At 47.3% G+C, this 69,748-nt stretch overlaps 3 protein-coding genes and 1 non-coding gene across 13 annotated transcripts; 1 reads left to right on the top strand and 3 right to left on the bottom strand.

Moving 5' to 3' along the window:
* The first annotated feature begins 12,556 nt into the window (after positions 1–12,556).
* Vamp1 (vesicle associated membrane protein 1) lies at positions 12,557–32,970 on the top strand. Of its 10 annotated transcripts, XR_007595687.1 has the most exons (8): positions 12,557–12,691; positions 15,628–15,754; positions 15,953–16,111; positions 16,567–16,618; positions 29,944–30,069; positions 30,193–30,486; positions 30,948–31,768; positions 32,271–32,970. XR_007595687.1 is itself a non-coding variant. In XM_050164052.1 (5 exons), coding segments are annotated over exons 1-5 (393 nt in total). In that variant the 5' UTR covers positions 12,557–12,689; the 3' UTR covers positions 20,521–21,180. The 10 variants fall into 10 exon arrangements, 1 of the variants encoding a protein (XP_050020009.1); XR_007595691.1 differs by lacking the exons at positions 12,557–12,691; positions 15,628–15,754; positions 15,953–16,111; positions 16,567–16,618 and adding exons at positions 29,021–29,163; positions 29,270–29,334; XR_007595690.1 differs by lacking the exons at positions 12,557–12,691; positions 15,628–15,754; positions 15,953–16,111; positions 16,567–16,618 and adding exons at positions 29,021–29,163; positions 29,270–29,392.
* Positions 21,322–29,271, bottom strand: Tapbpl (TAP binding protein like). Its single transcript, XM_050164050.1, has 7 exons — positions 28,847–29,271; positions 27,863–28,093; positions 27,463–27,729; positions 25,061–25,399; positions 23,337–23,642; positions 21,842–21,925; positions 21,322–21,670 (listed from the first exon to the last, which is right to left on the bottom strand). Exons 1-6 carry the CDS (start codon positions 28,908–28,910, stop codon positions 21,846–21,848), a joined length of 1,287 nt encoding a protein of 428 aa, XP_050020007.1. The 5' UTR covers positions 28,911–29,271; the 3' UTR covers positions 21,322–21,670; positions 21,842–21,845.
* Positions 30,480–37,809, bottom strand: Cd27 (CD27 molecule). The gene is made up of 6 exons (XM_050164051.1): positions 37,327–37,809; positions 37,043–37,174; positions 31,848–32,027; positions 31,548–31,625; positions 30,919–31,038; positions 30,480–30,715 (listed from the first exon to the last, which is right to left on the bottom strand). Exons 1-6 carry the CDS (start codon positions 37,460–37,462, stop codon positions 30,594–30,596), a joined length of 768 nt encoding a protein of 255 aa, XP_050020008.1. The 5' UTR covers positions 37,463–37,809; the 3' UTR covers positions 30,480–30,593.
* Positions 37,810–57,117: 19,308 nt separating this feature from the next.
* Positions 57,118–57,254, bottom strand: LOC126514937 (small nucleolar RNA SNORA70). Its single transcript, XR_007595714.1, has one exon. It is a non-coding gene; the product is annotated as a small nucleolar RNA SNORA70 (small nucleolar RNA).
* Positions 57,255–69,748: the final 12,494 nt, after the last annotated feature.

Raw genomic sequence — 69,748 nt, 5'->3', positions numbered from 1 at the left:
GAACTCTCAACAAAGGAACTTAAAATGGCTGAAAGACACTTAAGGAAATGTTCAACATCCTTAGTCATCAGAGAAATGAAAATCAAAACAACTCTGAGATTCCATCTTATACCTGAAAGAATGGCCAAGATCAAAAACACTAATGACAACTTATGCTGGAGAGGTTGTGGGGAAAAGGGAACACTTCTGCATTGCTGGTGGGAACACAAGCTGGTACAGCCCCTTTGGATGTCAGTGTGGCAATTTCTCAGAAAATTAGGAAATAACCTTCCTCAAGACCAGTAATATCACTTTAGGGTATATATCCAAAGGATGCTCAATTGTGCCACAAGGACATGTGTTCACCTATGTTTATAGCAGCTTTGTTTGTCATAGCCAGAGCCTGGAAACAACCTAAATGTCCCTCAGCCAAAGAATGGATAAGAAAAATGTGGTACATTTACACAATGGTACTACACAGCAGAAAAAAAAAAAAAAACCATCTTGAACTTTGCAGGAAAATAGATGGAGCTAGAAAGCATTATTTTGAGTGAGGTGACCCAGACACTGAAAGACAATTATCACAGGTCCTCACTCATAGGTGGTTTTTAAACATAAAGCAAAGAAAGCCAGCCTACAAACCACAATCCCAGAGAACTTAGACGACAATGCGGCCATTAAGAGAGACTTACATAGATATAATCTACATGGGAAGTAGAAAGTAGAAAAAGACAAGATCTCCTGAGTAAATTGGGACCTTGGGGGAGGGTTGAAGTGGGGAGGGGAGAAGTAGAGAGGGGACAAAGAAAAATGTAGAGCTCAATAAATATCAATTAAAAAAATTTTAAAAAGTTGCATGAGACATTTTTTAAGGGGGTCAGAGTTTGTGTGCGTACATGGACCAGAGTTACTGTGGATTAAACCTAGGGCTTGACATGTGTCAGTCATGTGTCCTTCCACTGAGGATTATCCTCAGCCCTAAAAAGGTACTTGCTGACAACACAATGCTTGGAGTGGATCTTGGAAAGATTCAGTGCTAGGAGCTCTAAGGGGAATTAGCAGATAGACGCAACAGAGCAGGCCCCATCCCACCCTGGGGGAGCAGGAAAGGTAGGGAAGACTTCCTGAAGGAAAAGGAATGTTAAAGGAGTGTTGTGGAACATTTAATTATGTAAAGATTAATTTGTTTCCACCTTGTCTGCATAAGGTACCTGATTAGTCTAATAAAAAGCTGAACGGTAGCCAGGGGTGGTGGTGTCGCACACCTTTAAGCCCAGCATTCGGAGGCAGAGGTAGGCTAATCTCTGAGTCCAAGGTCAGTCTGGTCTACAGAGTGAGTTTCAGAGGCAGTCTCCAAAAACCACAGATTTTCAAATTAAAAAAAGAAAAGAAAAGAAAAGAAAAGAAAGAAAGAAAGAAAGAAAGAAAGAAAGAAAGAAGAAAAAAGAAGGAAAAAAAGCTCAGCAGCTAGTAGCTAGGCAGGAGAGGGATGGGTGGGGCTGATGGGCAGAGTAAGCAGGCGAGATCTAGGCTCAAGCGAGAAAGACAGGAAGCCACCAACCAGCCACAGAGACCGCAGAACAGTAGGACAGACAGGAAGAAAGAGAGAGAAAGAAGAAGGAAGGGAAGGGAAGAAAGGTTAAAAGCCCCAAGGCAAAACATAGTTAAAGAGAAACTGGTTAAATTATAAGAGCTAGCAAGAAATGAGCCTAAGCTAGGCTAAGCATTCATAACTAATCCTGTGTCATGATTTGGGAGCTGGTTGGTGGCCCAAGAGACAGCCTGCTAAGGAGTAGAGGGTAACTGGCTTTTCAAGCAAACGATGTAGAAAAATGGCCCAGCAGAGAGAAATAGCATGGGCTCACTGCATACCTAGCAAAGCTGTGAGAGGGAGTGGTGTTTGTTAGTGGAGGGAGCTACCTTGTATACCTAAAGACAGGCCAAGAGCTCGAGGTAAGAGTCAGATAGGTCCTGAAGAAAATTAAAGGACTTTTTAGTAATATGGTGTGGTGTCTTTGGAAAATCCACATTTGCACCAAAGGTTAAATACTGAGATACATGTGATTTAGTAATGACACTCCTAGGCTGATCTCTGTGAGTTCGAGGCCAGCTGAGCCTACAAGAGCTAGTTCCAGGACAAGCACCAAAAACTACAGAAAAGCCGGGAGGTGGTGGCGCACGCCTTTAATCCCAGCACTCGGGAGGCAGAGGCAGGTGGATCTCTGTGAGTTCGAGACCAGCCTGCTCTACAAGAGCTAGTTCCAGGACAGGCTCCAAAGCCGCAGAGAAACCCTGTCTCGAAAAAAAAAAAAAAAAAAAAAAAAAAAAAAAAAAAAAAAAAAAAAAAAACCCAAAAACTTGTTTGTTAGTTTTTGTATTTTAGTCACAGATGGATCTTTATTTGAAACTGGTTTACCTAATTAACATTTTCCTCCAACTCGAGGAGCCTAGATCTTCCTGGCATCAGCCTTCTGCTTTGGCGCTGTCTGATTTGATGTCTGCTTAGCCCCTTTTTTGCATCCTTGGCAGCTCTGAGAGCCTGCTCAAGCTGAGCTTTTCTAAGTTCTGGTTTCTGATCCCTCTTGGCCATCATATCTGCAAGAGATGCACCAGTGATGGCTGCAGCACTTTGACTGTGCAGCTGGTTCTTTTAAATTTCATCCGACTATTCCTTTTTTTTTTTTTTTTTTTTTTTGTGTGTGTGTTTTCTGTGAGAGCCAGCCACGATAATCTAAGTCTGGGCAGAAAGAAAGTTCTTTACTTCCTCCAAATATTATCACCTGGGACTCTGGCCATTGATAAATTTAAATGGAGTCTGGAGTCTCAATAGTTTACCCTGAGACGATGCCTTCCAGGCCAAGATTACTGACCCCCTCCCAAGAGCAGACCATTCAAAGGAAATTACTGGCATTCCAAGCACTGTAGATAGAAACACCTGCCAGCACTTCACCAGGACACTCTTAGACAAATGTCAGCCAATCAGGGGTCCTGGACCTCAGAGACCCCTCACCCCCACCTTTACTACTATAAAAACCCAATTCTAATTGAGCTCGGGGCTCTCCGGATATTCCAATACGTTGGACATGCGGAGAGACCAAGTGTGCAAACTTGATTAAAAGAAAGGCTCTTTGCTTTCACATATGGGACTCGGTCTCCTTTGTTGGCTTTTGTGGGGACCCACGGATTTGGGCATAACATTTTCCTTCTGTAGTGGACAGCCCAGTTTTATCTGCTGAGGACTCCTCGGCAGTTTAAACACCAAGGAGCTTGCACTCGCATTTTGCTGTAAGAAAACCTTCCCGTCAGTCCTCGGGCAGCCTGGCCCTTGTTCAGGTTGGATCTCACATCTGCTGAAGCCTTAATGGTGAGGGCTGCCTGACTGCGAGAGGAAAGACCTCAAAGAGGAGGGAAGGACTGTTTAGAGCTGTGTACCCATCACCATAATTGATTTTAAAACACTTTTCATGGTCTCTCTTAGCCATCACTTCCAATTACCCTTCCCTTCCATAACTATTACCATCCCCGGTCTCGTGTATTATGGATATTTAATTTAATGTAAATTTATCATAAATATATGATCACTTGGGACTTTTTTTTAACTCAGCAAGACTCGCCTATGCTCTAGCATGTACAAATAATAATTCATTCCTCTTTGACGCCAAGTAACATTCCATTGTATGGATAGGCCACATTATATGATTTACCCACGTCTCGGTAGACAGACATCTGGGTTATGTCCAATTTGGGGATATTCTAAATAGTACTGTGAACATTTGTGTGTTGATTTGGACTAAGGGATATTCAGATCACGGTCACCTGCAGCAGCCTCTTTCTGTCTCTGTTCTCACAGATTCTGTGAAAGAAAGGGCAGGCACAATACCGTGACTGTCTGTGACTCTGAAACCCTAATTTCCCGAGAGCAAGTTTAACAAAGACTCTAAGCTATCAGGGGCTGCAAGTGACACCTCCTGTCTTAAAGTATGTTTCCATTGCTGTGAAGAGTCATAACGACCAAGGCAGCTTACAGGAGAAAGAGTTTACTGGGGGCCTAACTACAGTTTCAGAGGCTTGGAGTCCATGATCATCTCGATGGGGAACATGGGAATGGGGGCAGACATGGCGCTGCAGCAATAGCTGAGAACTTGCATCAGGTCCACACATAGGAGGCAGAGAGATAGCTAACTGGGAAAGGTGTGGGTTTTGGAAACCTCAAAGCCCACCCCCAGTGACACATCTCTTCCAACAAGGCCACACCTCCTAATCCTCCCCAAACAGCTCCACCAACTGGGGACCAAGCATTCAGATACATAAGCCTATGGGGTCTTCTCTTTCAAACCACTCCACTTCCCACAGGATGGGCACACATTAACTAAAGGGCCGAACCTTCCCCACCACCCATGCTGCCCAGGAATCAGAGACGACCTGACTGTAAGTCATACCATAGGCTGCTCATCAGCCTCCTCCCATCTCTGAAACCTGTAAGAGGCAACCCTGCTAAAACCTTCTAGGGCTTGAGTGCTCCTTAGAGGCCCACCATGATGCCTTTTTATGACATTAATAACTTTCCTAAGTGGGCGGTGGTGGCACACGCCTTTAATCCCGTAGCAACACTTGGGAGGCAGATGTGGTTCTTTATCAGATCTATTATCTGCAAATGTTTTTCCTGCTCAATAACTTTTTTTTTATTCCTATGTCTGAAAGACTAAAGTTTTAAGTTTTGGGGCTGGAGAGAGGACTCAGTCCCTAAGAGCCCTGATTGCTCTTCTAGAGGGCCTGGGTTCAATTCCTAGTACTCACAGAGCAGTTCACAACTGTGTGTAACTCCAGCTTCAGGCGATCCAACGCCCTCTTCTGGCCTCCATAGGCACTGCATTCACGTGATACATAGACACCGATGCAGGCAAAACACTTATACATATAAAATAACAATAAAGAAAAACAATACATCATTGCAATTTAAAACTTTTTACAAATTAGCCTTATTATTTCTAATAAGGTAACATTTTCCTCAAGTTATGCTGCTGGGGGAACTTCTTCAGCCAATGGCCTTTGAGATGCTGGCCCACTTTGGGTGTGATCTTAGGTACTATAAAAACAGATGTAGAAATGTGTGCTCTCTTGCTTGGCTGCTGGATTTGGTTCCTGTTCCACACTCATACAGAGGACTGTTGATCTATGAGTCTATCCCTAAATAAAGAACCTTTTATTATACTCCATTCTGAGCTAGTGTGGGACTACTTTATGCAATCCTCTATATTTGGCGCCCAAGTTTCCAGGAAGAAGATGGGGCCCCACAACAACGATTCTACCTGGTTGATATGACATCATGATGCTGATAGCACTACTTTAAGATCAGTTTTGGGTACCAGCTTCTCAAAGTGACTCCAACTTGGTTAGCTGAAATGGTGTACCTTCTTACAACATTCTGGCCGGAACTTCAAATAAGAACTTCAGAAAAACCCTATCAACTACTCAGAGACTATTTGCAAAATTATACAAGACAGTAATCCTAAAACTTCACTATCTTTTCATTTTACAGGATCCCATAGAAAGAACATTGCCCCATGACAGCTGGAAGTATGACATCCCTTCTCCCAACAAAGTTTGTCTTCAGGGTTAGGGACATCAATTAGGGATTGATTATAACTGGTATAAGGTTGGGGTGGAAATTATGTAGGCACATGGATCTCCTTTGGGGAAAAAATAGGAAATTGGATGGGCTAATATGTAGATTAGTGTGAGTTTACTCACATCAATAATAATAGTGAGTAATAGAGTGAATACTTCTGAGCTATTATTTATAGGCAATTTACATTGGAAAAGATTCTTGTATATTAATATAAATTCAAATTATATTTGTTATATTAAATCTGCGCCTATTTCTGTCTACAATATTTGTACACCTATGCAAAGTTATTTTTGCCATATTGTGTGCATGCATGTTTCTACCTCTGCTTAAGACAGTTTGCATATTGATACAATTTTAGGATATATTTATCATATTGCATTATACATTTCTACCTCTGATCAAGATACTTATACATTATTTACATTTTTTTTCGAGACAGGGTTTCTCTGTGGTTTTGGAGCCTGTCCTGGAATTAGCTCTTGTAGACCAGGCTGGTCTTGAACTCGCAGAGATCTGCCTGCCTCTGCCTCCTGTGCTGGGATTAAAGGCATGCGCCACCACCGCCCAGCTCCACATTATTTACATTTTGAGGTCACTGTCCTCATTTGCTGCACAGTTGTTTAGGATTATCTAATATTCTAATAGGAAGTCTTAGTCTTTAAGCTATATAGGTATTAATAATTATAGGTCAATAGTCATTCATGTTTGTCATACTTATAGTTAGAATAATCAGGTTCTTTAGATACATATAAATTGTATTCTGCATAGATAGGCAATCTTCAACCACTTTAAAGAACTGTAGAATATGGCATTTAAATAACTTAGGGTTCTGTTGACATGAGACACGATTGCTCTGGGCAGCACCAATCTATTCCTAAGAGAATGTTGGGCACTGAAGACACCCCACTTGGAGCTTGTTTTCTTCTTGGCAAAACTGGCCTTTGGGCAAAGAACCGCCAATTCCTCAACCACTGACAAAATGCATGGTGTCCAGACAGGACAAGAGGATACAAGAAAAACGTCTGCCAAACCTTGCCAAGACAGGGTAAGATGGTTTTGAAAAATTTCCTGCCTCTGAAAATGGTCTGTCAGTTACTCTAGGCCTTAACCAAAGTTGGTTGCTCCAATGTTGCAAATGAGACTTTGGGTGATTGCCCAGGTAGCCAGTTGTCTCTGTTATTTATTGCACATTTTGGAAGTTGCTTGATTGGACTTCCTGTTTACTCAAGTATATTTATTTCCCTTCCCAGGTCTTTGATGGGGTTGAAAACTAGATAGTTGTAGCTACTTTCCTCTCATGACTTAGCCAAGCCATTTCTTTTCTTTCCTTCTTCTTTTTTTTTTTTTTTTTTTTTTGGTTTTTCGAGACAGGGTTTCTCTGTGGCTTTGGAGCTTGTCCTGGAACTAGCTCTGTAGACCAGGCTGGTCTTGAACTCACAGAGATCCACCTGCCTCTGCTTCACGAGTGCTGGGATTAAAGGCTTGCATCACCATCGCCTGGTAGCCAAGCCATTTCTAATGCAAGACTTAGACTCCTTAGGATAGGATAATTATTGAAACATTTAGCATATGTTTCTTAATTAATATTGTTTATGTTGGTTGTAATTCTAGTTTTTATACTTGATATTTGTTCTTATTGTATATAATTTTTAAAAAGATTTATTTATTTATTTATTAAGTATACAGTGTTCTGCCTGTATGTATGCCTACAGGCCAGAAGAGGGAACCAGATCTCATTACAGGTGGTCTTGAGCCATCATGTGATTGCTGGGAATTGAACTCAGGACCTTTGGAAGAGCAGGCAGTGCTCTTAACCACTGAGCCATCTCTCCAGCCCTTGTATATAGTTTTGTATTAGGTTTGAGACTCTCTTATTCAGACAAAGGGGGAGATGTTGTGGGAACTCCTTCAGCCAATGGCCTTTGAGATGCTGTCCCACTTTGGGCATAGTCTTGGATACTATAAAGATAGATGTAGAAGTGTGTGTTCTCTCTCTTGGCTTCTGGATTCAGTTCCTGTTTCCCGCTTGTGCAGAGGACTATTAATTTGTGGGTCTACCCCTAAATAAAGAACACTTTATTATACTCCGTTCTGAGGTATTGCAGTTTAGAAAACCCAGCCATTCCCATTTAGCTCTCTCCGCATCCCTGCCTCATGTCTGTGGGCCAGACAAAGGATCTAGTTAGCCTGTTGCCATGCTCCCTGCCATGGTTGTCATTTTCACCCTCTGGAACGGTGAGACCCCTGTAGCAGCCTTCCTTTTGGGTCACTCAAATCACGACACAAAGACTTCTCAATTATGAATGTTCGGTCTTATGCTTGTCCCACTAGCTCCTATAACTCACTTTATCCTGTTTCTTTCCACTATGTTTTGCCATTGGGATTTTTTTTTTTTAATTTTCTTTCATTCTGTATGTCTTACTTTTCTGGCTTCTTCCATGTCTCTCTGTCTGGCAGTTGCCTGACTGACCCTGGCTTATTATTTGTTCTTTCTTCACTCTCTGGAGTCTGGATTCCTCCTCTTACTTATTCTCTCTGCCAGCCAGCCCTGCCTATGCCTCCTCTGCCTAAGTACTGGCCATTCAGCTTTTTTTAAAAAAAATATTTATTTATTTATTTATTATGTATACAATATTCTGTCTGTGTATATGCCTGCAGGCCAGAAGAGGGCACCAAACCCCATTACAGATGGCTGTGAGCCACCATGTGGTTGCTGGGAATTGAACTCAGGATCTTTGGAAGAGCAGGCAATGCTTTTAACCTCTGAGCCATCTCTCCAGTCCGGCCATTCAGCTTTTTAATTAGACCAATTAGGTTCCTTATGCAGGCAAGATAAAACAGCAACATCTTTACAGAATTAAACAAATGTGACACATCTTTACATAGTTAAACAAATGTAACACACCTTTACGCAGTTAAAGCAGTATTTCACAACACAAACAATTTACACCACAGCCCAAACATTAAATGCTTTTTTTTTTTTTTATTTTGGTTTTTCGAGACAGGGTTTCTCTGTGGTTTTGGAGCCTGTCCTGGAACTAGCTCTGTAGACCAGGCTGGTCTCGAACTCACAGAGATCCGCCTGCCTCTGCCTCCCAAGTGCTGGGATTAAAGGCTTAAATGCTTTCTTTTATAAATTGCCTTGGTCATAGTGTTTTGTAATGGCGTTAGAAAACCAACCAAAACAGCTTTCAAATACCTAAGCTGTCAGATACTTGCCTGGGAACTGTTCATCATAGGGTGTACTTCCTCCTAATCTAGTCAGGGCAGGTGGTGCTGATTTGATCTGGCCTCAAGTGATTCTCTTATCCATTCTCTCCTATGTGGTGAAATTACAGGGATATGACTCCAGCCCGTTTCCTCTCATTTTCATCAATACTTGAGATGTTATAGAATTCTAGGCTAATAATCATTTTGCCCAGGTAAAAGTATTTATTTTATGTATATGTGTGGGCATGTTTGCTTCTGGGTATGTATGTGCATGCGTGTGCAGTGCCTGTAAGGCCAAAAGAGGGTGTCAGATCCCCTGGAACTGGAGTTGCAGATGGTTGTGAGGCACCATGTGGGTGTTGGGAACTAATCTGCATCCTCTGGAAGAGCAGCTCTTACCTGTTGAGCATCTCTCCAGCCCCTGGAAGTTGTTGCTTTTAAAGGAGCCACTGTCATGTTTTCCTGTATTGGGGTGCCATTTTCTTTTCTGTTCCATTTGTATTCTCCTTTTGAAAGATTTTAAGACCCTTTGTTTTTCTCCCTTGTTCTGAGATTACAGAAAGTGTCTTTGGTATGATTCTTTTTCTTTCACTGTGGTAGCTAGAAGCCATTATTTAGTCTGCAAAGGCTCATTTAATTCTGAAAGTTTTTGTTGCATTTATTTTATAATTAACTCCATAGCCATTCATTTCCTTTTCTCATATATCCTGTTTTCTCCTTTTTAGATCCTTTATTACTCAGACATTGAACTGCTTGGCATGATTTTTTTAATTTCCTTAATTCCTGTGTCTGCCTCCCTGATTCTTGGCATTTCTTCCCTGATTTGTTTTCAGCATCTGACCACAGTTTATTTCTCTTGGAACTGTCTCTGTGGAAATTCCCCAAGGCCTCTATTGCAAGGGAGCTCACCAAGGAGGTGTGCGTTGCTCCTGCTGGTGCTGGGTGCTTGTCAACCCCAGAGCACTTGGAAATTCTTGCCATGTTGGTTTTAGGAAGAGAAGCCGCTAAAGCTTTCAAAAGTGACTAAAACAAGGATTTCAGGCAAAAGTATTAAAAACAGTTCGAGGTTATGAATTCAGATATTCAAAAGGACAAGAAGAGGCAGAGAGAGAGAGAGAGAGAGAGAGAGAGAGAGAGAGAGAGAGAGAGAGAGCTTAAACAGGCACCTAGTTTGCCAATAATTTCATTTGCAGAACACTTGAGTGGCATCTCTTTAAAACCTCTTAGTTGCCAACATAGGGGTTCCCGCCTCACGCAGGGACTTGCTATTAGACTTCTCACTTTGAGAAAGACCTTCGTGTTGTTTCCTAGGGTACAGTGGCACCCACGAGGCCACCGTGCTCCATGTTCAGCTGCCTCTTGGAGGATCATCAGCTTCCGCTCCTGTTGGTCTTGAGACCATGCTGATTTTCTTGTCAACTCAAGAGCATCATTTTAAGATGCCATTCAGTGTCATCTCAGCACCGGGAGGGCTGAAGCCAGAGCATCACTTGATCCATCTCAGAAAACCAAACCCAGTCACAGCCTGCCTGAGGCGAAAAGATCTAAGAGCCAGGCCTGCTGGCGAACGCCTTTAATTCCAGCACTCTGGATGCAGAGGAATTGAATCTCTGAGCTTGAAGACAGCCAGGGAAACCCTGTCTCGAAAAACAAACCAAAAATAGGATTTAAAGTAAGAATTTTAAAAAAGAAAAATAAATGCCACGCATGGTGATTACGGTATTTAGATAGGTACCCTGATAACAAGACTGGGCACAGGCTTGAGCCTAGTGTGTCCCCCTTTCCTTTCTTTCTTTTGGCTCTTTGGCATCTATTAAACTGGGGTGCTTTGCTGTAGCTCTTAGGTAGTAACCACACTGTGTTTGTCATACCTGCTCAAGAGCACTAAACCTTGGAAAATGGATGCCAGAGGCTTGAAAGAACATTCCAGAGGGAGAGGAGGGCTATCTTTAGCCGCTTGGGAAATGCTGCACCACTGAAGACTTAGCATGTGAACATCCACCCAAGGGAAAACTAGGAATTGCTGAGAACTGGGCTTGGGGGTGGGGCCGGGGCTCAGTTGGCAGAGTAATTTGCTGGCATGTAAAAGACACTGAGTGTGACTCAAACATTCTGGCAAGGAAGGTAGTGTGTCCATCCGTAATCCCAGCACTCAGAAAGTGGAAGTAGGGAGGACCAGAATTTCAATGTCATTCTTGGTTATATATGTTCCAAGCCATACTGGACTACACAAGCCTCTTTAAAAAATAAACAAATAAAAAAGCCTCTGAATGTGAAGTTGTAGGTGTTCCATTATTATGTTATTATTTTCCATTTTCCTTTGTATGAATGACCAAGGGTGAGATAAAAATTTACACTGAAGACAAATCCAAGCTTTCAATAAATGTAAATTAAAAATTCCAGGGCTAAGAAAATGCATCACGCTGGGCGGTGATGGTGCTTGCCTTTAATCCTAACACTCAGGAGATAGAGGCAGGTGGATCTCTGTGAGTTCAAGGCCAGCCTGGTCTACAGAGCGAGTTCCAGGATAGGCTCCAAAGCTACAGAGAAACCTTGTCTAGAAAAAACAAAAAGAAAAAAAAAAATCACATGTATAACTGCTTTTTAAGATGTGAGGCATAAAATAATGTTGAGTTTTACAATTGATGTCTAGGAAAGGGATACTATTGGAAGAAAGAAGAAAATTTTTTTTAAATAGTAAGAAAGAAAAATCAGCCCAGGAGGTAATGGTGGACACCTTAAATTCCAGCATTTGGGAGGCAGAGGCAGACGGATCTCGGTGAATTCGAGGCCAGCCTAACAAAGCGAGTTCCAGGACAGCCAGGATAGAGAAACCTTCTTAACAGTCCCCTCCCCACAAAGGAAAAATCTACTCCTTAATGAGTTTTTGGAGGTGGTGTAAAGGGGAAGGGGTGGAGCTGCAGAGAGATGGCTCAATGGTTGAAAAGATACTGCTTTTGCAGAGGGTTTAGATCTCAGCACTCAGGCACCCACGTGCACACAAAAACATCCGTAAATCAAGTTTCAGGGAAGTCCTCTTCTGGTCTCCAAGGGCACTAGGCAAGCATACATGCAGGCAAAAATTTGTACCATAAAGTAAAAATAAATGAGAAAAAAAGTTTTTTTTTTTTTTTTTTTTTTTTTAAAAAAAAAAGGAAAGAGAAAACAAAACAAAACCAACCAACCAAACCCCAAAACTGGGAAGTCTAGTTTCTGGGCTGGGTTAACTAAGTCGCTGTGGTAACCTAGACGGAGCAGTTTAGGACGAAGTTCATTTAGGAGAGGCTATATTGAAAAAAAACATTTGGCTTTACGTTCTCAAGCGGAGAGGGTGGCAGGAGGGCCGTCTAGCCGATGCGCCATGAATTTGCACCCATGCTGAGCCACCGCAGCCCGGAGGATTCCAGGGTCCAGGTCACCTGGGTTTCCTTTCGCCAGGTGCTGTGGGCGGGCGCAGTAAGAGTGGCAGGAGCCTCCGGCTCAGCGATTGGTTGGCAGGCGCCACAAACCGCCTAACTCAAGCGCTGAGTCTGAGCTGGACGTTAAACAACGACCGTTGTATTGGCCGGTGAAGGAGGAGCAATGAATGAGAGGAGAGCTGTGATTGGTGTAGCTGAAGGGGCGGGGCTGGGAGGACATACCCCGCGTGGATTGGATCTAGAGGTTTCAACGTCACCCGAGAGGCGTGGTCATCGCTAATAAAGCCGGGAGTCGGCGCCGCACCTGCAGTAAGTTCCACAGCAGTTAGAGTTCCGGGTAGCGCGTGTGAGGCGGAGCTCCGCAGTTCCATCTGCTTCATCCGCAGCGGCTCCCTATCTGTCTCGTTGCATTCTCCAGAGAGGGACGGACCTCCACTTCCTCTATCAGAAAAATGTGAGTTGACTCTGGTCTAGGGTCCTCGACACCTCCTTACGGACTCTCCCTCCGCAGTGTCCAACTCTGCGGGACGGAAAATGGCGCATTGCAGCAGCTGCAGCGACGCCGGGAACCACCAGCTCGCGCCGCCCCCAGACCGGGCCACCCCGGGATGCGGGCAGCGCTCCATCCCGCACCAACTGCAGTCGGCACTCCTCTGCAGGGCAGGGGCGCGGGGGTCCCACGTTCATTGCATCCTCTCCTCTCGTCTTTGTATCGTGGAAGCCCAAAGGGGAAGAATTGGGGGAGGTATAGATAACGGGCAGGGAACTGGGAGACCCTTCTTGTTTGACAGAATCTGCCTCTGGGAAGATTTATTGGTGCACCCGTGCGTAGTAACTCGGGTTGCCTGCAGTCTCTGGGTTTCTGCATGCCCCTCACCCAAAAAAGTGTGGTGTACCTGCCCCATGGCTGCGAGCAAAGCTGCAGAAACTTACTTGCTAGTTCTGTGGCGCCTTGTGAGCCGCTCAGAAAGTCTCAGGGGACAGTGGCAAGAGATGCAGCCGTTTATGCTAAGGTGCTTTCCAGTGATCAAGCCCTAGCCAAGTACTGGAGGAGAATTAGGGAGGCCAGTTAATTCTTCATTTCATCCAAAACACATAGTTCGTCTCAGTTGTGTTCAGCATCACCGTCTTCTGAAGATCTGTGGCTAGATAAATTAAGAACTCACTTCATGATCACATACACATAATGAAGGATTTCCTTTCTATTCATTGCCTGGATCGCTTGCCTAGTGCTAGATGTATTTCTGTGTGTGTGCTTACATTTTCCCTCTCTCCCTCCCTCTTTTCCCTTCTCCCTTTCTCCATCCCTCCCTTGTTTGGCTTTTCCAGACCAGGTTTCTCTGTGTAACCCTGGCTGTCCCAGAACTCCCTCCATAGACCAGGCTAGCCTCTAACTCAGAGATCTGCCTGCCCCTGCCTCCCAAGTGCTGGGATTAAAGGTGTGCGCCACTCGGTTTGTGTTGCTTCTTTTGATGATTAAAAAAAAAAAAAGGAGTGACTTGTATTACATAAGGATTATAACTCCCTGGGTAGGTTGATGTGGAGTGTTTCCAGCTCCTAACAAGTAGTAAGTGAAGTGAGCCCTCTAAAAGCTCACAGTCATCCCATCCTTTCTTTTTGGGTTTTGTGGTTTTAACGTTTTGTGCGTTTTTGACAAGCTACTTTATTTGGGGAGGGGCCCTTTGTAGCCGACTCGCTCCAGGTCATTTCATGTATGAGGCTGGAGGAGGTAGGGAAAGCATGATGGCTAGCTGGGAATCACGAGGTCTCTGACCTTAGTCTTGTCATTGGTGCCACCATCCTGGACTCCTTCCAACACTAGCTGCTACCAACTCATTGGAATCCCTGCCCTCAGTCTAGAACTAGATTGCTTAGCTCGCTCAATAGCAGCGCAAGCCTTGTGGCTCCCGCGGCTCTGCATATTCCTTTCCTTCCTCAGTGTCTAGGGAGGACGTGGGAAAGTGACTCTTTAAATGGAAGAAGCCAATGTAATCTGAATATGGCCTCTCGAGGGGCGAGAGCATCTTGTCTAGAAGAAAGTTACTTAGTTATGGAAAAGGAGATTCAATGTATTAATTCTATTGTGATTAATCAAGGAATTTACTTTTTTGGCAACTTCATGATGGCTTAACTTCTACCTTATTTATTCTTGGACTTCTCTGGCAAGGATGTTTTATGGAGTTTAAGAAATTTCTATTCTCCATCAAATTTTAGATATCTCTCTTTACCTTGCTTGTGAAGCCTCCACATGGAAGGGAAAAAAAAATCTCCTTTTGTAGGTTTGATTTTGGGAACTTTTAGCTGGTGAGTGTCAGAGACAAGTTTTTCTTAAAGACCTCGCATTTACTACACATGTGGGCGCACACCTTTAACCCTGGCACTTGGGAGGCAGAGGCAGGTGGATCTCGGTTTTAGGCTAGGCTGGTCTACAGAGAGAGTTCTGGGACAGCTAGGGAACAGGAAATACCTGCCTCTAAATTTGTTTAAATAATAAATACATAAGAAAAGAAAAAAATCCAACCAACCAAAAACCAAAACCAAAGACAAGACCAAGCCCACTCAGAATCATCCCCTCTCGGCCGTCAGTGCGGGAAGAGGGGCTCGTCCTCACATGCTGCGCAGTAGCGCAGTTCAAGCTTTTCTCCGGACCCAGGCCCAGGGCAGCACCCTGAGACTCTGCTGAGTCTGAAGAAGGACGGGACGACGGTGCTGCATGTGCAGGGAAGATTATTTCTAGCGTTTACTTTGGGTCTGTGCTCTTGGAACAATTAATGTAATTGCTTTAAGCCCCAGATTCAATTTAAATGAAACCCCTATCTTCTCTCTGCCAAAAATAACGCAAATATCCCTGACTCACTCCGTCTATGCAGACGTTGCCTTTGGTGAGCCTCCAGATTGTTTTTACAGCAGCTGTCATGCACCAATTATAGTAGAAAACCTAACTGTGGCCGGACCCCCCACAAGCTTGCCCCGTCATACTCCAACCAGAGCACAACTGTCCTCACAGTTTAGTCTTTTCTACAAATCTTTTCTCTTCTGGCTTGGGTTTTCCTGTTTTATTTCATGGGAAGAACTTCTAGTGGCCAGGCAAATTCCATTTAGGTCAAGGCTGGCGTGTTTGTTCCTATGGCCATTTGCCAGAGGATGTGCCTGAGTTTACATCACAGGGTAGCCCCAATCAAGATCTCTTAATGGCACTGCGACCCTCATCCGAATGGCAGGAGATCTTTCGTGCTCTGCCCCGTGTCTCTAGGCTGTATCTCAGCTCTTGGGATTGCAGAGGAGCTAAACAGTTCTCTTGTCTGCATTCACGCTTTGCTTGGCAGTACGTGCCGATGCCTGTGAGTCTCTCCTTATCTCAGTCACTGTACTGTTTGCTTCTCTCCACAGGTCTGCTCCAGCTCAGCCGCCCGCTGAGGGAACAGAAGGGGCCGCCCCAGGTGGAGGTCCTCCTGGTCCTCCTCCTAATTTGACCAGTAATAGACGACTACAGCAAACCCAGGCACAAGTGGAGGAGGTAGGTACCTGGCCAGTCCCCGAGAGTTTCTAAACCGAGAATCTCGGGAACAGAAAGCATCATCTCATCTGTTCTCTTCTATACAGGGCCAAACAGCCCTTGGACTCACAGGCCTTGGCTTGTGATCTCCCGGGCATTGCTCATTTCCTCTGTCTCTAGTAGGGAAATCTCAGAAGGTCTGTTCCTGCACCCCCTCAGGTGGTGGACATCATGCGTGTGAATGTGGACAAGGTCCTAGAGAGGGACCAGAAGCTGTCAGAGTTGGATGACCGAGCTGACGCCTTGCAGGCCGGAGCGTCACAGTTTGAGAGCAGCGCTGCCAAGCTGAAAAGGAAGTACTGGTGGAAAAACTGCAAGGTGCGCCTCCCTGCCCTCGCCTGCTTTTCCCTCCGAGGTCTGCACACCTCCTTGATATGCATTACCTGCATTGGCCGCCAGGGTAGGCTAGAGTATTCAGAACCACAGAGAAAGCCCTGTGTAGAGGAATTTAGAATTTAGGCTAGTGAAGTAGCTTTTTTTCCAGAAATTCTCGCCTGGCTCTTCTTCAGACCCCCAACAGCAACACCCTGGCTCAGTACATGTATTACAATGTCTGTAGACGTAGCCAACACTTCACAAAATTTGCCTTTCAATTGGAATTCCAAGAAAGAATGAACAGGCATCAGGAGCTAAGCAGAAACAAGGCTGAGAGTCTGTGCTCTGTCTTTCTGAGCCTGGGAGAAGCAGAAGCCTGTGGATGTCTTCTAGTCTCTAGTCTCGTTCCCTTCTTCCTTCCTGAGTCCAAGGGCTCATGCTCTGTCATGTCTCCTCAGATGATGATCATGCTGGGAGCTATCTGTGCCATCATCGTGGTCGTTATTGTAAGTAAGTATCCCTGAGGTTGCCATGGGGTGAAGAGGTGGGAAGGTCCTGGAGTCTTCTCCCAGCCCTGCCTGCCTGCCTGCCTGCCTGCCTGCTGGGGAGTGGGGCTGCTCTGACTGAGGTATGGAGACCGCTGCTGTGGGATCATCGCCTGGTTGGTGGGGGGAGGGAGGGCAAAGACAAGGAGATTCCTTGCCGGACAAGCCTCCCCCTTCAAAGAATTGTAGGAAGATGGCCCCTTCTGCTGAGAAGTGTGGCTGTGCTGTTTGTCTCTGCCTGTGTCCCAGGGAGACCTTGGGACTGGGTTGCCTGTAACTGAGAGACCTGGTTGTCTAGTAACGCGATGTAACTTGCCCTCTTGTTTTCTCCTGTCTCTTTTTTCTTCTTCGTCTGGGACTTCCTGATTCCTGTGTCCAGTCTACTTTTTTACTTGAGAATGTGCCATCCCGTCCCTGTTCTTCATTGCCATCCAAGTTCATGTCTTTTTCTTCCTGTCTGCTCTCTCAGCCAACCCCTTCATCTGCCTGTCTCCACTCTAGCCCAGGCTTCTCCGTCACCCATGCCTCCTTTTCTGTTGCAACCATTTGCACTCTTCCTTCACACTAGAAATGCTGCGCGTGGCTGGTCGTGACGTCACTACCCAAAGAGCAACAGCTGGCACCCCCTCTTCACCCCAGCTTAAAAGTGCTGTGGCCAGGGGAGGGAGGACATTGGGGATGGCAGAGGTGAAGTGTCTGAGAAGCTGGCATGGCCGAGGGAAGGAGAAGGGTGTTTGTCTCCAGCTAGGCTGGCCTTCAGCACGAGGGACCCAGACTACTTGGGAAGTAATGACTTGCTGCCTGTTTTATATAATAGTTGGTAACCACTACCCTGGAACCTTTCTCTCATACCAAGCCTGTCTCGGGTCCCAGAGGTCTGTTTAAAGACAGAAGTCAAACTGGAATTTTGTAGTTACTGCTTGTCTGTCAGTGTAAGATGTTCTGTGTCTTTGGGGAACTTTACAGCCTTAGACATTGTTCTCTGTGGGCCTAGAAAACAAGTACTCACTGATTATAAAAACAGTAGGAGACTCTTACATCTTCCTAGAAGCCATCCCACATGCTTCTGTCTAGGAGGAGCCGCTGTCTCCTCATCTTTTCTGAACTGTTCTATGTTGCTCATGAGGGCACCAAATGATTCCAATCAGCTTTGAAACAGCAAGCGTTTGGGAACATGCTTCTTGCCATCTCGTTATTGAAGTTCAGCCTCCCTTGCTGTTGATAATGGGGACTGGGTGCGAAATGGTGAGACTCCCAGGCTCCCACAGAACCCCTTCCTCCACACCTTTCTCTCATTCTTGCCTGACATAGGGATGTGGCAGGAAGGCCTTTCCAGCAAAGCCCGCAGCTCAGTCTTGGATGGGAGGGGTGCCAGCTCGTGACAGGTGTGCTGCGCACTGTGCCCGTGACAGGTGTGCTGCGCATTGTGCCCGTGACAGGTGTGCTGCGCATTGTGCCCGTGACAGGTGTGCTGCGCATTGTGCCTGTGACAGGTGTGCTGCGCACTGTGCCCGTGACAGGTGTGCTGCGCACTGCTGTGCCAGCATGGGGCCTCGCATCTGGAGCTGTCTGCTTCTCCTCCTTCAGTATCTTCTCTGGAACCATCCTCCCCTGTCTGAATTCTGCATTGCCTCCTCTCCTCCACTCCCTTTGCATGCCCTGTGCGAATAGAGGCTGAAACCTGAGGATGGGAGCTGCTGCTGAGCCTCACAGAGGATGCGCATGCCATAAACCCAGGTGCTGGGGGGAGTGCAGGAGGGGGTGCTCTCAGGACTTTATTACTTCTGCCCTCTGGTCCACAAGCAGGAGGAGGCTGGGGCCGTGCCAGCCCGCGTGCCCGCTTTCCACGCAGCAGCATTTCACTCTGCAAAACCATCCTTCTTTCCCTTTGCCCATTTCTCACATTCCCTTCGTCCTGCCTCAGGGCGGGACTGAAGAGCTGAAGAAAGCAGTCAGTGTACTCTCCCAACGTCCGTCCCCCCGAAGTTCTCCACTATCCTCTAGGCTTCTCTTTGCCTAGTGCAGGGGGGGTCACCGCTGGAGAAGAACCGACACTGTCCTCGATGTACTCTGAGCCTGGAGCAAATTTACCCGGTTGGCCCACCCAATCCTAGCACGGGAATTCATTCCTGGGTTTCTGTCCCACTAAGGCTTACCAGGTGTAGTTGGTTTTGTTCTTTTGGGGTGTTAGCCCTTTTACTTTCTTTCTCACCCCACCCCGAGCCCTCTTCTGTGTCTTTGCAGTCTCTTTCCTCCCACCACCCATGTGCATGAGCAAGTATGCCTCTAACCCTGGGACTTTGCAGCCAGTGAAGCCAAGCTTCCCACATCCCCTTCTTTGGTTTGTCATGAGACGATGTGGGGTTTCCATTGTGTCTGTCATTGCCTCTGTCTTTTTCCTAACCCAGTCTCATAGTTTATGTATAGAGCAGTAAGAGTTGTATTTCCACCAAAGGCATGTGACATATCTACCAATTTCATGTATTCTCAGCGACGGCGAAAAATACAAATTCCTTCCACAACATCATTTTGGTTGTTGTTTGGGTGGTTGTGCCGGGGATGGGGAGAAGAGGGTGTCATCCTAGGTTGGCTGTAGGCCAGAAGGGCTGCCTGGTGTGTGTTCTTCGGTCTTCCTGGAAATTAAAGTCTCTGTGTTGGCAGAGGAAGTGGTCTGTGTTCTTAGCCTTCGTACATGAAGCAGCCCAGCCCGTGCAGGTGCTGGTGAGAGGAAGTGATGACAGGAAGCGGAGTGGGCACTCACACTGGCAAACAACGGCAGGCTTTTTCAGGCCTCTCCCGGCTGCCTCCACCTGCTTATCGTCCGTTACGGCTTGTGCCTAGATGAGGCTTCCAGCCCTTACCTCCTTTTTCTCGTCCTCATGCATAGTTTGCTCCTCCCTTCTAATTAATTTTTATTTATTTATTTTTAGTGTTTCAGGACAGGGGTTTCCAGTGTGCACCACTGTGCTTGTCTCTTAAATACATTCTCCAGACTAAGGTCTTCTGAAATAGCAAGCTCGCTTTAGGACCGATTCCTGTTTATTGTAAGCATGTGAGCGTTTGCCTGCATGCATCTATTTACACCATGTGTGCCTGGCACCCAGAAGAGGGCATCGGATCCCATAGATTTACACATGGTTGTGAGCCACCATGTAGGTGCTGGGAAGCAAACCTCTTCAAGAGCAGCCAGTGCTCTGTAGTCTTTCCAGCCCATCCAACACCTTAAGGCATTGCTCTGTGGCTCTAAGCCCAGGAATTTTTTTTTCTTTTTCTTTTTTCTCTTCTTTTCTCTTCGTTTTTTCTTTTTGAAGCAGGGTTTCTCTGTATCACAACCCTGGCTATTCTGGAACTCACTCTGTAGAGCAAGCTGGCCTCAAACTCAGAGCTCTGCCTACCTCTGCCCCTCAAGTGCTGGGATTAAAAAAAGGCACATTGCCTGTCAGCCCAGGGAATTTTTATTGTTTTTTCAAGACAAGATTTCTCTGTGTAGCCGTGGCTGTCTTGAAAATCACTCTGTAGACCAGGCTGGCTTTGAACTCAGATCTGCCTGATGTGCTGGGATTAAATGCATATACTACCACCCCTGTTTTTGGTTTTTCGAGACAGGGTTTCTCTGTGGCTTTGGAGCCTGTCCTGGAACTAGCTCTGTAGACCAGGCTGGTCTCAAACTCACAGAGATCCACCTGCCTCTGCCTCCCGAGTGCTGGGATTAAAGGCGTGTGCCACCATCGCCCGGCTTCCCTGTTTTGTTTTTTAAATTCTGTTTAGGACTGGAGAGTTGGCTTGGGGTTAAGAGCACTTGTTCCTCTTGCAGAGGACCCACGTTTGATTCTCAGCACCCGCATGATGGTTTACAACCACCTGTAACTCCAGCCCCCGGTGAGCTGATGCTCTTCTGGTACCAGGCATGCAGGTGATGCGCACACATACATGCAGACAAAATGCTTATACACATAAAACAATAAAGTAGATGCATCTGAAGAGGACTTCCAGAGGACCCGGCTTCTCTCTCCAGCATCCACATGGCAGCTCGCAACCATGGATGACTCTAGCGACTCTTCTGACCTCTGCAGACTTCTTCATGCATGTGGTGCACAGACACGCGCCCAGGCATGCACAAACACAGATGTTTTTTAAAAGATATATTTGTTTTTATTTTGTGTGCATTCTTGCTTTTCCTGCATGTGTGTCTGTGTACCACATGCATGCGCCTGATGCCCAAGGAGGTCAGAAAGAGGGTGTTGGGATAAGCTATAGATGGTTATGAGCTGCCAAGTGGGTGCCAAGAGCCAAGTCCAGGCCCTTTGGAAGAGCAATCTTAGCTACTGAGCCATCTCTCCAGCATCCCTGTTTTGTGTTTTTGATAGTAGACTTCATAATCCACAATTTTTATATGCCGAGTTGTGTGTATCCATAACATACCTCATAGAAACGAACACAGGAAACCTCCTACAGCTGAGGGAGTGTCACCTAAGAATCACAAACCCCTGGCAACTGTCGGAAGGGTCCAAACCTTAATTTCTGATTATACCACAGTGGGGTGTAGCCCTGGCAGGCCTCTGAGGGCCCCTGCTTCACACCTTGAAGTTGCAAGTTGGAGCAGTGAGAAATGGGGGCGCGGGGATCTGGTGGGACAACGGAGAAAGACAAGAAAGTAGAAAAGCTTGGCTGTGTAGACACAAAGTGCGTTTATTTGGACAGTATCAGGAGTTTGTGAGCAGTGGCCGGCCCTGCCCTCTTCCCCTCTCCCTTCACTTGCTCCCTTTGACTGTGGTATTAGCCTCCACTCAGACAAGTCTGCCCTCCTGTTGTTGCCTCCCTTTTGATTAGCCCAGGGTCTTCTCGACAGGGAAGGAAGGCAGAGACCAGCACCTCACTCCCACATGGTGCCTTCTTCAGGCCTTTTTCAGTCTTCAGCTCAGCACAGAGTCCTTACAGTAGCTAGAACACGGGTACTCTGCTTTTTCCTTGGAAGCAAGAGAGCAGCTACCTGGAGTGCCTCATAGTCATGGCAGGTCTTGACACAAAAACAGAGAGAAAACAGAAGAAGATTGGTTTCAAATGGGGTACTTCCAAAAGCAGGAATTGGGGACACAGTGGAAATACCTGGAACCCAGTACTTTGGACTTCAACTCTGGTGTGGGGGGGAGGGCAGGTACTCAGGAGTGGGGTTCATATACAGACTCACCTTGCTATCTCCAGAGTTTCAGAAACAACAACGCAAGAACGAAGGGAACGGTGGCAAAGAAGACTCCAAAGCCTGTTGTTGGCTCTGTGGGTGAGAAGGAGCACCCCTCCCCTTAGGAAGCCGAGCACTGCTGTGGGTGCCTGTGCATCTCCACGGGAGCCCTGGGCCCACGCACGCTGCGGGCCTGCCCTTGTTCAAGACTCAGATTTGTGTGTTGTTTTCTGCCTCTTTTCACATCAGGATTTGTTCTAAGACAGGGTCTCCCTGACATCCAAACTGGCTTTGAACTTAGGCTCCTGCTGCAGGCTTCTAGTCTGATTATGGGCACACACACACCACTATCCCCCATTCCACCTCAGACATTTGAAAATGTTTCACAAAAGAGATTGAGCAACTAACAGCAAATAGCTGGGAATAATGTGAACTCAAACAAAATCTGAGCTCTGGGGAAGCTCATAGTCTGGTGAGCAACCAAATGATGTCTTGGGCTCTCAGATACTTTCATTTTGAGGTTCATATCCTTTTCTGCTTAAAACTGCAACATCCTGTGGCTTTTGGGATGAAGTTCTAGCATGTGGTCCATTGAGATTATAGGGCGTAAGCTTGTAAGGGCATTCAGCTTGCCTGCTGGTCACATTTTCTCGTTCACTATTTACTGGTGGAGAACCTTGGGCAAACTGCTCAGTGTTGCAAATACCAGCTTATCATCTGTAAGTGTTGGACGTGGCGATGGTATCTGTAGTCCCAGTTATTTGGGAGGCTGAGTAGGAGGATTGCTTGGGCAGAGGAGTTTGAGGCCAGCCTGAATAACAGTAAGATCCAGTTCCAAAAATAAATAGGTGTAATGTGTGATATCATACTTAAAAAGTTGAGAATATTGGGAGTGGAGAGTTGGCTAAGCAGTTAAGAGCACTTGTTGCTCTTGCAGAGGACCCGGGGGGGGGGGGGTTCCATTCCCAGCCCCACATGGTAGCTGACAACCATCTGTAGCGCCAGTCCGAGGGGATATGATGCCCCCTTCTGGCCTCCATGAGCGTCACATGCACATGGTGCACTTCTATTCAGGAAAAACCGCTCAAACTCATGAAATATTAAAAACAGTCTAGAGAGTGGAGTTTCCAATGTCTGGTCACGTAAATGTGCAGATGTAACTACCCTGAAGTATCATTGTCTCTTGCTCCTTTTCTCATACGCCCTCGGCTATAGCCATGCTCCCTAAGTTCTGTAGGCTATTGTACAATCTGGTGTTCACATGGGCTGTGCTCTGGTCGTAAGGGTTCCCTTCTTGCTGAACTAGCTCCTAGTGGGAAGGAGCAGCACCTGCCTCTCCAGCCCAAGCTTATTACTTGGAGACTAGGGATTTGTAGCGATAGTGGCTGCCACTCTGGGAGAGGTAAGTCAAGAGTGTGAGGGTGGAACGGAGCAAGAGCATGGGCATCTGCACCCGGAAGTAGGGGAGTCTCAAGTGGAGGAAGAGATAGGACACTCTCAATACCTGTGTCGGGTAAAACCCTCATGCTGACTCTCAGCGGCTCCTCCAGGGAGATGTGGGTAACTTGGCAGATGTAAGTGGCGCCTGCCAGGCCGGGCTCAGCTGTCACGGTGGAAGAGATGCTGTAGGTCCCCATCATGCTTTGCCTGATGCTGGAGAAGGAGGCCCCAGAGACTTGGGCTGGACTTCCACCCTGCTCCTCCCGAATCCATGTCACCACCACATCCAGAGGGTAATAGCCAGCAGCACTGCAGATCAGGGAGGGGGGCAGATCCTTGTTTGCCAAGCTCAGTTGTACTTTGGGGGGAGCTGGAGAAAGATTGTAGAGGTGGCTGATCAGGACCCATGGAGGAGCCTGAGGCCTCTGAGAGTGAAGGTAGGTTGTGGAGACAGAAACATTTCCATGTTCCAGGGGCTCGACCTGGATGCGGGTCATGAGTGCAATCATTTCTGGAACTTTAAAGTCAATGACAGGCCAGCATGATTCTTCCCACCCCCACCTCCAGACAGGGTTACTCTAGCTTTAGAGCCTGTCCTGGAACTCATTCTGTAGACCAGGCTGGCCTCGAACTCAGAGAGAACCTGTCTCTGCATCCCAAGCACTGGAATTAAAGGCATGCACCACCACTGCCCAGCCCCCCCCCCATTTTTTAAAAATAGAGCTGGGAATTCCACCTAGGGTCTTACTTGTACAAGCAAGTGCTGTACCACTGAGCCACAACAGGCAACCCCCTTGGTTTGCTCCTTATTACCCCTGCAAGCAGTGATTGCTCATTGTGATGAGAACTGTTCCCTCTGCCTGCCCTTGACTACCACCCCCTTAGGAAGTATTGGGAGCAAAGCATGGAGTTCCTTGAGCCCACAGATCTCCAAGGAAGCCAGGAATGTTAAGCACACAGGACTGTCTTTCCAATGGGAAATATGGAAATCCTATTCTGACATCCAGAAAGCTGGGAATTAGGAGTGACAAACAGTCTGGTGAACTGTGTCAACTGTTGGCCCAGGCCATATCAAGTTCTTACAGACTCGTAGTCTAAATGACCCTTATGGCCAGAGGCTCCACCAAGCTCCCACAACCAGCTCCAGAGATACCTAATAGTCTAAATGGCCCTTACAGTCTCTGTATAGCCAGAGCTATACAACTCCAAGCTCCTGCAACCAGGTCGAGGTGGCTAATAGCCCAAATGACTTTTACATTTCCAGTATGACAGACCAGGCCAGAGCCTTCTCTAGACCCTTAAGCTAGTACGGGTAGCCTATCACTAGAACCCATCTTCTTGGGAGAAGTGACAGCTCTGATGTAATTATGGGGGATTGTATTACACCAGGAAACTCTTCCCAGATGACACCGTGTTTAAATTTGTTGATGTCACCCTCTGCAAGTCTGACCCAAGTTGACAAAGTCAGTGTGAACTGAGTTTTCATTCTTACCTCTTCATGGTTCGCTTCCCTGCCTAGACACCCGCAGGGTCCCCTCAAGAAGTGGTCTAGGGACTGAAATTACAGCCAGCCAGCCAGGGCTGCAAGATTCAGGACTAGCTATTTCTTGGGGGAGTTATCTCGGCATTCAGTGGGGACTCCTTATCAGATGCCGTGTTTGAGCTGTGGGAACGGCATTCTTTTTCTCAGGAGATTCCCTCTGGGTTTGGATTCTAGTCTGGGAAAGACTCCCCATAGGCACCCCTCTTTCTCCTCTCCCCAGAATAACCCAGGCCAGCACGCCTTACCTAGGATGTCAAGGGGGATGATTTGTTGAGCTTGGTACAGAGAGGTAGTGATCTGGCAGATGTAGGTCCCCTCATCCTTCAGGTTGAGGTTGGCCAAGGTGAGCGAGGCATCTCCAGCCGCATGCAGCTGCTCAGGCTCCAGCGTTGCGCCCTTGCGCGTAGCCTGCACCTGCCCTGCCTTCCAGCTGTACACCAGCTGCCCGCTGCCTTTGTGCTGCAGCCGCCACTCCACCCCAATGAGGTCCAGGCTGGGTGCCATGGAGAAACTGCAGTGCAGGGTCACAGGGGACCCCAGCAGGCGATTCAGGGCTTGGGTCTCTGACGTCACCTGGAACTCCACTGTGGGGAGAATAGAAGGTGGCTTGTGGACTGTTTCCTCCCCGGGTCACATGGCCTCTGAGTGGTGGGCAGACAGCTTCTCCAGCTCCCTGCCTCGAACAGTGGTACCCACTGAGTTCATTTCCTATCCTGCAAATAAATAGGGTTCTGCCAGGGCAGCATGGCACCCGTGGGAGCCTGAACTCATGGTCCTACTGCTTAGGTCCCCAGTGCTAGGACTGCACCCACCAGGTTTACTATTTAATTCTTCCGTGACTAAAATACGGTTAAGTTCTATGTGCACCGGATCCCTCGTTACTATGAGAAGCGCACTGCCCAGCCTTGATATGCTTCTGGGATCCTTGTTTGGTGGCTATGACTCTCAGCTCTAAGCTATAGCTGTGCATGGGAAGGAACATCTGGGGGTGAAGTGCTGTGGTCCCTATGGTCTAGTCAGTTCAAGGGGAGAATGTCTGCTTTAACAGAGGCAGAGAGGAAGTGGGACAAGATGAATATCTGGTGAGACTGGTCAAAGCCGTGTGGGTCTATGCTATTTCACTTATTGGTCGGTTTGGTTTTGTTATTGTTGTTGTTGGGTTTTTTGTTTTTGTTTTTTTTTGGAGACAAGAGTTTCTCTGTGTAACTCTAGCTTTCCTGGAACTCACTCTGTAGACCAGGCTGGCCTTGAACTCACAGAGATCCACCTGCCTCTGCCTCCTGAGTGCTGGGATTACAGTCGCGCACCACCATAGTGTGGCTTTATATTTAGGTTTAAATCATCTCAAAAAGGGAGAAGCACTGAGCCACACAAGACCTGTGGTCGATGCTGGACATCTTTTCTGATGTGTCAGGGTTCATTTAGATAGGGCCGTAGAGGCAGTGGGAATGGTAGTGCCTACTTGGACTGTCAGTGACTCAGGAGGCATAACAGGGTCATAAGTTCAAGGCCTGCCTGGGCACCTTGGTGAGAGTCCCCATTTCACAATAAAACTGAAAAAAGGAGTCGCAGCTGTAGGCCAGCGTAGAGAGGCTGTTTAGCATGCACGAAGCTCTAGCTCAATCTTCAGCACAAAGTAATTATAAAGGTTAATGTCTTATGGCTTTCCAGGGATCGGAGAGGAGTCCCCCACATCTCCATCCTTTGTGGATTTGGATGTCTCCCTTTAGAGGCAAATTATTGAACTGGACTCTTCAGATACCTGCTACCATGTTCCTAATTTCTTTGTGCCTCGTAGGTGGCGCTAAATGGGAGAGGACAAGGACTGGTTATTATCATTATTAATTAAATTTTTCAACTATTTTACATCCCGTCCAGCTTCTCCTCCCGCCTCTCCTTCCACTCTCTCCCCCATCCCTTTACCCACCCCCATCCACTCCCTGCCTAGTCTCCCTTGGGTGTCAACAAAGCATGACCCAGCAAGTTGACGCAGGACCAAGCTCCTCCCTTAGGGCTGGGTTTTGTTAATAAGAGGTAGGGAACAAATTCTGTCTCCCTGTGCTCTGTTGAAAGTGCTGTGAGAAACCAGAGCAGTGTGGCTTTTCAGTGAGAGAAAACAGGTGTTTGGCTAAAGAAGAGAGCGGTGGCCACAGGTGTAGACAGAAGAACCTCATTTCCCCACGACAGCCCAGTGAGAGAAAAGTCATCTCCATTTTGGAGAAAATACCTGATGGTTTTTATATTTTGAGCCTTAATCAAGTAAGAATCTCCCAGGGTCCCCTGTTCTGGGATTTAGGATATTTTAGAAGGAAAAGATGAAGGTCTATATTGTGGTACCCCAAGAGGACCTATGTGATAGATTATAGACTTTGTTTCTTCCTTCTATCCCAGCTCTCACAACTAAAAGAAAGAAACTTGGGGCCACTGAGATGGCACAGTGGGTAAAGGGGCTTGCTGCCAAGGCTAGTGAATGGAGTTCAGTCCCTGAACCCGCACGGTGGAAGGAGAGAACCAACTCCCACAAGTTGTTCTCTGACCTCCACCTATGGGCTGTGGCACATACAGACACACACACACACACACACACACACACACAGTAATAAAAACATAAAAGGAAACCTCGTGCCGCTGCTTTTGATTTTCTCACCTGCAACTCTGACCGTACCCTGGGGACTCAGGGGTAGGTTCTGTGTAGGGTGCCAGACAGCTTCAGCATCTTCTAGAGTCTTCATCACCATGGAGACACTGGGTCCCCCTCTAGATACCTGCACGTTGCTCATGAACCAAGCTGCTCTCTCTGAAGTGGCCTCTGGTCTAGCATGGAGGAAGTACTGGGAGATCTCACAGGTCACCACCTTCCCACTGCAGTCTGCATGGAGCAAGGCCTCTGCCTGAGGGATCTGTACCAAGTCCACTGGGGAGAAGGGTGGTCACAGAAGTGATATTAGACAGACTCCCTTAGGCGGGTGGGAAGCAGGGGTGGGTAGATATGACAGGGACCTGAGCTGTCCCCACGGAGGAAGCCTAGGAAGGAAGAAGGCTTTTACCTGAGGCCTCGAAGATAACAGGTGAGTCTTCTTTGTCCACTGTGCTGGCTTGGAAATCAGTGATGTCGTCTAGGGAGCCATCATCCGGCACTGGCACCTGCTTCAGCACAAGCAGGGCCCTCTCCCTGTCCCCCTTGCTGGCAAAAGCCCCTCGATGCCTGTCTTCTGTCACCAAGAAGCAGTCCAAGACTATGTCGGTGGGCTGCCACGGTCTCTCTGCTGTGGGGGGTTCTGCGGGAACAGTGAGATGAACACCTTCTTCCTCCATATTTGCTGCCCACCCCTTTCCCAAACCACAGGCTGATCACCAGGTAAGGGCCTCTGGGTCCTGCTGTCTTGGTGCCATTTCATCCAAAAACCCAACTTCTGGGGAGGCACCTGCCACTCAGGCAGCTACTCAGGGAATTATTTAAGTTCTGGATCAGTCCTGCTCAGAGTCAGGGGGATTTATGCTTTTAAATTTTTACAGTCCAACTGTGAAATACAAGGAAAAAAATTTTTTGAAAGGTGTTCCCAGTAAAACAAAAACAAAACAAAAACAAAAAGGAACAAATCCTGCCACTGGGGAGAGGAGCTGGGCTCTTGCTGTTTCTAGGGACGCTGACAGCCATTTTCTCATTTCCCAACCTGCCCAGAGTCCTCTGCTTTCTGCCATTGCTGTGACCTCTAACCTCCTGCTCCAGAGTCACCTCCCCAGTGATTCCTTAACCTGGGAAGCCCCTTCTCCTTCTAGGGTGCAGTGCCCTCTCCCATGAAATGGTGGTACCCTGCCCTTTCCACAGAGAAAGCCCCTCTACTCTTTCTGTGAGTTCTCAGCCGTACTCCTCTCCAAATTGGCTTCTCATGTCGTCTTGTTAAGCCACACTCATCTGCTGGGCTTAGAAGCCAATAGGAAGTTGTTGTTGTTTTGGGTAGGTGGCTTCCCGGGACTCCCTTAGCTCTAGGCTTCCTTCCCCCACCACGGAGCCAGACCTCGGCACTCACCAGTCCCAGCTGCCCCAGAGAGAGCCAGACAGAGCAGCAGACACCAGCTGGGCTCCGAGCCCATGGAGGCTGCTCTCAGGCTCCTCCTCGCTGGCTGCCTTCTCCACGGTTCCTCTGGTACAGATCCCGGGCTGAAGAGAGGATTTTTTGGAGCGCCCCTCGCTTGGCTAGCCGCTGGTGCTCTCTTCCCCTGCTATCTTAGTCCGCTTCTCTTTCACTTTCACTTCGACTGTCTTTGTCGCCTGGAACCATTAGCAGCAGCGGCCAGAACCCTCCTCCCTGTCCTTCTGTCCACCCTGCACTCAAGAAATCCCCAGGTGATTTCAAAACCTGTTTTGTTTCCCGTCAACTCTAAGTCAAGGCGGGAGAGGGGATGGAGTCAGAAGCTAGAACTGCAGGACTCAGGACCCTTCATTCTTTTAGGTCCATGTGGAATCCTGTTGGTCTGCCCAGGTGGCAACTCGCTGTTTAGATCCTTGACCTCACGGGTGAGATGGGGTATGGCCTGGCTGTGGGATTGCAGTCTCAGGAAGCTGGAGAGCTACGGTGTGGAGTTTCACTTTCAATTATATTAGTGTGTGTGGTGTATTCATGTGTGGGGTAGGGGTGCGCAGCCAAGCCTGTGTGTGGAGGGTCAGTGTGGACCCTGCACATCTCATGACTCCTTCTTATTCTCTTGAGATAGGGTCTCTCTCTGAACCTGGAATTGTTTGGTGGCCAACAAGTGCCAGTGATGTCCTGTCTCCACTCCAACCCCTGCCCTGCCCTCCTGGCACCCCTTGAATTACAAGCACACAGGGCCACATAGAGTTTTTGTTTGTTTTCCCTTATTTTCTTGTGTAAGGACTGTCTATTTTTTTTTTCTGGTGAAGGGTGCTAGAACTCATCCTTCATACCATCTTCCCAGCCCCTGTCACTCCTTCCTCCTCTTCCTCTCCCCCCCCCTTTTTTTTTTGTAGGAAGGGAAATGACTTGTAGATGTTCACAGTTGTTACTGGAGCCCCTGACCATGAGGCCTGGCTCTGGGTTCCAATGCCTGTCTACACCGAGAGAAAAGGACAGTGGATACAGAAATAGAAAAGTGAATTTATTTACAGCTTGGGCTTAAACGGAGAGAACGTCTCAGTAGTCTCGGCTTTGCCCACGGCAGTGTCACAACTTCCCGAGAAGACGGAACCAAAGCAGAAAGTACGTGTGTCTGCAGATAGTGTCCTTCGTGGCAGGTGAGACCTTCCGGCCCCAGGGCTTCTGCGGGTCTTCTGCTCGTGGCCTAGTCAAAAAGTTTTTTTTATTATTATTTTATTTTTAATCTTGTGTCTGTGTGTCTGAATGTTCTGCGCTTGTAGGTGGCAGAGGAGGTCGAAGGTGTCGGATTCCCTGAAACTGGAGTTACACGTGGTGTTGAGCCACCTGCTGGTTCTGGGAATCAAACTCTGGTCCTCTGGAAGGACAACATGTGCTCTTCACTGCCGAGCCATCTCTCCAGTCCTTCGTGGGCTGTTTTCACCCTTAGCATGTAATTTTGCCAGCCAGAGGGCTTCATTTATATGAAGTGTGTTTTCCAGCTAAAGCCTGGGCCTCCCCAAAATTGCTGACCACACATTGGGGATCCTGTCCACGTCACTCTCAGTCTCAGAAAGGTGGTGTATCACGTGTACACAGGAAAGGGTTCTGATGACAATGGTAGATGGTAGGGGAGATCCCCCTGGATGGCGCTTCGGTGGAAAGGACCCCACCCCGTGCTGGATCAGGGGTAGGAAGCAGGCTCAGGTTTCCGGTAGTCTTCTTGGATGGGGATGGCACTGCCCTCCTCCTCCCTGGGGCAGCTGTAAGGACAGGTCTCTTCAGGTTCCGCCTGGTCATCTCTATCTGTGGAAAGACAACGGGCCAAGGCATGGTCAGTAGTAGGGAGGGTGGGGATAAAGCTGAGAAGAGAAAAGAGGGTGGGGGGCGTGGGGTGGAGGGTGGGGGCTGTGAAGGGGAGAGTAGGGTGGAGTCGGGATGGGACCCGCAGGTGAGGCTAGCAGGGCTGAGATGGTGGGCTGGGGAAGGACGGGAGGCTGATCTCTTACTTGATCCGTGATTCCTTCTTTGATGGAAGAACAAGATTCCTCCCAGGATGAAGACAAGAAACATGCTGGAGAAGGTCACGAAGATTCGGATACAGTCTGAACTGCACAGGGGTCTTCGGGCTGTGATAGGCAAGGGTGCCCAGAGGCTTTGCGGGAGGGTCTAACCTTGGACTCCCTCAGCCCAATCTGTTTTTCCCTCCGTCATCAGCCTTCTGCTCCACCAGTCCCCCGTCTCCTAATCCCTGGCTAGATCATGCTTTCCCCCCTTCGCCTCCCGCTCTGTCTTTCTGTCTGTCTGCTCCTCTCTCCTGTCTCCTTTGTGCGTAGTGAGTACTCGTGTGTGCATTCAGAGTCCAGCGTGCTCCCTTGAGGCAGGGTTCCTCTCTGAACTGGAAATGTGGCTGTTTCAGCAAAGGTGGCTCTGTCTCTGCCTCTGAATGCTGGGGTTACACACATATTACTCTGGTCCTTAACTCACGCTCAGCAAGCGCCCGTATCCACGGAACTTTCCTGCAGCTCTGTACCCCTATTCTTCACCCCATGCTTAGGGGTTTCCCAGTCGCTACTCTCTTGGCCTCTTTCATCTTCCCTTTCTCTGAGGAATGGGGATTAGCAGGGAGGAAACTCACATGGCCAGTGGGTGTAGAGAGCTGAGTCAGGAGGCTGCCTGGTGTGTGCAGGCCAGATCGTCCTGGGCTCTGGCATCACTGGAAGAAACAGACAGCATCTATCACAGCAGAAAACCTGCCCTCCTTCCCCTCCACCCCCGGAGGATACACTGAACCGAAAGCCTGTGATTCTGCAGGAGGGAGACAGAAGGAAGACAAGCCGGCCCAGAGCCTAGTTTGGCGTAAGTGCAGATCGGGCAGTGCTAGGTGGGCTGCTCCACTGCCCCCAGCGAACTGGACAATGGGCAGCCTGCTACATACCTTGGGCATAAGGTAGGTGGGTGGGTGGAGGGTGTGAGCCTGAGGTCTCTGACGGCTGTGTGGTCAGCGCAGGCTTTAGAGGAGGGTCACACTCCATACATTCCTTGTCCCTGCACTCCAGGCCCTTGGAGCAGGCGCACTCGGCGTTGGCAGTGACTGTGCAGTTGCGAATGAGAGGACCTAGGGAGAGGGGAGGGCCAGGAGAAACAGGGTACAGCAGGCCTTCAGGGACCTGAACCTGTTCAAAGGATGTGAATGTTTCCCCATTTCCATCACCTCATCCTTGCCCACCCCGCCCCTCCCTCACTGCCACCTGCTATTGTTTTTGAAGAAAAATGGTTGACAGACAATTCACGGGCTCAGAAACAGGAACTGAAAGTCGGAGATTGTATGATTTTTTTCCTACTCTCCTCTACTTTACAGCTTTTGATTGGCATGTCATATACTTCTGTAGAGGTATATGGAGCGTCCAAGAATAAGAACACAGAAATGGAGGTCCCAGAAATAAGACTGGAGAAATAACGAAATATAAAGTTGTGAGCCTGGGAGAATGAGAGCAGACTGTTAGCAGCTGTCTCGGGTTACTCCGCTTTACAACCGGCAGCTCTGTCTGCAAGACTGAGGGTCCTCTGCAAAATGAGGGTCAGCTTTTAGAAACCCCCCCTCCCCCGGCTACCCATGACCAGCAACTGACGAGAGCTGAGTTAACTTTTAAATGACGGGATGTACGTGACTTTCTGGTTGTGCATTGTCCCGTACCCTTCCCTGCTGTGTGAAACTGGCAATATCAGGGAAGTGTGGAGCTTTGGTAAACACCATCAGAAAGTGCCAGAAAGAAACAAATACAAACACTAGTTTAACTGAAAAACTCTGTTAATAGAAATTGTAAAAAAAAAAAAAAAGTAATTTGTATCTGAGTTTTACCTTGAGATTGTAAAAATTCTTTTGTTCATGCCTAACGCTTGCTTCTTATTATAAAAAGGGAATTTGAAAACTGCCCATGACCACAGCTACAGAAGCCCAGTCTCTGGCTGTGCTCACAGGTATAGCTGAGAAGTTTTTAGTGCCCCATGGAGAAATTTTCTTCTTTTTCTAGAATAAAGTTTGCTTCTAGTTTAATAGATTTTGGTGGTCTGTCTCCCATCTTTGTGTGGTGTGAGAACCCAACAATATTCACATCATAAGCGCAAAGCTAAATTAAGATCCAGGACAAGGGCAGAGCGATGGCTCAGCAGGTGCCCAGTGCCAAGCCTGACAACCTAGGTTCAGTCCTTGGGGCCCACTTGTTGGAAGAAGAGAACTGACTCCTGAAAGTTGTCCTCTAACTTCCACCAGAGAACTGTGGCTGGCATGCCCTCCTTCCACACAAGTAGACAAACAAATTAATTTAAAAGTTAAAAAACCTGCCAGGTGCCGGGGTGCACACCTTTAATCCCAGCTCTCGGGAGGTAGGAGTAGGAGGAACTCTATGAGTTCGGGGCCAGCTGGGTGTGAGTTTTAGGACAGCCAGGGCTACATAGTGATCTCTTTAAAAAAATAATTTTAAAAGTACAAATTAGACGCACGGGTACAATCAGCAGCACGTTAAAGACAGCAACGCAGTCCTCTTTTGTCTTCTCACCACAAAGCCCTCACAAAGCAGCCATTACTATGACTTCTGCCACCACAGGACAACTGTGCTCGCCTCTGAGCCTTCTGTGTGGTATGAATGGAATCAGGCCATGTGACCTCATTTCTGTCTTGCTTCTTTTACTTAATGCTTTGTGAACTCCACTTATGCTCTTGGCTCTAACTACAGATCATTATTTCTCGAGGCTGCGTAGTACTCCATTGTGTGGCTATATCGCCATGCCTGTATCCATCCAATCTGCTGCCAGTGGACATTTGAGGAGCCGCTCGTTCTTAGCCGTTAGGGACAGCGTCCCTATGATTCCTATTCGTTTTTTTTTTTTTTTTAACTTTATCAGAGACTAGCTTGATTGTAGGCCTCCATTGCTCTTAAAATAGAAAGTTTAGTCTAATGTAGGACCAGTGCCGGTTAGACTTGGGGTGGGGGTGAGGGTGGGGTGACTCCCTGGAAGGCAGCAACATCTGGATGTGGGACAGCACTCTGGGAATTCCTGCAGGTAGAAGAGGGATGTAGAAGCAGTGGATGGCAAAGGCCTACATCAACTCTGACAATTTTCTTCTGCTTTTGGCTTATCAGGACAGAAAGAAGGACAATTCCTCTATGGTCCTATGGCCTCTTTTCTGAATTCTGATCAAGTTGCCATAAAACCTTAGTTCCTCTGTGGCCTGTGAGGAATTGTGAGTCAGCCTGGACCAGGATCTGCTTTGGAAGAGTGGGAGAAGCCTGGGAAGTGGTGGGGGACGAATGTGGAGGGGGATGGTTCAGGACACTGCTGGGTGGGCTGCTGACACTGGACGGAAGTGCTTTTGTCTTCAGTTGGGAGTACGGGGGACTTAGGGGTCCAGACTGTACCTGAACTGACCACAGACTTCCCCATCTTAAAGACTGGGGGCTGGGAAGGCCAGACCCAGTGGACCTGCTCTCTGTTGCCTCCCCTGGCTGCCTGATCTCTTGGATTAGGTTGAGACCAGCAGACAAAGGTGGTGGAGCCAACCTGGGACACAGCGAGGGGTTGAGGGCAGACAGCAGAAGGCCTTTTGACTAGGCTACAGAGTGAGCCAGGAGCTTTGTTTGATTAAGGAATTCCCAACCCTGAGGAGGCTGCTGCCAGGGAGAGAGAATCTTATTTTTAAGTTGCTTTAGGAATATATCTGTTGCTTTGTTGGGCATGGTGGCACATGCCTTTAATCCCAGAATTTAGAGACAGACGGATCCTGGAAGAGGCCAGTTTGGTCTATGCAGTACTCCAGGCCAACCTAGGCTACATAGAGAAAACCTGTTGCAAAAACAATAAACAAAACCAACCAACCAACAACAACAAAACCATGTTGCTTTTATTATGATTTTGTTCTTGTTGGTGTATAAGAAGATGGAATGTTTCATGAATCTGTGGTACACAGGGCCGTGTTAATCTTGGTATCTTTTCAGTTTTAGTGATATGCTGCTGAAGAGAACCCTCAACTATGACCTATGACTAACAAACACCCTTTAAGGCTGCGCTGGGGATCGAGCCCAACTGCTGAGTTGTGGAAAACAAAATTTTTTTTTGACAGGGTTTCTCTGGGTATTCTGGAACTAGCTATATAGACCATGTTAGTCTCAATTGCACAAAGATCCACCTGCCTCTGGGTTTAAAGGCATACACTTCCAAACCTGGCTCAAGGTTTTGCTTTTTTAAAAGAGTATAATATTAAGTCGGGAGGTATTGGAACACACCTTTAGTTCCAGCCCTTGGAGGGCAGAGGCAGGTGGATCTTTGTGAGTTCCAGGTCAGCCTGGCCTACAGGGCAAGCTCCAGGACAGCTAGGGCTACTCAGAGACCCCTGTATTGGAAAAAAAAAAATTAAAAGACAATTTAGTGAAATCACATGTCTAAGTCACAACTAAGACTTGCTGGGATATAGACAAACTACTTATATGAAATGTTACCACTTGGACACATAACTCTCTTTGATTTGGGCACAGTGTGATATGTTTGTAGGAATTATCTGAAATCCCCACAGACAAGGTTTCCTATTATATTTGCTGTAGTGTAGCCGTCTGGGATGCTCCTCTTAAATTGTTCTTAGAGCCGGCAGGGCAGTGGTGGCGCACGCCTTTAATCCCAGCACTTGGGAGGCAGAGACGGGTGGATCTCTAAGAGTTCAAGGCCAGCCTGGTCTAGGAGTGAGTTCCAGGACAAGCTCCAAAGCTACACAGAGAAACCATGTCTTGAAAAACAAAAAACAAAACAAAACAAATTGCCGTTAGAATTTACTCTCTAGTTGCCTCCGCTTCCAGAACACATTGTCTTCTGACGTTACTAAAACCAATTTATACTTCCTACAGAGGTTTTTTTTTCAATAGCAATTAAATTTTTTTTATGCATGTGAAAAAGTGTCTCGCTAGCAACCGTTATTTCAAAGGGGCCTCTTTAAAGTGTGCCCCGTCTAGTGTACGCTAACACAGACTTCCTGGATCTCCAGCAGAGGTGGGGAAATGACAGCGGAGTCTGAAAAGAGAGCTACAGATACCCTAGCTCTTCATTTGTAGAGAGCAGACATTTATCAATTAAAAAGGACAGGTCTATCTGCCTTTTCCCCAAAATGCCTTTTGTGTAAAAAAGCCAGGGGGGAACCTGGCTTCGGATGTTATTTCCTAACTCCAAGTTCAGAACAGCTGTCCTGCAAGTGTTGTGGGAATACAGGAACACGGGCAGTTCATTGGCTAGAAGTTGCTTTTTTGAGACCTTGGTTTCTGGAACTATCCCTCCTTACATTATATATTTTCTTCTTCTTCTTCTTCTTCTTCTTCTTCTTCTTCTTCTTCTTCTTCTTCTTCTTCTTCTTCTTCTTCTTCTTCTTCTTCTTCTTCTTCTTCCGCCTCCTCCTCCTCCTCCTCCTCCTCCTCCTCCTCCTCCTCCTCCTCTTCCTCCTCCTCCTCCTTTTCAAGACAGGGTTTCTCTGTGTAACAGTCATGACTGTCCTGAAACTCACAGAGATCTGCCCGCCTCTGCCTCCCAAGTGCTGGGATTAAAGGTGTGCGCCACCACACCGGGAAAATTGTACTTTTTCATTTCTGTGTGTGCTCATGCATATATATGAACTCAGAGGACAGCTTACAAGTTGATTCTTTCCTTCTTCCATATGGTCCAGGGAATTAAGTCAGGTTGCCAGGTTTGGTGCCAAGTATCTTTGCCTACTGAGCCATCTCATTTGCCTTTTGGTTTGTTTGTTTTGTTTTTTTGAGACAGGGTCAGGCTGGCTTTGAACTCCTGTGATCAAGTGACCCTCCGGCATCCATCAGCCTTGTAGTTGGGATTGTGGGCATGTGACACTACGCCATTTTATTGTCTCAGTCCTATCTACAGAGTCCTTCTCTCCAACCCTTCAAAACTGCACGTCTTCCATGAATCACTGTCTCCCCATCCGCCATGCCCAAAGCACACACACCCTGTTTCAGCCTTAATTCCACTTCCCATGAGCCTCAAAGCAGCTGAAGCTCTTTGACTCCCGCACACCAGCTACACCAGCACCGCAGCCCCTATGTGCTCAGTGCCACCTTTTGCATTCTGCGCCCCTCTTACCAGAGTTACAATGCCTGCAGCTCTCACAGTGGCGCCGGGCATGGTAGTCTGCAGAGAAGGAGACACCCGGTAGGCACGAGTCACACTGAGAAGCTGTTCTGTTCTGGCTGCAGTCTTTCACAAGGAAAGTACCTGTGAGCAGAGGGGCCAGAATCAAGGTCCAGGCAAGGTGATTCCTCCAGGCTCCGCAGGCTGCCTGACTTTGCTTGAGCTCAGTCTTACCCCGTACACCCCCCTTCACCTTAAACAGCATCTCCCCAGCCCTGCTGAGCCCCCACTCTTACCGGGCTTGCACATCTGGCAGCAGAGTCCTCCCGGAGTCCGGTAATGTCTGGCTGGACAGCTCTTGGAAGCTGAGGTAGCCAAGAGTCCTACCAAGGTCCCCAGCAGGCAGAGCCAGTAGGGAGGTGGCCAAGCCATGGCTACTGCCTAGAGACCTTTCCTGAGCCCCAGCCGCTGGTGCCTCCTGTGTGCTCTGGGCAGCAGCCACAGTACTTCCACTCGGGTAGTGAGCCAATCTCTATAGCAGTTGTGGCTGGGTTTTGTTTTTTCTTTTTTTTTTTTTCCTTCTCACAGCAGCCTCCACCCCCTCTTCTTTTCCGCAATCTGGAGAGGCTGTGAAGGGGCAAACCCAACGCTGCTGTTCTTCACAGACACGTGCCCTCCTTGGCTTCCACCACCCTTGCTCAGTGGCTAGCCCATCTGCATATGCTGCTTTTACAGGAGAGGGTGCTGCACACACGTGCAGCCGCCTGTCCTGTACACAGGGCTGGACACTAGCTACCCTCATCCGTCCCGGGCATGTCTCCTCGCTCACACGCATCCCTTTCAGAGATGACCAGCTGGAAGGAATAAAGGAGACTGCAGGCTATTTCTGAAGTTTAGGGGGGTCAGATCAGGTTTAGAATCATGACACTTTCGGATTCTGCTCTGCATAAAACTGGTGCCACAAAACACCCCATTAGAGGTGAGGCGACACAGTGGTCTTGTATGTCCCAAGGTAGCCTCAAATTTGTGTTATAGCTGAGGATGACTTTGAACTTCTGATCTTTCTGCCCCCATCTCCTGAGTGCTGCTGGTGTTACAGGGGTGTATTACCATGTCACTGCTGCTGGTGTTACAGGGGTGCACACCATGTTACTGCTGCTGGTGTTCCAGGGGTGCACCACCACACCAGGTTTATGTGGTGCTAAGGAGAGACCCAAAGACTTTTTCATCCTGGGCAAACACTACCATCTGAACTATATCTCCCTCCCTGAACACAACACACATGCAGCAAAGCTGTTGCATGTACAGAGGGGAGAAGTCATGACGACAACCAGCCTTGCATACCTTGCATCACTGAGGTTTGGTTTTATGACCACACAGGTTCTTCCAGCATTGCTTGTAATTAAAGGTCAAGGGTTAGCCCAGTGTCTCCCGTGTCCCCTTCTGTGCTGTAAGATCACCCTGTAGCCCTTGGGTGTGTGTATGTGTGTGTACAGGTGCTTGTGTCTATGTGGCTGCACATACGTGTGCATGTGTGTAGAGGTCAGGAGACAGCCTTGTTTTCGTTCCTCAGGCACATCTATTATTATTATTAATTATTATTTTGAGGTAGGATTTCTCACTGGCCCGTAGAGGAGGCTGGATGACCAGCAAACCATCAAACCTTGGCTTTTCATTTTTCCACTTCTCTCGCACTGAGACAAGATGAGTACATGCCACCGTACACAGTCGTCTTTAAAAACATGGGATTTGGGGTCAAACTCAGGCCCTTATGCTTTCCTGCTGCCGCTCCACCCAGATTTCCTTTCCTTTTCATGCCAGCCCCTGACCCAGATGTGACCCACTGGCCGTGGGACCTTCGCCAACCATCCTCCTTGATCGAATCCCACTTTTATCCTTTTAGCCCGTGACATAGATACGACCCACTGCCTGCCAAGACCCTCGCCAACTCTCCTGCTTGACTTAATCCCATTTTTAGCCTTCCTTCCTGCTTCTGGCTGGGTTGGTCACTCGTGTTCTCAAGCACCTGAACCATATCCCCTCACGGCCTAGGGCACCTGGGGTTGAAGGTGGGCTCCTATGTGGGCCTCTGGGTAATCTGATTTGAGACTCTTGGAGTCTCTGCTCTTGAGTTGTTTGAACCTTTGAACTCCCCCACTCTTTCCTCAGTGACTTATCTCAAGCTTCTCATTTGGGGGCTTCACAGTTGTTTCCAAGCTGCTGGTGAAATGTCACAGTCATGTGGTCGCACCTGGGGGACGTTAGATCTGTTCTCTCTATCTTGCGCTTCAGTTTCCTGTCTCTTCATTTTTTCCACCCTCCTTCTTCCCCCTCCACCCCCCGCCCAGCCCTTCAAGGGTCCACTCAAGCCAGGAGCCACAGGGTGTTATGATTTATACAGTTGCTCCAGGGAAGCCACCCTCCACCACGTGCCCGTCACAGACCGTGACAACGTTGGGACTGGAGGAATTCGGTTCCTGGTTCCCAGGCTCCAACATCATCCCCATTAACATAAACCTTAAGGTAGATGTGGTGGGGGTGGGTAGCTAATAGTTGGCCCTGCAGAAAGAGGTGCAACCCTGGCATTGAGGAACTTCAGAAAGAATGTTGTGGAAAGGGGGCTTGGAGCGCATGGAGAACAACATCCTGACGGGATGGACCGTAAACTGCGTACTCACCTAAGGCTTCCATTCCTGGAGACAAAGGCTGCCTTCCTCTTCCATGTCTTCCTCCACAAGGGTCAGGACAAGAACAGGGCCCGCCTGGTTCTCCTGCAGTATCTCGGGTGTTATGCTCTGATGTGAAGTCTCCCCCCAAGGGTCATTCATCGAAGACTTTAGCCTGAGCATGCTATTAGGAGTTTATCTATGGAGTTCTCCTTTGATGAGTTCATGATTAAATAGGAAGTAGACCAAGTCAGAGTTTGTGGCTCACTGGGATCAAGCCTTTCTTGTCCCTGGCTTCCTTCCTCCCTCCCTCCCTCCCTCTCTCCCTCCCTCCCTCCCTCCCTCCCTCCCTCCCTCCCTCCCTTCCCCCCTCTCCTCTGTGTGTCTCTTTCTAGCTGCCGTGAAGTAAGTAGCTTTGGTCTGCCACACCCTTTCACCATAAAGTACCGCTTTACCACAGGTCCAGAAACAATGGCACCGGCAACCATAGTTGACATCTCCGAGACTGTGAGCCCAAAACAAGTAAGTCCTTTCTCCACTGAAGTCGTTTGCTCAAGTACTTTGCCACAACCCTGAGAACCAACATACCTTCATCTCCATATTCTTTTTATCATAAAATTGGAACTCTGAAGCTGGACATGATCATGCATATCCATGTAGAGCCCGAGGTCCTCAGAAGACTGAGTCGGAGGACCAGTTGAGTCTGGGGGTTCTAGACCATCCTGGTCAAAATAGTGAGACCCTGTCTCCCTCTCTCCCATACCCATATGTAAACCAAAACTCCATACCTATTAAACGATAACATTCTAATTTTCCCTCTCCTTAGCTCTTTATATACTTACTGATATTTGTGTTTCTTCTTTGGAGAAATGTTTATTAAGTTTTTTGTTTGCGGTTTAATCATTTTTATTGTAGTTATTATTTTAGATACCAATATTTTATTGGAAAAATGTTTTTGAAAATTTTTTAATAATTAAAAATTTTAATTAATAATTTATTTAATGTGCATGGATGCCTTTTCCCTTCCCCTGGCAGGAGTGAAGATATCCTTTGTCTACACAAATAATTGCAAAACTGGTCCTCAAGAACCTGGAATTTCCCCAGGAATCTCATGCTGGAAGAAGGAACAGCCTGGAGCTTGTGTCAGCCAGAGGAGGGTCTGGCCTCCAAGTGCTGCTCACATCTAGAGAACTAAATGTGTCAGATGGGAAAGGCCAGTCAAAATCTCTGTGGGGTCAGGGTTGCTAACCGCGCGTCCCTGAGATGGGACACTTATCTCGAATCATCAGGTGAGCCCAATGTCATCGTACGGGTTTCTCTCTCCTCCCTCATTTATTTTGAGACAGTGTTTCTCTGTGTAGCCCTGGTTGTCTTTGAGCTCACTTCATCAGCCAGGCTGACCTCAAATCCAGACTTTACCTGCCCTTCCTCTCTACTGCTGGGATTAGAGTCTCGCTGGATGTGTCTCAATGGTTTCTATATGGAAATAGCAGAGCGAAGGAGGTGGTCGCCAGAGGATTCAGCCCAACATTGCTGATTTGGAAGATGAAACATGAGATCTGTGAGCCTCAGGATGTCCAGGAAAAAGAAGCAGTCGCCACCCAGTGACCCCAACTGGAACGAGCCAAGAGAAACCCATTTTGTCCTGTTTCGCCACGCTGGGGACTGAAGTCAGGGGCTCACATATGCTAGGCAAGTATTCTACCTCTGAGCTGCATCCCTAGCTTGATGCCTGGTTTTGACTTCTGTCTTAGAGAACCTGAAGGCAGGTACTGAAGCCGAGGTCATAGAGGAAGACTGCTCACTGGCTTGCTCCTCAGGGCTTGCTCAGCCTGCTTATTTATACAACCTAGAACTGCCTTCCTAGGGGTGGCACTGCCCACAGTAGGTTGGAGCCTTCTACATCAATTAGCAATCAAGAAAATGCCCCGCAGACATGGCCACAGACCAATATAATCTGACGGAGGCACCCTCTTCTCAGGTAAGTCGAATTGAAAACCAACATTATCCCTCACAATGGCAGAGTTCTTATCTAACATGTTCGAAGCACTGGGCTCCATTCAGAGCTCTGACCCCAGAAATTAGGAAGCAGGCAAGCAGTTCGGTGAGGGTGCTTTTCTCATCTGAGCTGATCATTAAAACCAATACCTACACTCAGAGCCAAATCTACTAATCACATTATAAAAAGTATTGTAGTAAGAGTTTTAAAATATAACGAAATCCACTGAAACTCATTGCTCTTACTAAATATATTAGTATTAATGTTTTCTCAAGTTGTACAAAATGTTGTTATATATTAATATTTTAGTGACAACAAAGAGATCTTTTATATTGCAAACAAGCAAATGTTTTATTGTTACTGTTTTTCTCACAGTTACCTCATCTTTATGTTTTTGAATTGTGAACATGTAATTTTGTCTCACTTTTTAAGATCTCTATGTATTTGTACAGAATCTGTACTTGAATATGTAAATTTGTGAGTATAGTTTAATAAAATGTATAATAAAAATGTATAATTGGAGCTATGTGTGAAAATTATCTTGTAAATGCTACATAAGACCAAAAATGTTCAAAAAAATCAAGCTGGAACTAATTGAAGACTGCCCCGGCTGGTTCCCACAGTGTTGGAAGGTCTTTGCAGTCCTCTGGGGAGAGACACCGTCGATGGCATTGCCCAGAGATGACTACTGAATGCCACGCTACTGACCTGCCTGACAGGGTATTGTCCGCTGCTCTAAAGCGGCGTGAAGGTTATGGGGCCAACCAACCATTTTCTGATTGATTTGAGGCCTATTCCACAAGAGACAATTCATGCCTGGTGTGACAAACGGATCGGGAGGTCACAGGCCTGACGGGACAGCCTGCCACTGTTTCGCTGAACGGACATGTTGTCAAGCTGCCCTCTGACCTACAAATTTATACCCATTAATCAGTGCTTGCCTTAGTTTGCTTTCTATTGCTGTGATGGGACAATGACCAAAAGCGACTTGGGAATAAGCAGCAAACCTTTATTTTCCATAGTACTCGACATTTCTTTCTGCTTTTAGTTGCAATTTTTTTTAAAGATAGGATGATAGACATCTACCCCCACGCTCAGTTTATAAAGTGCTGAATATCAAACCTAGCATTGAGGGCTTTCTAGGGAGCAATCTATTATGTCGTCATACTTCATTTGTATTTTAATAAATAAAGCTTGCCTGGAGATCAGATAAAACAGCCCCACTGGTCAGCCTTACAGACCAGGCAGTGATAACAAACACGTTTAATCTCAGTAGCTACAATAGTTTGCCACAGAAACCGGGTGGTGCACGCCTTTAATCCCAAATGGTGCACGCCTTTAATCCCAGCCCTAGAGAGGACTACAGAATGGGAGGAGACAGCTCCCAGGCTCAGGCTCATTCTGAGATTCCTGGAGGCAGGATCGCCATTTCAGACTGGGGTCGAGTTAAGAGTCAGTGGCTGGCTAGTTTGCTTTCCCGACCTTCAAGTTGAAGCCCAGCTTCTCTCTCTGAGTTTTTGTTAATTGTGCTTCACCACTAACCGAGCTACATATGTCTCCTGTGCCCCTTTCGTTTCGGAGAGCGGAACCCTGATGTGCAAGAACGCGGTGCAGCATTTCAGGATGTTTCTTGTGGGAGTTAAAGTCACCTCTTCTGGGGGCTGTCTTTGTGGTTTTCTCTCTCGCTTTCTGTCTTAGGGCCTGTTGCAAACACTCGGGATTGCGTGCAATGCACGGTTTAGAGAGTTAATGCTGATGTGAAGTGAAGCTAATTTATGAAATCAGACATCACGTGAATTAAAGGTTTTAGTCTGTCCGGAAAGAGTAAGAGCAGGAAAGCAAATCCTCAAAGATGCCAGGCAAGGGATGAGAGAAAGACGCGGCTGTCAAGTGAGCAGTCTTGAGCTGGATCTGAGGAGTGGTCCTGGAGCCCGGAAGCCTCTGTGTTGGGAGATCCTGGGGTTGGCAGTGAGGTTGACTTTCAGAACTGGATAGGTGAGTATTGCAAATGCTTCTACATCTTCCATGACCTAAATCATCTCTGCCATGTCCAAGAGCCCCCAAATTGAGTTTCATCTGCCTGGGAATATCTGCACCACGTGGATTATTAGACCAACCGAGGGTAACAGCATAAGTGAACTACCTTCCCTTGTTTGGGTACTCAATAGATACGTCTGCCTTCTTCCCCATCATTGGCGCCTGATATCGCAAGTCCCAAGCATGGGGTTGAAGGAACAGCAATTAACCTGGAAACTGACCAATGGCGTATGACGAGACAGAGGTGGCTCACTGAGGTGAACACACTACAGAATGCAGCACTGTTGTGGAATATTATTTTAACTATGTGGAGCTGTGCTACATTTGTTTATGCTCCATTTGTTTGATTATGTAGAGATGTGTTGCTGCTTCACCTTGCCCGCCTAAGGCACCTGATTGGTCTAATAAAGAGCGGAATGGCCAATAGCTAGGCAGAGATGGGACAGGCAGGGCTGGCAGAGAGAATAAGTAGGAGGAGAAATCAAGGCTCAAGAGGAAAACAGGAGAGAAGGAGAGAACGAGGGAGAAAGAGAGGAACACGCCAGGGGCCAGAAGCCAGGCAGTCAGACGTGGAGACAGCAGGAAAGTAAGAAAAAAGAAAGAAAGAGAGAGAGAGAGAGAGAGAGAGAGAGAGAGAGAGAGAGAGAGAGAGGGTGGGAGGGAGGGAGGGGAAAGAAGGAAGGGAGGAAAAAAGCCCCAAGGCAAAACACAAGAAGAGAAACAGATAATTGAAGTTATAAGAGCTAATGGGACAAGCATAAGATAAGGCCAAGCTTTCAGAACTAAGGAGAAGCCTCTGGGTCGTGATTTGGGAGCTGGTTGTTGGCCCCAGCCCGAGAAGAAGCCTGGCTCGCAGCACTCAGGCCCCATGTATTGCTCTCTTGATTCCTCACAATGTGGAAAGGGGTTTGAAGGAGGGGTACTGCTCTCCTTCACAGGGCTTCAGGGGCTCCCGACTTTCTCCTGTGTCTGAGTGACTCCTCTTGCTGACAGATGACTGTAGGCAACGCATGGCAGATCTAACCAGCCTCCACACGCACACACCTGATGCTCTCTGACAGTGAAGCTCTAGGAGACCTACCACACGCCTCTACGTCCCTCTCTGGCCTCTGAGTGTCCTCTGAATGAGTTCACTCCCTGGGGTGGAACTGCAAAGAGCCGGGCTGCGCAGCCAAAGCCAGGTGGGTAGGACTTCAGGAATGTTATAAATGAGATTCAAACAGGCGAACTGGCCGTGGCAGGATGCTTATGACCGACAGTGTAAACCAGCAATGCAACGCATGAGATGCTACCCACAGCAGGAGCCAGCTGTTAAACACTGACCCTTCTGCTCCAGCTCCCAGCTGGCACGGATGAGAACTGATGGCTGCTCCTCTTCAATGTTTGGATCCGAGAGAGTATTCCTTCCTGTCTGGACAGCAGACCGCCCCTGGATGATTTGCGCATGCGTGTGAAACTCCCGTCTGAGCAACGGAGGATCCTCGATTGGCAGAACTGGACGAGATAAGGCCAAACATTCATAACTAATAAGAAATCTCTGTGTCATGATTTGAGAGCTGGTTAGTAGCCCAAAAGGTGGTTCACCCTCTTATTTACAGTATCTGAACCACGGACTATGTTTAAAATATGCATAATGGTCATCATTTTAACTATTTCTAAATGTATATTTACTATAGTCACTTACTTGCTTACTTATTTATTTTTATTTAGACAGGATCTCACTATGTAGCCCTGGATGGCTTGGAACTCACCATGTAGACCAGGGCTGGCCTTGAACTAACAGAGCTCCTCTTGCTTCTGTATGCCAAGTGCTGGGAGTAAAGGTACGGGTCGCCACTCCAGAGAGCACATTGTGTACTTCAATCAAGTCAGTGTGTGGAGACTGGGTTCCTGTCCAGTCCTCCTCCAAGAATGGAGTGGGCAGACAGCAATAAGAGTTACTGTATTGTCCGTCCCTATAGAGAGTTCGGGGTGGACAACTTTAAATGGGGTAAAACAAGTTAAAGCCGATCGCAACATGGGATACTTTAGTGATGCTAGGTCCCAGGCTAGCACCCTGGAAGTATTACATACAAAGGTTTTGAAGGTGCCGGGTGCCCATCAAGAGCCACCCTGGTGGAGTAAGTCTGTAGTTCTGAGGAGTTTGTAGTCTGATGTCTGTGGTCTGGAAACCGCTGCAGGAATTCCCATCATCTGCCAAAGCCTGGAGTCCAGGAGGCAGAGGCAGGAATGAGGTCCAGAGGCTGGCTTTCTCAAGCTAAGGGCTTTCTCATTTGAACTCTGACTCATTTTGTGTTCTGAAGCTCAGATTTATAGAGGACCCCGATAGGCTGAATGTGGGCATGAAAATAGGGTGAAAAATAGAACCAATCATGGAAGATGTGGTCAAATCTGATAAAGGAGGGAGAATCTGAGCCCCCCCAAAGTTGCTAACAGTTCATGATTAGGTGTGATAGTCTGTTTCTGCTGACATTGTCCCCATCAGTTCTGGTGGTCCCCGAGGAACTGCTACCTTTTGCCTGCTTTCTTTAGCAGGGCGTGCTTTGTGGCTCCTCCTGTGCTATGGGTTACTAGCTGTGAGCTTCCTGGGATGTCAGGAAGCTCTGTACTCGGGTCCCCACGAGTCCTAAGAAAACCACAGATCAGTAAATAGACATGTAAGAAAAGCAGAAAGCTTAGAGACATCAAGGGAAAGAACATGCCGGGACTGTGAGATGGTTTCGCTGGTAAGGGCATTTGTAGGACACCCATGATGACCTGAGTTTGAGCCCCAGGATCCATGGTAGAAGACGAAGTCCACTTCCAAACATTGTGCTCACATATCACACACACACACACACACACAAAATAATAAAACTGTAATAAAATTTAAAAGATCAAAAGCCCGTGGCTTGAGAGGCCATAAACCCTAGGGCAGCCTGCTGCATGTTGTCAAACTGCTGAATAGTTATGATTATACCCATGGAATGGGTTGCCGCTGCTCTCAACCTTGGCCCTAGAAGCTTCTTTTGGCAGTGGGCAGCAGTTAATGCAGATTTGGGAGTGGCCAGAGTGTAGAGAATGAGTGAGCGTGTAGAGTTCAGCCCTACATGAGACAGTTAAATGGCCTCTCCCCAGAGGCTCAGGGAGCATCGGAGGAGGAGACAGAAGAACGTAAGAGCTGGAGGATAGGGTGGAGGCTATGAAACAGTGTGCTCTGGACATAGTGAGGTGTCTTGGTAACTGCTCTGCTGTGAAGAGACACCATGGCCAAGGCAGCAGTGGGAGTTTGAATGTCCTTGGCTCTCATAACCTCACAAGGAGCAGCACTATTAGGAGGTGTGGCTTTGCTGGAGAGGGTGTGGTCTTGTTGGAGGAAGTATGTCACTGTTGGGGTGGGCTTTGAGGTCTCCTTTGCTCAAACATTGTTCACTTCCTGTTGTCTGTGGATCAAGATGTAGGAATTTCGGCTCCTTCTCCAGCACCGTGATGATAATGGACTGAACCTCTAAAAATGTAAGCCACCCTTACATTAAATATTTTTCCTGGGCTTGGTGTGGGCTTTTGAAACCCCAAAGCCCACCTCTACTGACACACTTCCTTCAACAAGGCCGCAACTCCTCCAACAAGGCCATAATCTTTCTAATCCTTCTCAAACAGTTCCACTCCCTAGTGACTGAGCACTCTATGGGGCCGTTCTCAATCAAAGCACCACACATGGTCTTTACACCCATATACTCTGCATGAGGCCACACCTATAAACCTAGTCACCATTCCAGTAGACAGTACTAACTGGACTCAGTGGGATTTTAAAAAAAAAGAGAGAAAAGAAAAGACATGAAAGTGTGTGTCTCAGAAAGTATAGGAGTAGAAAGATGTAGTTGGGGTGGATATGATCAAATATGTTGTACATGTTATTAAACTTTCAAAGAATTAAAAAAGACGTCCTTTAAAAAATTTAAAGAGTTATTTATTTTATTTGTACGAAGGTTTGGCCTGCATCTGTGTTTGTGCACTACATGCGTGCCTGAAGTGCTTGGATCCAGAAGAGAGTGTTTCTCCCCTGGAATTGAGTTATAGATGGTTGCGAGCTGCCATAGAAATGCTGAGAACCAGCTGGGCAGGAGTGGCTGCACACACCTTTAATCCCAGCATTGGGAAGGCAGAGGAAGGCAGACCTCTGAGTTTGAGGCCAGCCTGATCTATAGAGAGAGTTCCATAACAGTCAGGGCTACAAAGAGAATCCCTGTCTTGAAAAACCAAGAACCAAGAACCAAAACTAACCAACCAAACAAAAACAAAACAAAAACAAAACAAAAAACAAGACAAACAAGCAAAACCAATAACAGAAAAGTCTTCTCTTTTATTGGTCTTGTGTCTCAGTCTGCCAGGCAGAGTTTCTGCCAGGGGGGGTTCAAGGAACCAGCACACTTGTGCTCTTTTTATCATGAATGATACACAGTATACGCTCCTCTAGATTCCTTTTTAAATCCAATTCTATGTCCCACACTTCAATTCACTTTATACCCACAACTACTACTTTGTCAGAGGAGACTGGTCTCTGTAGAAATCTTTCTTTCTTTCTTTCTTTCTTTCTTTCTTTCTTTCTTTCTTTCTTTCTTTCTTTCTTTCTTCCTCTTTCTTCCTTCCTCCCCCTCCAGCCCCCCTCTTCTCTCACTCTCTATCTCTTTTTTGAGATAGGGTCCTATGTAGCCTGACTGGCTTCAAACCTGCTATGAACCTAGCTTTGAACTCCTAACCCTAGGCCTCCACTTGCCAAGTGCTGGGTATTGTTGGGTGTCACCTGACCAGCTCTGTGTAGAGGTTCTGAAGGTGCTCGCATATTCGGGAACACTGAGGCTTCTCAACCTTTCTCCACTGCACACGGTGTTCCATAAACACGCTGTTTCCCTGTACACTCGGGGGTGTGTCTGCAATGAAAACCAGGCACAGGACTTGCTGAATCATAGGCTGCGCATCTCTCTGGACAGATACTGGCAAGTTGCCTCCCAAAGTGGCTGTACCAGTTCCCATTCCTACCATCTGGACAATGACAGAACTCAGTGTCCCCCAACTTTGCATACTAAAAATAGTTTCTGGCAGCTTCATTGCCCATTCTTATGATGGGGAGGCTGTTTGTGGCTCCTTTGTCATGACTGGTATCTTTCTGTCCTTGGGTCACCGTAAGTATCCTGAGGACCACTCTGGGTCTTCCGCCACAAAAGTCCTGTCCTGATGCAGGGAGCAGGGCCCTCTGTCAGTCATGTGGATGGATGCCTTCTGGTGTCTGCCATCTGCCCCGAGTCTGCAACAAGCCTCTGCTGGGCAATGGACTTTTCCTTTTTCTCTCATAGCAAGCACAAGAGGCTTCAGCCCTGCCTGGTGGGTGCATTCCTTACCTCACTTGTTAGGTGACAGTTGGGACTTGGATGGTCCCAGACTCGTACTTCAGTCTTGATACCTTTCTTAAGACTGTACCAGCTTCCAGTTCAGGTGGAAGGGCTTTTTTGTGCATTCTGATTTTCTTATTGAGATTAAATGAGTGTGAGTGTATGTGTGTGTGTGTGTGTGTGTGTGTATATATATATATATATATATGTATTGCAGAGTGCATATGTGTGTGTGGTGTGCATGTGTTTATGTATGTGGTATGTGTGTATGTGTGTATGGTATATGTATGTGTGTGGTATGTATGTTTGTGTATGTGTGGTGTATGTGTATGTGTGTGTGTGTATGTGTGTAGGAAGGGAGCCTAGGGCCTTGCATTTGCTAGGCAAATGGTCCGAGGATACAGCTTACAAACAGAGACTTACCTTACATGCTGTAGGCCCTGGGTTCAGTCTCAGAATGTTATTCCTTTTTATGCATGGATAATATTCCATTATGTGGATACTTATCTTTGTTTACCCATAATACTATCAAAGGGCTGGGGCTATAGGCCAGTGGCAGAATGCTTTCTTCATGTCCTGGTTTGCTTTCTGTTGCTGAGATAAACACAATGACCAAAAGCGACTTGAGGTGGACAGGGGAGCCAAGGGAGGAACGCCAGGCAGGAACAGCAACAAAGGCCTGGAACAATACTGCTCATTGGCTTGCTTCCCATGGCTAGTTCAGCTACCTTTCTAATCCCGCCCAGCCCCACCTGCACAGGCCTGCCACCTCCTACAGAGGGCTGGGCCCTTCTACATCAGTTAGCAGGTAAGAAAATGTCCCGAGCTCACCAACTCCAGACTGACAGCTGGGGAACCCGCATAAGACTGAACTAGGCCCTCTGAGTGAGGGTGACAGTTGTGTGGCTTGGGCAGTTTGTGGGGCCACTAGCAGGGGGACCAGTATTTACCCCTAGTGCCTGAGCTGACTCTTTGGAGCCCATTCCCTTTGGAGGGATGCCTTGCTCAGCCTAGCTACAGGGGGATGGACCTTGGTCCTGCCTCAAGTGATGCTACAGATTTTGTTGACTCCCCATAGGAGGCCTCACCCTGAGGAGTGGATGGGGTGGGGTGGGGTGGGGAGAAGATGGGGGGAGTGGGAGGACAGGAGGGAGAGAGAACTGGGATTGGTATTTAAAATAAGATTGTTTTAGAAATAAAATAAAATATCATAAGTGGAAGAAGAAAAGAAAGAGAAAAGGAAAATGTCCCATAGGCAGGCCCACAGGCCAAATGGATGGACGCAATTCTCAGTTGAGAGTCCTTTCCCTACATACGTCCAGGTTCATGTAAGCTGACAAAAACAAACCATAACAGCTAGCATACATGGGGTCCCATGTTCAAACCCTGTACTGCCAAGCAGAAACGTTTAAAGAAGGAAGCCATGATGCTGTGAACATTCATTCATGCACAGTTTTTGTGTGAGCTTGTTTCTCACTCTCATGTTAGTCTCTACCCACTAACAGAATCGCTGACTCATAAGTTATGTGAGTCACTTTTTCTATTGCCAAGATCAAACACTTATCAAAAGCAACTTAAGGGAGGAAGGTGGCCAGCCACTCTGTGCTGTCAGGAGGCAGAAGCAGGTGGGTTCTGTGCCCTTTTATTAAGTCCAGGACCCCGACCCATGGGGTGGTGCCACCCACATTCAGGGAAGGTCTCCCTACCTGTATTTACTACTTTTCTATTGCTGTGATAAAATACCATAACCAAGGCAACTTACAGACAGAAGGATAAATTGGGGCCTATGGTTCCAAAGGGTTGGGGTTCATAAGGGCAGAGACAGTATGGCAGCAGGCAGCAGACACGGCAGCCAGAGGTAGAAGCTGAGAACCAAGGACTCACATCATGAAATGCAATCAGGAAGTAAGGGGAAAGTACTGGAAATGGTTAAACCTCAAAGCCTGCCCCCAAACCCTGACATACTTCCTTTAGCAAGGCCACACCTCTTAGTCCTCTGCAAATAGCACCACCTACTGGAGATCAGGTATTCCAACACCTAAGTCCATGGGGGACCTTCCCATTTAAACCACCACACTACCTCAGTTAATCCGATCTAAAGTCCTCTCAAGAACGTGCTCAGAGAGTTTTCTCTTAAGGGAATTCTAGATCTTATCAGGTTCCGTTACAAGTCCACCCCTTGACGAAATGACACCAAGACATTGCATTTAAGCCAGAACCTTCCATCTTCATCCATATAATCACAAAGCCATTTTACAAGATAAATTAAATTAATCAATAACTGTCCCCATAGTCTGTAAGAGTCCCAACATTTTTCAAAAGTCCAAAGTCTGTTCTCTGAACTGTGAGTGCCTATGCGATAAAAAGATTACAAGCTTCCAGTATACATGGCACAGAACAAATAGTCCTCTTCAAAAGGAGGAATGGGGACATAGTGTGGAATAATCAGACCAAGGCAAGACTGAAGCTCAGCATGGCAGACACCAAGGGTTCATGGGGCTCCAGATAGCTTGGGTTGCCTCCTCTCTCGGTCCAGTGCTGTCTGAAGCACTCACTGCCTCTTGATCCAGCCCCTCCTCATGTCTATGTAATCTTCCTGATATGAACAAAGATATTCTAAAGAGACTGACGCTTTCCCCTCTCTCTAGCTATCGAACTATAAATAATGGCTCCCCAAGAAACTGGAATTTTCCATCAATCTCATGCCTGAGAAGGAAGGCTGGTACCAGCCAGAGGAAGAATGCGTTTCTGGGAAAGAGATTTCACACAGTTCTGACAACTCGTTAGATGGCCCTGCAGGGGAGATTGGAGACCATGATTTGTTAGTGATAGATGGGACATCTTGAGCAGGACCTCGCTTCTCTACTTCAACCCGGACCTCACGTCAGGACCACAGAAATAGACTTGACTGTACCTGGAACTCTTTGTTCTTCTTCCTAATGTGGCCACACCTGATGTGGGATGCCCCTCTGTATGCTGTGAATATGTTTTATTATCATTGGTTAGTAAAGAAACTTATTTGGTCGGTGGCAGAATAGAGCCAGGTGGGAAATCCAAGGAAAGATAAAGGGAAAAGGAAGATGGAGTCAGGGTGATGCCAGCTGCTGCCAGAGAAGCAAGCAAGATGTAAGAGCTAGTTAATAAGAAGCCTGAGTTAATAGGCCAAACAGTTTGTAATTACTATTAAGCCTCAGAGTGGTTATTCAGGAACTGTCGGGCAGGAAAGAAACCTCCAGTTACACACACCAAATCAATCACCCTTTCCTGCCTTTCACTACGACTTTGCCCATTGAGGATGAATGGCCGGCCTGGGTTGTTAGGGCTGTTATGACTCAGGCTCTCATTAGCCACAGCCGGAGAAAAGACATTTTGGGTACTGTCACGTTTAACTGGTCACTGGTGTGTGGGTTCACGCGGGTCCGAGAAATGAAGACGCGGAGACACATGAGAATAAACTTCACCTCTGCGGCTGCAGGGGACTCAGTTTCTGTGAACTAAAGCACTGTCCCTTCGCCTCAAGGCAGCTTTATTTTTTCCTGTACTTACACTTGAGCTAGTAGATTTCCATATCTCCAAACAAACTGATGGAAGCTTCCAACAGTACAATGCCAGGTGCAAATACCTGATTTGTGAGGTACCACGGTTTTCTGGGTTTCCTCTAACCCGAGTTTTGCACAGGCTTTGTATCCTTGGGAAACTCACTTAGGACAGCGAAGGGTTTTTATAACACAAAGGAAGGCTCGGGGGCTGTGTGAAAACTCCAAGTCAGGCCAGGTATAACCCTGCGTGGTATCATGGCTACTGGAGGTTTTGCTTGCTATCCCTCTGGTGCCAGGTCAGGGGGACATTATACCACAGGGAATCAGCCACTTGACCCCAGACAGAGAAGAAACGTGAACTAGTCCCACAGAGTTTCTGGAACCATCACATTTCGGGGATTTTCTGTACCTTCCCACATCATTCACTATCAGTTTCTCTTCTCTCTATTTGGTAAAGCGCAGACACAGGCGCTCGGATTTTCTTTGGGATTCTTGAGTAACTTTGACCTTTGGTGAGCCTCTCCCTGGTAGTATCTTCTTGTAGTTTTGGGTCTCCTTTGAGCTGTTTTGGTTTTGTGCCATTTCAGCAACGCTCTGGTGACTGGCTTTGTCTTCGGCAGTTCTCTATTGCTGAGGTTTGGCTGAGGTATTTGTGCTACTGTGCTCTGTGTATGACTGTCCTTGTTATTTTGACAGCTCTTTTGAGCAAGTTAGGAGTCCTGTTGAACTATCCGGGCACTTACCATGTTACAGGGAATTGAAGTCTGTTGGTCTTTTGGGGCTCTGCTCTGTTGAACCATTTGAGGCATAAAATAAGGGTATTGCCATCTCTATTGTGATTTGTGTAGCTATGGAAACAATGAATCTGTAGCATCCCTATTTTCCCTAGGGAGGAGAATTCAAGTTGACTTACTTTTTGTAAACTTAGGATAGTAAATTAATTTGTAAGGAGCAAAAATTAATTTTCTACTAAAACTTCTGAAAACAGTTGAGCTGAAAAACTCTGGTCACTTCAGTTTTAAGTTTTTAAAAAGAATTTTTATTCGTCTGTGTGTGTGTGTGTGTGTGTGTGTGTGTGTGTATGTGTGTGTGTGATGGGGGTATGGGTGCCCATGGAGTTCAGAAGACAGCATTGGAACCCCTGAAACTGAAGACACAGACCTTGGGTCCTCTGAAAGAGCAGCAAGTACTGTTAATCAGTAAGCCACTTCTCCAGCCTCTTGGATATTTTTAAACTCATTAAACACTAAAATACTATTTTTGGCATACTTAATTTGAAATGTATGCATGTGTGTTCATGAATACAAAAGTTTAAGAATGATTTGAGGGCTCTATTAACACACATAGTGAAAAGTCTTGTGTAGGCGAACTTTTCTGTCTCACCAGCTTCTCTCCAAATAACCACACAGAGACTTATTATTAATTATAAATTCTTGGCTGCTAGCTTAGACTTATTACTAACTAGCTCTTACAATGTAAATTAACACATATTTCTTATCTGCCCTCTGCCACATGGTGGCGCCTTCTTTCAGCACAGCATGCTCATCTTCCTTCTCTCCAGGTCTCCGTGTGACCCCTGAAATTCTTTCCTCTCTTCTTCCCAGCATCCTCTTGTTATGCTCAAAGTCTGGAACCCCAAAATACCACCAAGAGACAGAACACATAGGATCCCTGATTGGTCTCTCCTGGCAGGGTAAGGTGTTATCCATTTCTGATTGGCCTCTTCCTGTGGGGCGTAGAATTCTTGGTTCCAGTGGCTAGGGCTAAGGTCAAGGGAAGGTCAGGGGCAGCCGAGTTGCTTACTGGGTGGGGCTGCTCAGGTCTTTGTGCTACGGCTGCAGTTCTGCTGAGACCTGGGTCTCTCACTCTTAGTCTGGTTCTCTGCCTAACCTTATCCTGCCTAGCTGTGGGCCTGTCAGCTTCTTTATTAAGCCAGTCACAGTGACATATGTTCACACCGTGTAAAGGAATATTCCACAGTCTTGGGTTTGGGATCTAAGGGGACACTGAGACAAGGGGCTCAAGAGCACCCTGAGACAGACTGTCTTATAGGGTTGGAGGTTTGTGAGAAGACCTGTGACTGCCACAGGGGGCCAACAGGGCAAGAGCTCTGAGGAGAATTCAGGCCCCAGTGCCAGACAGATGGCATGGAGGGGGTGAGGTGGGCCACTCTGAGGAGCAGGCAGGCCCAGGTGGAAGGAATGGAGGCTTCTTTTAGTTTTCTCAGGAAGGGAGGAGGTTCCATGTCATGTGCTTGGTGAGTCCTCCATGGCCTGTTTCTGCAAACAGGCTGTCTCTTGCTTCCTGGACAGCCGGGGGTAGAGAGGGAGTTCGCATTTGAGAAAAGAATGGAAGACTTTGAAGGTATGGAGAAAGTAGGAAGGAGGAGGCCCGGTTAGTTAACGTGTTACTACCACACGGGTGTCACAGGCAGCCGCCGACAGCTCGGAGTCTGTCAGCCTGAGGTGAGGGTGCAGAATCAGCTCTCTGTGAGCTGTAAACAGGCATGGCCTGAGGAGTGTCCACTCTGAGTGCTAACACAGAAGGACCGAGCTTCTGTCTCTTCTTTCACTCTTCCTTTGCAAATAATAATAATTAAATACAGAAATTTAATAGTGAACTGTAATATCTGGGATTAAGAGCAAAGAACCAAAACCCAAACCTGGTTAGCTGAAGTCTCTGACTCCGTCAGTGTTGGGAAAGAGTAAGCGGCACATGAACAAACTAAAGTCACTCCGCAAGGCAGTTTTCTTAGTTTTGCAAAAGGTGCGCGGTAACCCAAACCAGACAAGCAAGCACACCAGGGTGAGAGCGGGTGGCAACTGTGTCTTTTTCATTGGTAGGGAAGGGTGTGACAGTCCGACACCCTCAAATGTTAGTTCTGGAAACTGAGGCTAAGAAAATCGTTACAGAATGTTCAAGATGTATAACTAACATCTTACTTAAAAAAATGTTTTTCTGAAGCTCAAGGAGAATTTTATTAATAGTTTAAAAGGAAAAACTCCAGAGCAAGCGAAGTGCAAATCTTGGTCAGAGCCTAGAGGAGGGAGACAGGAAAGCAAAGAACACACCGTGTGGTCTGAGGTAAGCGGCATGGAGGTTGGCCGCATGGCAGACAGGCAGACAGCCACGTGGCAGACAAGTGGCTAAATGACCACATGTCAGGGAGGGGACTTTAGAGGAGGAATAAGGAGCCCAAGTACCAGAAAAAGCTACGGAGGCTCTGGCAGCATCTTAAAGAAAGAGACAGGAGAAAGGAAATGGCAGAATGGTAGGTAGTCAGATCCGCCAGTGCCTGGTACGGCTGAAAGAATGCTGTCGTTCAGACGCAGAGATGACCGCATTGTCCAAGAGTCCTGAGAGGTTCTGAAAGTCTTCCTTCCAGGTAAGCTTAAGACAGACATTCAAAAGATAATTGACCTGTATGCCCAGATGCTTTCAAATGATTTCTGGGCCTTGTCCATATGAAATATCCATATGTTTTGTCAACATTCAATGAACTAACTTTGCTGCTGGGATAATTAATGATGATTTTTGGCTTTTTTGGGGGGAAATACTATTATGAGACTGTGCATTTTAACATCAATTTTTTGTGTATGTACATTTTATTTTATTTTTTAGACTGCATGTAAGATTTATTTCTGAAGAGGGGATAGGAGAGCACCGTGGAAACCCCATAACGTGGGACCTGCCACTTGTCCTGGAGACCATGATTGGGGATCTATTTGACCCCACAGCTATCAGAAATAAGCCACTTCTCAGCGGCCATGTCTCCAGAGTCACCCATATAAAGCCCAGTGAAGTCCCGCTTCTTTGAGATGTGGATCATCTGGCAGCCAGGGAACTGGAACTTGGCTTACGCAGAGCCTCAATCATACGTCCTTACTCTACTCCCTGATGTAGGTGGACGTGATGACCCAGCCAGTGTGAACCGTGGCCAGTGTGAACCGTAGCCACTGTGCCCTGCGGCCTCCCAAAGGCCCCATGCATACCTGATGTGGGAGTGTCATATATCAATCTGTTGATTTCATTGGTTAAGCAATAAAGTAACTCCTTGGCCCTGATAGGTTAAAACATAGGTGGGAGGAGTAAACAGAATAGGATGCTGGGAGGAAGAGGAAGTGAGCTCAGACTCTGCTCTGCTCCCAGAGAGACTTGACAGCTCTGCTCTCTGGAGCAGAGACGCCATGCTTCGCTCTCCCAGGCAGCTCTGACCCAGGATGGACATAGGCTAGAATCTTCCCGGTAAGCGCACCTTGGGGTGCTTACACACATTATTAGAAATGGGCTAAATTAATAGGTGAGAATTAGCCTAGAAGAGGATAGATAGAAATGGGCCAAGCAGTCTTTAAATGAATACAGTTTGTGTGTTGTTATTTTGGGCATGAGCTAGCAGGTGGCTCTTATTTCAACACATACCTGTCCGGAGCCTAGACGGGGACAACATTGAGATCAGAGACTTGAATAATTGCCAGAAAATTGTCTCCAAGATCCCTTTGGGCAACCCACACAGTCAACAGGCTGCATACACCACCAATGAGGTTGCTGTTGGCAACCACTGAGTACCAGGCTCCCATGGGAAAGTGTATATACAAGTTTCTGTATTTTCCTAAGATAATTGCTTATGCTTCTTGCTATTTTTCAGGACTTTGACTACTTGGAAAACAAGGTCAGGGTTGGTTTATGTATCTGTGTGTGTTAAAGGTTTTTAAATGGCCACTTTAGGACTGGGGAGATGGCTCAGTGATTAAGAGCACTTACTGCTTCTGCTCTCCATTTAACCTAAACCTCAAAAACAAAAAATTAAAAAGAGGGCTGGCAAGATTGCTCAGTGGGTAAAGGTGCTTGTTCCCAAGCTGATAATTTGAGATGGATACTGGGGACCCACAGGGTAGAAGGAGAAAACCAGTTCCTGCAAGATGTCCTCTGCCCTCCACATGCATTCTTGCATGCATGCATGCTGTGTGTGTGTGTGTGTGTGTGTGTGTGTGAGAGAGAGAGAGAGAGAGAGAGAGAGAGAGAGAGAGAGAGACTAATAAACAAATACAATTTAAAAAGCAACAAGTCGACACCTCCTGTCAGGACTGTGAAGACAGACTTGAGGAGTCACTGGACCTCTTTGATCTTCCAGTGGCCCCATTGACTAAACCTGATATTCTGCTTACCTGTTTAATTGTCCTGCTGAACAGGCAGCCAGTCCAGATCGTTAAGTTTGCAGAGCTCAGGCTCTGACCCTCAAAACTCCGGTAACGTCACAGCCCTCGTCAGCAGGTGTCTTCTAGTGCGGGCACACTCAACATCCTGTGGTCTCAGGCAGCATAGGCTCTGCCTTTACATTTCACCTGACGTCCTCTCAGCCTGCTAGCTGGGACTCTAACTCTGAAACAGATTACTTGTCCATAGTGGCTCTCTGGGAGCCTTGGTGCAAGCCTCTACCATTCCTTTATTCTGGCAGGTGCCACGGCTGCCAGGCAGTATTGTGCCAAGTTCTGCTGCCAGCTCAAGGTGTAGCCTGGCCTGGTCAGACCACTGTGTCCACCGGCTTCTGTGTAGCCCTGGGAAGACAGTTCCCTACGGGGTCATTCTGGGACAGGGAACTTCCGCTGCATAGGTTAGGCTTTCACTACTCAGATGAGTTTTCACAAGGTGGAGCCTTCAAAGGGTGGCACCTTTTCTCCTGTGCTCCATAGTACAAGGGTCCTCTCTCTTTCCCTCTCTCCCAGCCGCTTACTGGGTAAGTGCAGTAAGCAGTAACCACGACACAGTCTGAATGCTATCCTGTTTTGAAATTTCTATTTCTTTTGAATTCTGCTTCTCTCACGTTCTCAAGTCATAGGAAGATTAGAGACGGATTCTTCGCCACAGTCACAATGCAACAACAGACTACGGCTGAGTTTCTAACAAAGTCCCTGTCCCCCTCCGAAAGCTGGTGCGTGGGACCTCCATTGTCTGGATTGATTTTGGCACTCTGGTCTCCTAAATGCCCACCAAGATGGCACATTAAAGCCAGTTTCCAATAATCTAGAGGTTTCTAGTTTGAAGCCTCAAATGCTTCCATGTTCTTCTGGCAAATTTGTTCCAAAGCAAAAATTTGAACCAGGCAGTCGGGTTTATCACAGCGATCGTCCACCTCCCCCTACCCCACGCTGAGACAGGGCTTCTCTGTGTAGCCTGGCTGTCTTGGAACTCCCTCTGTATACGAGGCTGACCTCAAACTCACAGAGATCCACCTGCCTCTGCCTCCTGAGTGCTGGGATCAAAGGCGTGCACCACCACCGCCTGGTGTTATTGGTGTTATTTGTCCTTTATATTACTGAGTAATAAGAAGTTTTTTTTCTCCTTAATGTATTCCAGGTACTAAACCCTTATTGGGTATTCAACTTAGGAGTGCCTTCTGGACTGGTGAGATGGCTCAGCACAAACCTAATAAGCAGATGTCAGTCACTGGCCCATGTGAAAATGTCTGATTTATGTGCACATCTGTAACCCCAGCACTCCTGTGGGTGAGACAGCAGGACAGATGGAAGAATTGCTGGAGACTCACAGCCAGCTGCCGGGAGCACACAGAGTAACAGAAACGAAAGATACGACTGTGACAAGGAGGAAAGAGGGAATCAACTCTCAAAATTGTTCTCTGGGGCTGGAGGGTCGGATGGCTCAGCAGTCAAGAGCGCCGGCTGCTCTTGCAGAGGACCACGGTTCAGTTCTCAGCACCTGCAAGAGGTGACTCACAATCACCTGTGACTCCAGTGCCAAGGGATCCAATGCCCTCTTACGGCCTCTATGGGCATTGCATGCATGTGGGGCACATACTATAAGTAGACTCACACTGATACACACAAATAAAAATAAATTTAGTTTGGATGCTCACCTTACTAGACCTGGATGGAGGTGGGTGGTCCTCAGACTTCCCACAGGGCAGGGAACCCTGATTGCTCTTTGGACTGACGAGGGAGGGGGACTTGATTGGGAGAGGGGGAGGGAAAGGGGAGGCGGCGGGGGGGGAAGAGACAGAACTCTTTAATAAATAAATAAAGAAAAAAATAAATAAATTAAAAAAATAAATAAAAATAAATTTTAAAGCCAGGAGGTGGTGGCTCATGCCTGTAATCCCAACACTTGAGAAGCAGAGACAGGCGAATCTCCCTGAGTTTGAGGACACCCTGGTCTACAGAGTGAGTTCTGGGATAGTCAGGGATATACAGAAAAACCTTGTCTCAGAGGAAAAAAAAATTAAAAGTGTAAAAGTTATTCTCTGACCTTCACATGCATGCTTTGACATGCAAATGCACACTAAAAATAATGATGATAATAATAATAATAATAAAACATAGGCCTGGAGAGATGGCTCAGCAGTCAAGAGCACTGGCTGCTCTTCCAGAGGACCTGGGTTCCAATTCCCAGCACCCACATGGCAGCTCACAACTGTCTCTAACTCCAGTTCCAGGGATTCTACACCTTCACACAGACATACATGCAGGGAAAATACAAATACACATTAAATAAAAACAAATTTATTTAAAAAAAAAAAACACCCCAAAATAGTATTTCTTACCTTTCAGTTCTGTGTCATCTTCCTCTCCTCTTTGTTTGTTATCTTTTGATGTGTGAACGCTTTCAGTCTTGAGTTTCTGTTTTTTCTTCTGTTCCTTACGCCTTTGATGATGCACTTAGAAACGGCCACCGGAGCCGAGGCCACGGAGGTTGTCACCTGCCTCCTCCTAACGGTTCTATAGTTTTAATTCTTGTATTTCGTTCTTGGATCAATATGAGTTAATTTCCTTTTTGCCTAAACGCTGGGGTGGAACCTGTGGCTTCGTACATGCTAGGCAAGTGCTCTCTTCCGTGTTACACCCGCAAGCGGAGTTTTTAAGTTTTTAAAAATAGAATCTCAGGTAGAAGTCAATATACATTCCATTGCTGGTGGATATGCAGTTGTCTCAGCACCTCAAGTCAGAAAAAAAAAAAACCTATTATTTTCTCGCAGGACAGTCTTGATACCCTCATAGGAATCAGTTGCTATGGTTCGATTTCTGGGCTCTAGGTTTCATTCCGTTCATCTTTATGTCAGTCCTAAGTTTTGGGGACTGTAGTTTAATAGAAGTTGGGGTTGGTAGTGCATGCCTATATAATCCCAGCCGTTAGGAGGCTGAGGCAGGAGGATTACTGTAAACCAAAGTTGGCAAGACCGTTCTCAAAAGAAAATGGTAATTAGAAAGTCTGAGTCATCTGCCTTTGTTCTTTTCTGAAATCATATTTTTACGTTGATTTGTTGATTCATTTTGGGTGTGGGTGTGAGTGTATCCGCGTGTGCAGGTCGGAGGACAGCTTGGAGAGGCTGACGCTCTCCTCCCACCATCGTAGGTCCAGGGGTCACACTCGGGTTGTCAGACTGGTGGCACATGCCTGTATGTGCTGAGCCACCTTTGTGGCCTCCCTAAAATAATTCCGTGCCTTTTGAATTGCCGTATAAATTTTAGGATTAGTTTAACTTATGCATAAAGGGAAAACTGGAATTTTCATAGGCATCGTATTGGACACACAGGTAGAACTTGGCAGCCTTGGCGTCCGGACCCTTTCAGGTCTTTACTCCGTGGACTCCCAAGTCTTCGGATCTGGTTAGTTCTTATTAGTGCCTTTAAAGATTTTGTGGTTTTCATTGTATAAGTCTTTATTTGCTAAATTTCTTAGTAAGGTTTTAATCTTTCCAATGCTATCGTAACTGGAATTATTGAGTTTCTCTGTGTAACAGAGCTCTGGCTGTCCTTTGTAGACCTGGCTGGCCTCAAACTCACAGAAATCCCCCTGTCTCTGCCTCCTGAGTGCTAGGATTAAAGTGGCACCACCATGCCTGGCTCCCTGGTTTTATTTCATTCATTCATTCGTTTTAAAGAAGGAAGTGTCTCATGTAGTCCAGAATGGCCTCACATTGATTTTGTAGCTAAGAACGACCTTGAACAGCTGATTCTCCTGTCTCCATGTCCTAAGTATTAAGACTATAGATGTGGCTGGGTGGTGGTGGCACCCTTGGGAGGCAGAGGCAGGCAGATATCTCTGTGAGTTCAAGGCCAGCCTGGTCTACAGAGTGAGTTCTAGGACAGGCTCCATAGCCATGCAGAGAAACCCTGTCTCAAAAAAAAAAAAAAAAAAAAACAACCAACCAAACAAACAAACAAACAAACAAAAAACTACAGATGTGACACTGCATCCAGCTAATTTTGTTTTCAATTATCCATTGTGTAAACTGCTTCTTCATTTATTTAAGAGGGCCTCCTGGAGCTCCAGCTAGCCCCAGGGAGTGCTGCTGGGCTGGGCTGCATGGCGCCTATGGAAGAAGGGCAAATGTTTTCTACCTAGCACAGGATGATAGCGAGGGCTGTAGGTGTGTTGCTATGGCAGCCTGGGTGCTGTTGCTGGGGTTCTGCGTGTAACTTATCTGAAGTCATAGATGGAGCATTAGATTCTGTGACATGAAGGGAACGTGGTTGACTAATTGTTCCCACGCTCCCGTCACGTCGGGTGGCTCCCTGGGCCGAGAAAGTTTGAGCAGAAGTATAAGCTTGTGTCTAGAGAATCCTTGTTTCTTCTAGATGCCTCTCCTCCTAGAGGGGGCAAGGGTTGTGGTGATTTTTCTTTTCTCCTATTATTTTCTCTCTGAGATAGGGTCTAATGTAGCCTAGACTGACCTCCAATTCAGTATGTAGAGCTGAGGGCGGCCCAAGAGCCGACATACAGGTGCGGGCCGCCATACCCGGCTACTTTGTGTTTTGTGTTTCTCAGCCTTTTGTATGTACTGTCTGGAGGTATGTTTAGTCACGGACTTTGCTCATGTCAAGACTGAACCTAACTCTTCTCTTTTATGTAAAAGTTAGGTCAGAATTGGCATTTCCACGAACATATGGCCTACAGAGATGTTGAGAATGACAGGCACAGGCAAGGGAAGGCCAGAGGAGGCTGAAGACAAGTCCTAGGGCAAACCCAAGGACCAGGGAGATGGCATAGCTCTGAAGGAGTACCGGACCCTCTGAGGTAAATGTCTGTTTGCCCTTCCTGAGACCATCCCTTGAATCCATCCCTTGTGGTGGGCTTGCTGTTCAAGGTCTGTGAATGAGCCTGTCTCTGCTGTAGCAGGGAGGGTGTAGGTGGGGAGGATGAGTGGATGGGTAGATCGGTACTGATGCTTGCTTGCCTCAGAGGGAGAATGTGAGCAAGCATCGAGTAGAGCTAGCCGTCCAGCGAGCAGTACTGGTGAATACGCACTGGAACAGTGAGTCACCAGCCGCTTCTCTGCTAGGCCTGAGAGCAATGTGAGAACTCGGGGTGCCTGAGGCGGAGCAGGACTCAGAATGGAAGGGAAATAATCAAGAGCCCAGGAGGACAAGGTAGAGAGTAGGCAGACGGGAGAGGATATCACCTTTCTTAGAGTTTGGAGTAGTAAAATGGGAACGTCAGGATCGGCAGCGTGGGTCGGCAGTGCGGAGACCCCAGGGTCGTCGGTGTGGAGACCCCAGGAGACCTGGACTAGGCAGGCGGTTCGGAGACTGAGAAGCCACGAGCACATATCCATGCTAAAGAATGTGACAGACTGGCAAAGGGCTAGAATAAGAGATAAGATGGTGTGAGTGTGTTGATTTCTTTTTTTATAATTTATTTAATTTTATTCTTTGTGCATTGGTGTGAGGGTGTCGGATCCCCTGGAACTGTGAGCTGCATTGTGGGTGCTGGGAATTGAACCCAGGTCCCCTGGAAGAGCGGTCAGTGCTCTTAACTGCTGAGCCAGCATCTCTCCAGCTCCTCATTAATTTAAGACAAGGTCTCTCTGTGTAGTCTAGTGACATAGGACTTATGTACAGACACAAATGGCCTCGCATTCTTTATCTTCCTGCCTCCACCTCCCAAGCACTGATTCATATGACCATGCCCAGCTGTTTGTGTATTTTTGTATTAGAGGTTACAGAAAAATGGTCTGTGAATAATTACTGACATTGTAAATAAATCTTAGTTTATTAATTCATTTAAAGGTCTAGTATTCCTTATGCCTTTTAAGTTCAAATTACACATCTTGCTATTATGAAGCTCTCTGCATGTGTGTGCTGGGGACTGAGGTTGCTTAGTAACCCACCTACCCACTTGAGCCATCTCTCCAGACCCATCATCCTTTTCTCTCTTTCCTTTTTAGAAGCAGGGTCTCACCAGGTAGTCCTGATGGGCCCCGTAACTTGCCACTGTGCTTAGCTCCCATTTATCCTTTTTGAAATTAAAATTTTATTAAGTCAACTTGAACAGTCTAAACTCCATTATAAATATAGCCCATTGGATCCTCTAAATATTTTAAAGTGCTTGTCTAAATTTAACACCAAATATATTTGGTTTTCTTTTTAAGCATTTAGATGCATGACGGGGCAGATATCTTTTTAGAAAGAGTGTTGCAACATAGCCAAGGTTAGCCTCAATACTGTGTAGCCTAGGATATCCTCGAACTCTTGATCTTTCTGTCTCAGCCTCCTCTGTGCTGGCATTATAAGTGTATATTACCACTAGTCCAGACAACCAACTCCAATGAGAAAAAAAATCTCTAACCACTTAGATGCTTCTTGTTAGCCCAACATGTTTACATTTAGCAATCACAATTCCTTGAAATACTATAATTGTTTACAGTCAGCATGTAAACCTTTCCAACTTAGAATCACAGTCCTCGCCAGCGTTTCTATTGCTGTGATGAACACCATGAAGGAAAGCTAGCCGGGGAGGAAAGGGTGTATGTGGCTTACACTTCCGCACTGTACTCCATCACTGAAGAAAGCCGGGATGGGAACTCAAACAGGGCAGGAACCAGGAGACAGGAGCTGATGCAGGGGCCATGGAGGGGAGCTGCTTACTGGCTGGCTTATCATGACTTACTCAGCTTGCTTTCTTACAGAGTGCAGGACTAGCAGGTGGCACCTCCCACATCAATTACCAATTAAGAAAATGCCCTCCAGATGGATCTTACGGAGGCATTTTCTCAACTGAGGATCCTTCCTTTCAGCTGACTCTAGTTTGTGTCAAGGTGACAGAAAACTAGCCAGCATCACCACTAATATTGAAATGATGACATCTTTAAATCACACGTTTTCAAAGCACAATCTACAGCTCTCCAGGTGAAATCCTTTGTAAAACCTTTGCAGAAACTTTAGCAAACATCGCGGTGGTTCTTGTGAATAAGAATCGCTGTCTAGCGTGAGTCCCGTTTGCTTCGCTTCTGACGCTCAGTTTAGTGCTCAGATCTTACATAACCCTGAGAGGCGCCGAGGAAGGCTGGGACCTCTGCCTGCCTCTGTGGTGAGCCTGAAGACCGCTGTAGGGGTCGCTGTTGGGGTTTCTTCTCAGGGGGAGGAGAAACGCTGAGGGTGACGTGGAGACTATCAAGAAGCAGCTGTGACCCGTGCCGCACCTCCTCCAACTCTGATAAAAGGGGAGTTGTCCACCGCAGGTCCCAGCCCTCGTTGCTTGGTAACCGAGGGCCATCCAGGAGCTAGAGAGGGCAGGAGATCCGATTGGGCCTGGGAGGAACAGAAGTCTGGCAGCCGCTGTGTTTCTGCAGCCAAGGGTCAGCCAGTCGTGGGTGAGGAGGTAAGCGCAGCAACGCCTGTGCCGCAGACTCGCAGAGCCCTGTGGCCACCGATTCGGTCCTGCATCTGCCTCTCAGGGCTTCTCCACATTTCTCGTGCGGCCAGCCATAACCCGTAAGAGGAGGAATTTCCAGGAAATGTGGTCTTATCTTCACTGAGATGGTATGAAGCTAATGAGAGGGCTCCAAATCTTCCTAATGTTAAAGGATCCATGCCCACTAACAGAGCCCTTCCACTGGGACATCTGCAGTTACCACCTCAGGTCACTGAGTGCTCTCCTTGGCAGAGTTGCCAGGCTTGGGCTCTGTGCACCTAAGTGAGCATCTTAGTTAGGGTTTCTGTTGCTGTGATCAAACACCACAGCTAAAATCAGCTTGTGGAGGAAAGGGTTTATCTCATCTTACAGCTTATGAATCTGTCATTGAGGGAAGTCAAGGCAGGCACTCAAAGCAGGAACTGAAGCAGAGACCATGGTTACTGACCAGCTCTTCACGGCTTCCTCATCCTGTTTTCTTACACACTCTAGGATGGCTCCCAGGGGGTTGGGGCCCCCCACATCAGTCATTAAGACAATACTCCAGCCGGGCGGTGGTGGCGCACGCCTTTAATCCCAGCACTCGGGAGGCAGAGGCAGGTGGATCTCTGTGAGTTCGAGACCAGCTTGGTCTACAAGAGCTAGTTCCAGGACAGGCTCCAAAACCACAGAGAAACCCTGTCTCGAAAAACAAAACAAAACAAACAAACAAACAAACAAAAGACAATACTCCACAGACTTGGCTACAGACCAATCTTATGGATATTTATTTATTTATTTATTTATTTATTTATTTATTTTTCAGGTAAGATTCCCTCTTCCCATATATGCCGGGGCTTGTGACATTTTAGCAAAAAGCAACCAACACAGTGAGTCTTATAAATTTAGTACTAGAGTTCCTTAAAACTTTAAACTGAGCTCAAACATCGGACAACTGATGTTGTTGAAGTCGCCACTCCATGAGCTCAGATCTGTGATGCCCCCCTGGGTGCCTGCAAACCCCCGAAAGAGGCTCTCAACGCTGGAATTATGCCAATGACCCCAAGCACTAGACAGAACTTTCCATGCTATGAAGACGAAGTAAACTGCATTCACCCAGGATTCAGAGCTTCCACACTCGGGGTGGAGATGCCCCCAGGAAGGAGGACGGTCAGTGGTGAGTGGCAAATTCCATTCAAGAGGAACAGATGAGGTGAGGCCCCTAAAGGATGGTCACAGGGGCCTTGAGGGCTGGTTTTATAATCTGGACCTTCACGTTCCGCCTGGCTTTCTGAGGAGCCCTGGTTTACCCTAAGCTTCACTTCCATATATAATTTGAATGGAAGCCAGGGGGACCAAGTCTCTATTGTCTGGGCTTTGGGTGCCCTCTGGTGGTGGAATATTGTTTTGGGGTTTTCACTGTGTCCTGTGCCGTCCCGAATCCTTCTCTGCCTTCAAGGTCACTGCTATTAAGGGGGAAGGGACAAGGGTAGAGAGTGTGTTTAGCCAGTGTGGGCTCTGGTTCAATCCCTAGAATCAGACTGGCAGAGACGCTGGGAGCCCACTCTCCTTCAGGGTTTAGCTTTGTCTGAAGAACAGACTAATCAAAGTCTGAGGGCTATGGGGACATCCCTGACACGGAGACATCCCCAACAGGTAGGGAAGGCCACTCAGGTGCAGAGTGATTGGTCTCAAAGACATCTGTCTATGGCTGACTGTAATACACACAGAAGAGCTCACCAGAGCCTTATTTGATCTTCTCGTTTTTTTTCTCACCTAGACTCTAGGCCAGTGGTTCTTAGGGTAGTTTTCTCCGGGTGGTAGGGAAGAGGTGGGTATCAGGCATCCCTTTGGCAGCTTAAGACAGGTGTTGGGGCTTTTGTTTAAAAAATGACTTAATTGGAATACTGCAACTAAGATTTGGGGGATCTAGTGGTCTCCGGGGAACCAGAACCCATAGGGGTTTACATCTCCCCGTTCTAGGTCTCTGCTCCTTGTGAGTCTCTCGGGGGTGATGCTCCCGGATAGATCTGCTACCCTCTGAGGAGGTGGGCAAGGCATGTTTCAGCACTGGTTCCCTAGAGGAGGACGAAGGACCCGGGTGAATTTCGTCTCGTGGGATAAGTGGTTTCAACAAGAAGGATGTAAAGAGGACCCGGTGTTGGGGAAGAGATGTCTTTTATGAAAATGCCTGAGAAAAACAAAAGCAGGCGCTATGTAATTCTAAGCCAGAGACTCTCTCCATGTTGCTGGGTTTGGGGGGCTCTGACTGAGACGAAAGGCAGGCCACACTCTGGAGGGATCTCCTGAGGCCTTGGCTCTTAAACTCCATTTTGGATGGATCTCAGGTGGCTTGAAATGTCTGCGACAGTTCAGAGGCAAAGCATCTAAGACGCTCTCACCACCAGGCTGACATCCCTCTAGAAGGAAGCAAACCACAGTTGGTCTGGGTCCCTTGAACCCACTTTTGAAGGGATTTCCTTTTGGTCAGGTACTCTTCAAGTAAATGCTGGAAAGGGAGTGGTAGAGTAGGGAGCCCTTACTCTGTCTCCTTTATTTTCAGGAGAGCAACGCCAGGGCCAGAGAGCTAAACTGCCTTCAGTCAGTTTATTCAAGTTTATTCAGTTCTTTGTTCAAGTCCAGTCAGTCAGTCAGTCCAGTCAGTCAGCAGACACTCCTTTATAAAGTCCAGTCGGTACTTCCTTTATGTGAGGAACTGGGCTTGGTAAGTGAAATTGAAGAAGGAGGAGAAAAAAGAGGAGGAGGAGGAAGAGGAGGAGGACCACTGTGAATGAGGTAGACGTAGTGGCATTTCATTTGTATTTTAATAAATAAAGCTTGCCTGGGGATCAGAGAGTGAAACAGCGGCACTGGTCAGCCTCACAGACCAGGCAGCGGTGACACACACCTTTAATCCCAGTCCTGGAGAGGAATAATAAAATGGGAGGAGACAGGTTTCAGGCTCAATCTAATTCTGAGATTCCTGGAGGCAGGATCACCATTTTTGGACTGAGGTAGAGGTAAGAGCCAGTGACTGGCTGCTTTGTTTTTCTGGTTCTCAAGTTGAACCCCAATATCTGTCTCTGGGTTTTTATTAATCATGCTACAGGTAGAGAAAAAATAACCAGAACGCAGTAGAGACAACGGTTCGAGTACAGCTCTTCAGAAAGCAGAAGTTGGTTAGCAGAAAATCAAAACAAAGTGAAGCAACAAAACCCCCAAAACAAACAAACAGACAAACAAACACACAAGGTTCTCTATGTAGGCCAGGCTGGTCTTGAACTTACTATGTAGCCCAGGCTGGCCTCAAACTTAAGGCAATCCTCCTCCCTCATCTTCCATAGTGCTGAGTTCACAAGTGTGTGCCGCCATACTGTTGTATTTGAAGGTGACATCCCGCAGGTGGTGACAGTGAGCTGTGCCTTGGTCAATGAGTCTGGGCTTACTAGGTCTGCCAGCGATTGTTTCAGGCTATGTACGTGGTATTCAGGCTGGGCAGCGCAAATGGTGCTGGGCCAAAGGTAGGAATGAATATCAGATCTTCCTCCAGTATCCTGGCGCTGGGGAGGCAGAGACGGGAAGAATCCTACAAGGCTGAGATCAGCCTGGGCTCTATAAGGAGTTCCAGGACAGCCTGGGCTGCAGAATAAGACCAAAACAAAACAGGAGGGGGAAGAGAGGGGGAGGGGAGGACACCTGTCTGGCAGATGTAGCATCTTTTCCTGGCTTGCCAGTTCTGCAATGTTTGGAAGGAACTGGAATAAATATGAAAAGCTCTCTAAGAACCCTGAGTTCTACAGACAGATTGGGAGTTTGGAACAGGTAGGTGGGTCCTGGTCCTTCAGGGATTTTTTTTTTTTTTTTTTAAACAACTGTAGCAGCGTGAAGAATTAAACCTGGGCACGTCTCTCAGGCTGTTACTGCTTCAGCAGCACCAGCTGCCTCTAGCCTAGGTGCTCCGTGCTGGGAGGACACAGCGGTGCATACACACCGTCCTCCCACTGGGTTTACAGGGGTACAATAAGGCTGCAGGTAAACAGAGTGGAGTGGAATGGGGGAGTGAGCAAACAGGGGAACAGCTCATAGAGCACACACCCTGGACTAGATGGGATTTGCTTAAGCCATACGCCATAAGCCAGGATTTAAGGTCGGGTCTGTGTGGCTTCTGGTGTACCCATAGATTCAAATGCCTTAAGAATGTTCACACTCTTTATCTCAACAACCTCACTTACATCCCCTGCCGATTGACGCTAGGAAGGTGGATTACGATTTTCCCCAAGGGCCATTTTGAATGCTGATTGGCTCTTCCAGGGGAGCCTACTTCTTTTCAGCTCTGTGTCACCCCAGGCAACGACAGAGCAAAGGAACACGCCATCCATCTAGCTTGGTGCACTAATGGTTTATTGAGCTCACTTACGGGAGCATGACTAAGGGGCCACCCATAAGGGTGTGGGTGAGGAGTTACAGGAGTGTGGTTGAGGGGT

This window comes from Alexandromys fortis, unplaced genomic scaffold (assembly GCF_014885135.2).
Source record: "Alexandromys fortis isolate MF-2015 unplaced genomic scaffold, M_Fortis_MF-2015_v1.1 scaffold_150, whole genome shotgun sequence".
In the NCBI taxonomy this organism is placed as follows: Eukaryota; Metazoa; Chordata; class Mammalia; order Rodentia; family Cricetidae; genus Alexandromys; species Alexandromys fortis.
Note: the sequence above shows the minus strand (reverse complement) of the source record. Positions and strands in the feature narration are given on the sequence as shown.

Coding starts and splice junctions, on each gene's coding strand:
- Vamp1 (XM_050164052.1), top strand. Junction 15,755..15,952: donor CCCAGGCACAAGTGGAGGAG/GTAGGTACCTGG, acceptor GCACCCCCTCAG/GTGGTGGACATCATGCGTGT. Junction 16,619..20,467: donor CATCGTGGTCGTTATTGTAA/GTAAGTATCCCT, acceptor TTCCTCTTGCAG/AGGACCCACGTTTGATTCTC.
- Tapbpl (XM_050164050.1), bottom strand. CDS start 28,910: ATGGGCTCGGAGCCCAGCTGGTGTCTGCTGCTCTGTCTGGCTCTCTCT. Junction 25,400..27,462: donor GGGTACGGTCAGAGTTGCAG/GTGAGAAAATCA, acceptor TTCTCCCCACAG/TGGAGTTCCAGGTGACGTCA. Junction 21,926..23,336: donor GAGGGTTTTACCCGACACAG/GTATTGAGAGTG, acceptor TCTCACCCACAG/AGCCAACAACAGGCTTTGGA.
- Cd27 (XM_050164051.1), bottom strand. CDS start 37,462: ATGGCTTGGCCACCTCCCTACTGGCTCTGCCTGCTGGGGACCTTGGTA. Junction 31,039..31,547: donor TCTCTACACCCACTGGCCAT/GTGAGTTTCCTC, acceptor TGCCTATCACAG/CCCGAAGACCCCTGTGCAGT. Junction 30,716..30,918: donor AAGAAGGAATCACGGATCAA/GTAAGAGATCAG, acceptor GTCTTTCCACAG/ATAGAGATGACCAGGCGGAA.